The sequence below is a fragment of the Macaca nemestrina genome, chromosome 3 (assembly GCF_043159975.1).
Source record: "Macaca nemestrina isolate mMacNem1 chromosome 3, mMacNem.hap1, whole genome shotgun sequence".
NCBI lineage: Eukaryota > Metazoa > Chordata > Mammalia > Primates > Cercopithecidae > Macaca > Macaca nemestrina.
In genome coordinates this window covers 173,005,794-173,077,882 of record NC_092127.1, presented here as the reverse complement: position 1 = coordinate 173,077,882, position 72,089 = coordinate 173,005,794, and the positions used below count along the sequence as shown (strand labels likewise).

At 41.5% G+C, this 72,089-nt stretch overlaps 1 long non-coding RNA gene across 1 annotated transcript; it reads right to left on the bottom strand.

Moving 5' to 3' along the window:
- Positions 1-13,763: 13,763 nt before the first annotated feature.
- On the bottom strand, positions 13,764-51,205 carry LOC139362224 (uncharacterized). Its single transcript, XR_011620646.1, has 3 exons — positions 50,922-51,205; positions 40,850-40,980; positions 13,764-13,832 (listed from the first exon to the last, which is right to left on the bottom strand). It is a non-coding gene; the product is annotated as an uncharacterized lncRNA (long non-coding RNA).
- Between the last annotated feature and the right edge of the window lie 20,884 nt (positions 51,206-72,089).

The following is a 72,089-nucleotide window of genomic DNA, read 5'->3' as shown; positions in this document are numbered from 1 at the left end:
ATTAAAAGCTGATGTTCCTCTCTTATAAAATGATGCAGAGGTTTCCTCTGTGCAGAATAACATCTACCGCCCTTTTCAGGATACATAAACCAGGGAGTCACTGCATATGATATTCCAGGGACATCACTACATATAATAAAAGTGTATCATAAGCATCCATCTTTGGCTTAATTTGGTTGTTCAGATTGAGAACCTCCTTTGACGGTTGCCCATTTATTTTCTTCCAGATGCCTTATTTAATTTATTGTCTCCAAAACCTCTGTGAGTAAAGCTCCTTTGACTGCCATTTCTTACAGGGGGAAGGCAGAAAAAAAGTATATGATATAAGTATCACATGATACAAAGTCATATCACTACATATGATATTCCAAGGACATCTGATATGGTGTGGCTGTGTCCTAACCCAAATCTCATCTTGAATTGATGCTCCCATAATTTCCATGTATCGTGGGATAAACCTGGTGGGGGGGCAACTGAATCATGGGGGTGAGTCTTTCCCATTCTGTTCTAGTGATAGTGAATAAGTCTCAGGAGAGCTGATGGTTTTATAAAGGGGAGTTCCCCTGCATATGCTCTCTTGCCTGCCACCATGTAAGATGTGCCTTTGCTCCTCCTTTGCCTTCTGCCATGATTGTGAGGCACCCCCAGCCATGTGGAATTGTGAGTCCATTAAACCTCTTTCCTTCAAAAATTACTCAGTCTTAGGAATGTCTTTATTAGCAGCGTGGGAACAGACTAATACAACATCAGAGGACTCATAATATTGGCATGTAATCCTACTCAAAGAAGCTGTAGGGCCCAGCCAACAGGTACCAGCAGGAACTAGGAGAGTAGGCACAGGACCAAATTCTTTTTTTTTTTTTTTTTTTTTTTTTTTTTGAGACGGAGCTTCACTCTTGTTGCCCCGTCTGGAGTGCAACGGTGTGATCTTGGATCACTGCAACCTCCACCTCCTGGGTTCAAGCGTTTCTCCTGCCTCAGCCTCCTGAGTAGCTGGGATTACAGGCATGCGTCACCATGCCCAGTTAATTTTGTATTTTTAGTAGAGACGGGATTTCTCCATGTTGGTCAGGCTGGTCTTGAACTCCCAACCTCAGGTGATCTGCCTGCCTCAGCCTCCCAAAGTGCAGAGATTACAGGCGAGAGCTACCACGTCTGTCCAACGACCGAATTCTGAAGGTTATGAATGGCAGGGTGGGGAAGGGGAGCATACAGTTACATAAGGGAGAATTTATCAAGTTGGTAATACTCTCCTAGCATGCAAGATATAACACTCATGGAAGAATCCTGGGTGATAGTGTGAACACACTTAGCATGTCATCTAGAAGCACAGAGAAATCAATGGCTCACAGTACACCAGGTTACATAGAGATGCCAAAACTGCTTTGGTTTACATTGTAAGGAGGGACTAAATGGCTCAAAGAAGTGAGCATGCTAGAGTGAATATACTTATTTAAAAATGGAAAACCCAACAGATCAATATATTTCAAAGGAAACTTTAGAGAATATACCGCTTACCAAATCAGTAAGGAATGATCTGGTTAGAGAGGAAGCAGCATCACTCTAAGACTCAGCAGGGGTTCTCTCTGTAGTCCAGGGTGAAGGCAGAAGAAACCATTTCAAAACTGGGTTCACTGAGAGCAGCAGAGATGATAGAACCTTGTGACATTGAAGTGACATGATGGCATTCAAACTTCAAAAGCCAAATGGACACTGCAAGGCAAGAGTGGCAGTTCAAGGGGCTTTACCCACAGATGTTTTGGAGATGACAAATAAGCCATCTGGAGCAAAATAAATGGGCAACCATCAAAGAAAGTCTTCAATCTGAACAACCAAATTAAACCAAGAATGGATGATCAAGAGGTTAAAGGCTGATGTTGTGATACAAAGTCATGATCACAAGCCCAGTTTCTGGACTTGAACCAGTGTTTGGACCTAGAATATATTTAATTGGAGGGAGAGGGACTGTCTGTAGAAGAAAGAACTCTGCAGCATCAGAACAAGTGTACACAGTAATAATTCCCCAAGTCCTTCCCTCAGGTGATCCATAGCCATTTACTTAGATAGCCATACACTGGGGAAAAGGGAATATCCAAATATTTCAAGGACATCATGGACACAGTGTGTAAAATGACATTGATACCAAGAGACTCAGAGTTTCATTATTGGCCCTTTCTTAGCATGGAGATATATGGAAGTCGAGACTGGATGTCTGGCCCAGGTAAATCTACAGCGTTCTCAAACTACTTGCCATGCCCCAAGTATACAAACATACACATAGAATATACATCCTTAGTAGTTTGTGCAACCCCGATATTAAATTCTGGATCTGTAAGGGGTAAGAGCTATCATATTGGGGAATTCCAAGTGGAAGTTTAGGAAATTGCACACACTTCCCATCCCCTGAAAACTCAGCCAAGATACTAAATAAAAAACAGCCCAGGATGGAATTACCAGTTTCAGCTCTGGCATGTAAAGAGCTTGGAAGTTACTGCTCCCATTCTTACAAGAAGAAAAGCTGAACAAACTGAAAACCAATGGCTTTTCTTAGAGCCATTAGAGAACCAGGTTGCAGGGTAAATTACCATGCTGACATCTGAAGAGACATGCAAGTTCAAAGAGTCACAGCAGAGATCTGCTTACTTTGAGCAGGAGCAACCAGAACCGTAAATTGGTAGACACACTTAAGTGGTTACTTTGACAAATTTCTAGAGGCCGAGTATGAACTGTCTAGATGATGAGAAACTCCTGGGTATTTTAATGTTAGAGAGACCCCCAGACTTTAATGGGTTTTCCTCCAGAAACCCACTCAGTTTGCACAATGAAAAGCCAAGAAAGATGCCCCCGTGGCTCGGGCAGAGAAAGAGGAAGAGTAACCATTGTGAAGCATGCCCAGAACATTGTCCACATAGAATAGAAGTCCTACTTTCCAGGGAAAAGACTTTATGGGAGCCTTATCCCAACTTGGAAACAGGCGTTTCACCTACACCCAGCCCACTAGCCTTTTCGTCTACCTAAGGAAATTTTAAAAAGCTAACAAACATTTGTGAAGGTCACAGCTCAGGGACATAGGCCTATTAAAAGACTAAGATTTAATTACAGGATTACAAAACAGCCCAGGCACAATGCCTCACACCTATAATTCCAGCACTTTGGAAAGCCAAGATGAGCACATCACTTGAGCCAAGGAGTTCAAGAGCAGCCTGGGCAACACGGTGAAACCCCATCGCTACAAAAAATACAAAAATTAGCCGGCATGGTGGCAGGCGCCTGTAGTTCCAGCTACTCAGCAGAGAAGCAGGGGTGGGTGTGAGCACTGAGGCAGGAGAATTGCTTAAGCCCAGGAGGCAGAGGATGCAGTCAGCCGAGATTGCACCGCAGCACTCCAGCCTGGGTGACAGTGAGACCCTGTCTCAAAAAAAAAAAAAAAAAAAAAAAATTACAAAACACTTTCCCTTCCCACTCCTTTCTACCACACCAACATAACTCTAGTATAATAGCAGTGGATTGCAGCTGGAAAAGCTCCAAGACACAGACTCTAACTGAGGAAGGGTTCTCAGAGAATCCCAAAATCAACAGGGGAGACTAGAGAACACTAACGGAATTTGAAACCTCTAGCCCCTCTAGCTATAGCAAACATTAAACACAGTCCAACTTCTAGCCAGATTAACATAAAACTTAACATTAAATGTCTATTTACTTCAGTTTGTATTACCCAATGCATCACACCAGATTTCAATAAAAAATTGCAAGGCATACTAAAAGACAAGAGGAAACATAGTCTGAAGAGACAAAGCAAGCATTGGAATCAGACTGAGATACGACATAGATTTTGGAGTTATCAGACAGGAAATTTAAAATAACTATGATTAATGTGTCAAGGACTCCGATGAAAAAAGTAGACAACATGCAAGAGCAAATGGGCAATATAAGATAGATGAAAGAATAATAAAGAAATGCTAGGAATAAAAAATATTATAATATAAATGAAGATTGCCTTTGATGGGCTCATTAATAGATTGGACATGGCCAAGGAAAGAACCCATGAGCTTGAAAATAGTTCAACAGAAACTTCCCAAACTGATATGCAAAGAGAAGAAATAATTGAAACCAGAACAGAACATACAAGAACTTTGGGACATTTCAAAAGTGTAACTATGTGTAATTGGTACCAGAAGAAGAAGAAAGACAAAACAGAGCAGAAGAAATATTTGAAATAATAATGGTAAAAAAATTTTCAAAATTAATGACAGACATACAACCACAATCCAGGAAGCTGAAGATAGATCAAACAGGATAAATACCAAAACGCATATGACTAGGCATATCATACTCAAACTGCAACAAAGCAAAGATAAAGGGAAAATATTTAAAGAAGTGAGAGAAAAAAATTTTTACCTACGTAGGAACAAGGATAATAATCACAGTGGACTTCTCATCAGAAACCTGCCAGGCGTAGTGACTCACGCCTATAATTCCAGCACTTTGGGAGGCTGAGGGTTGGGGACCACTTGAGCCCTCCATGGTAGTTCAAGAGCAGCTTGGGCAACATAGCGAGACCCCATCTCTACATGAAAAAAAAAAAAAAAGAAAGAAAAGAAAAGAAAGAAACCAACCAAGCAAGAAAAGAATGTAGTCTCTTTTCTTGGTGCATTTAAAATGCACCAAGCTATAATTTTAGGTACAGAAAAATTATCCTTCAAAAGTGAAAGAGAAATTTTTTAGTCAACAAAAAATGAGAGAATTCATTGCAAGCAGAACTGCATGCAAAGAATATTAAAAGAAGTTCTTCAAGGAAAAAGAAATGACATAAGTCAGAAACTTAGACCTACATAAAGGGAGAGCATTGGAGAAGGAATAAATGAAGGTAAAATAAAATCTTTTATTTTTTCATTCTTAATTGATCTGACAGATAACAGTTTGTTTAAAGTAAGAGTAACAATGTCTTGGGAGATTAGAGCATAGAGACAAGTGAAATGAATGGCACCAATGTAATGAGGGATGGGAGGAAGTGGAGTTGTTCTGTTGTTGTAAGTTACCTCCACTACACGTGGAGCAGTATAATGTTATTTGAGGATGGAGGAAGAGTAGGTTAAAATGTATATTGAAAACTCTAGGAGGTCAGGTTGGGGAAGATGGTGGAGCAGGAAGCACGAGTAATCTGTCTGTCCATGCAGGCAACAATTGCACTGGCAGGATCTGTCTTACTAACTACTTCCTGGAGTCTATTGAAGGCTTGAAACTTCTAGAGGAAGGTTTGGAATGTAAGTTGTGGTTAATTTCTGTCAATTTCAGCACTTAGCACAGTAGCAACTATCTATCCCTCACTGCACATCTGCAAGGCAGGCAGCAGTGCATAGGTTCCTGAAATAGCTTACAGTTTGGGGGGTTGAGCAAAAAGGAATTAGTCCTTCAAATATCAGTACTCTGTGCTCGATCGCTGAATGTCAATGTTTTTTTGTTTTTCGTTTTTTGGGGTTTTTTTGACAGAGTCTCGCTCTGTCATCCAGGCTGGAGTGCATTGGTGCGATCTCAGCTCACTGCAGCCTCCGCCTCCTAGGTTCAAGTGATTCTCCTGCCTTAGCCTCCGGAGTAGCTGGGATTACAGGCGCCTGCCACCACACCTGACTAATTTTTGTATTTTTAGTAGAGATGGAGTTTCACCATGTTGGCCCAGGCTGGTCTTGAACTGCTGGCCTCAAGTGATCCATCTAGAAAGTGCCAGGATTACAGGCGTCAGCCACCAGGCCTGGCCCTGAATGTCACTTCTGAACACAAAAGTTCAGAGAGCTACAAAGAGGTGAGTGGCCATTATTGTTGCACCTACCCCCATTTGTTGCAAACTCCTCCAGCTCAAGTGACTCTGGGGAATTTAAAAAGACAGCACCTTTCCCTCCCTACTTCATTTTTTTCTTTTTCTCTCTTCTGGACCCAGAGATAAAAAAAAATGACATTAAAAACAACACATATAAGAAAAAATAGAAAGTGACTAAACATGCCCAGGGTAAGGCCCAGAAAAGACCTGAGAAGACCTTAAGTTTACACCTCAGGTTGACTCTTGGCCCAGAGACAAACTACAATAATTAAAAATAAATAAACAAAAACAATAAGAAAAACCAGCAAACCCTGGGAACAAGGAGAATCTGATTTCCAGAGTTATCACATTATTGAATTCAAATGTTTGGTTTTCAACGACCAAAAAAAAAAAAAAATCATGAAGCATATAAGGAAACAGGAAAATATGGCCTAGTCAAAGGAAAAACGGTAAACAGAAACTGTCCCTGAAACAGACTTGATGGCGGATCTACTAAATTGTCTTAAACATGCCAAAAAAAAAAAAAAAAAACCTAAAAGAAAAGATGAAGAAAGTCAAAAGTAGTGTATGAACAAAATGGAAATACCAATAAAAAGGTAGAAGAGCTAAAAAGAAACCTAAAAGAGAGTCTGGAGCTGAAAAACCCAGTAACTAAAATGAAAATGTCACTGGAAGTATTCAAAGGGAGATTTGAACAAGTAGAAGAATGAATTAGCAAATTTGAAGATTAAATAATGGAAATTATTGAATCTGAGAAATAGAAAGAAAAACAACTTAAGAAAAGTAAACAGATCTTAAGAGACTTATGGGACACCATTGTGGCAGGCCAGGTTTCCATTAGCAACCAGAACAGTTTCCACTAACTGTTTACTATAATTATGATGAAGTCATAAGTTAAACATTAAAGAACTGGAGAAACTGGGGCCTGAGTATTAGGGCTGAAGTAAGAAAACAAACCCATTAAGATCCAGCCTGGGTTTTCTCAGACCCTAAAGTCTGGTTCAATAATAAAAGCATTCTTACATATACACCTTGTACCAGGCCCCACTTAAGATTAAGAAACTTTCAGCTGGGTGCAGTGGCTCACGCCCGTGGTCCTAGCACTTTGGGAGGCCAAGGCAGGCTGATCACTTGAGATCAGGAATTCAAGACCAGCCCTGCCAACATGGTGAAACCCATCTCTACTAAAAATACAAAAATTAGCCGGGTGTGGTGGCACGTGCCTGTAATCCCAGCTACTCGGGAGGCTGAGGCAGGAGAATCGCTTGAACCCAGGAGGCAGAGGTTACAGTGAGCTGAGTGCACCATTGCACTCTAGCCTGAGAGACAAGAGCGTAACTCCATCTCAAACAAACAAACAAAAAAAACAGATTAAGAAACTTTCCAAGACTTCAGAGAAAGCTTCCCAGACCCTAGACCCTAGTTAAAGATTAGATACAGAGTGAATGAAACACTTGTGCTTGTAGATACGATTCCACATGTAGCATGGAGCTTAAAATATGTATCAGCAGTAGAAAAAAACTTGTAACTTTGAGTCGGTCTGGTGAGTTACTCTGACCTTCTCCCTGTAACTAGTTGCAGAAATAAACTCCCTTCTTTCTCAGCCTGTCTGCATCTTGTTATTGGATCATAGAAATGAGCAGCCAGAACTTGTTCTGTCCAGGAACAAATCTGGCGACTCCACAGGGATGGATCTGTGCTCAGTGGCCGGTGGCTTGTAAGTCAACAGTCTTCGGGAGACTCCCAACAGCTGCCAGGTAAGGTTTGTCCTGGGGAGTCTCCCAAGGACCTTCCGGGATGCAAAGACCCCCTGTCTCTCTATTACTGGGGAACAACAGAGGCTGGGAGTGGAGCTGCTCAAAGGGTTAAGTAAAACCTGATCGAAAGCCGGGAGTCTATTGTTTTCTCTATTTGAGCTCATGTAGCCATTTTTTTCAGTACTGTTGAGGAAACAATAGGACTCCTTTGTATACCGGTCATGGTTAATACTGAGTGTCAACTTGATTGGATTGAAGGATACAGAGTGTTGATTCTGTGTGTGTCTATGAGGGTATTGCCAAAGGAGATTAGCATTTGAGTCAGTGGGCTGGGAAAAGCAGACCCACCCTTAATCTGGGTGGGCACAATCTAATCAGCTGCCAGCGAGGCTAGAATACAAGCAGGCAGGAAAATGTGAAAAGAGAAAACTGGCCTAGCCTCCCAGTCTACATCTTTCTCCTGTGCTGGATGCTTCCTTCCTGTGAACATCGGACTTCAAGTTCTTCAGTTTTGGAACTCAGACTGGCTCTCCTTGCTCCTCAGCCTGCAGATAGCCTATTGTGGGATCTTGTGATCGTGTGAGTTAATACTTAATAAACTCCCCTTTATATATATATATATACACACACACACGCACACACACACACACACATATATATATATTCCATGAGTTCTGTCCCTCTAGAGAACCCTAATTAATACACCTACTTTACAAAGTTAGAGGACCTATTTGCATTTGTTCGTGGAAATTCATTCGTTCTGTTGGTCTGATATGAAGTTTAGAGTACTCAGTATGGGCAACACTGCGTCTATCCTTACAAATAGTCCTCCCGGAAGGGTTGTGTCCCATTGGAAGCACATTGGTTATCCACCAGTGACAAGAAGAGTTAATCTTCTGTTTTAACACATCTTGGCCAATGTATGTTTTGGGGTCTGAGAAATGGTAGCCAGTTTTTGGATCTTTAAAATTTTCATACCATTTATCAATTAGAATTGTTCTGCCAGAGGTCAGGCAAATGAGGTGAAATACCTTATTTCCAGGCATTAGTGATGCTATAGAAAAGGGAAAAAAGCTAATGGTGCAATGCACTGCTAAGTCTGTCCTGACTCACAAGGGGAGGAAGAGAAAAACCTCTGAAACCCAACTTAGTGAATAGTTAATGAATACCCAAACCCCACAGTGGTTACTGCCGCAGCTCAGGAAAGAGAGGGAATGCTGCCCCTAGAGTACAGGAAGGCAGCAGGGCTACTGTCTCCCTCTAAGACTAGGCAAGGTACTAATTTTGGCCAGGAAGTCACTGAGTCTGGAGCAGGGCAGTTCCCACTATAATAATATTCAGTAGGAGTCAATCAGCAAGGAGCTCCAGCCAACATTATTGGACCTGTAATACCACTGTATTTGCTACCCAGTGCCCACCTGGGCAGATGTGCAGGCTCTCCTAAACATTATGCTCGCTGCAGATGAGTGGCAGCTGGTTTTAAATAAAGCGAAGGAAGAGGCGCAATGACTTCATGATGAAAATTCAGACAACACAGATCCTGATGGGGCAATTCCCCACAGGGACCCTAACGGGGATATTGTAGAGGACATACATCCCACTGTAGCTAACCCATATACTACGTTCATTTCTCTTCCTGGAGATTATAATGGTTTACAGTGCTGGATTTAAAAGATGCTTTCTTTTGCATACCCATAGACACAGAAAGTCAACTGTAGTTTGCCTTTGAATGGGCAGATCTTGAAGTCGCAACGTGGTTTCAGTATCATTGGACTGTGCTCCCACCGGGATTTAAAAACTCTCCAAATATATTTGGGGAAGCCTTGGCTTGAAATTTAAAGAATTTAAAATTGGAAAATGGTGTGTTGTTACAATAGGTGGGTGATTTACTAATACCTAGCCTCCCTGAATGGGAATGTCAGAATAATACCATTAAAACTCTGAACCACCTAGCAACCTGTGGGTATAAGGTTTCAAGCAAAAAGGCTCAAATATGCCAACAAACTGTGGCATACTTAGGTTTTCTCTTACAGAAGGGAACCAGAGCTCTAACAGTGGAAAGGTAAAATGCAGTTGCTTCCATTGCAGCACCCACTACCAGAAGGTAGCTGAAAGAATTTCTAGGCATGGCCGGGTTTTGTTAGATCTGGATTCCTAACTATGAACTACCAATGAAGCCACTATACAGTCTGTTAAGGGAGCTAACAATGATGCCTTTGACTGGGAGCGAAACACCAGCACCCATTTGGACAACTGAAATGTAAGTTAACCTCTACCCTATTCCTGGGGATCCCAAATCCTCATAAGCCCTTTCAATTGTACATGCATGAGAGACTGGGTCTAGCACTTAGGATCCTTACACAGAAATTAGGAGAAATATTGCAATCAGTAGGCTCAGTTTCCTAAACAACTGAATAATGTAGCCAAAGACTGGCCCTGTTCAAGGGGGGTCACTGCCACCTGCCTACTATTAAAGGAGGCTGAAAAGTTGACTTTGGGGATAGCCTGTCACTGTCTATGTGCCTCACCAAGTACCAGTGTTACTAGAACAAAAGGGAGGCTACTGACTGATAGTGGGCAGATTGAGCAAATACCAGGCCACACTCCTAGCTGAACCCACAGTAAAATTGCAGATTACCAGAGCCTTGAACCCAGCTACTTTACTTCCCTCTACCGAAGAGCCAAAAGAACTTATGCAAAATGTTTACAAATTATTGACTAAGGTGTTTTCCAGTCACCCTAATTTAAAGGACACAGCCCTGCCATATGCACACTGGACATTGTTCATAGATGGGAGCAGCCTGGTAACCAACAGAAAAAGAAATGCTATATATGTCATGGTAACATTTTCAGAGGTCACAGAAGCCAGGACTTTACCACTAGGAACCTCTGCACAGAAGGCAGAACTGATTGCCCTTATGACAGCCCTACACTTGTTCCAAGTAAACAAGGCACTTGGAATAAATTGGCAACTCAGCATGGAGACCACAGTCTTCTGGACAGACTGAAAGGAAAATCCAACACTAAAAACAGTTATTGCCAAACCGTGCCAGGAAACTCAACCAAAATGAATTCAGGTACTCGGCATTGCATTGCTCTGGGTAAGAATGACCTCCCCAGATGTGGGATTAGGTTAAGTCCTATGAAATGATATAGGAGAGACCCTTTACTGCTAATCCATCTTGGGTTACTAGGGTGCCCCTTAATAAAAAGTCAACCATTAAACATTGTGTTACTCACTTGGGACACATTCTTAACGTTTTGCATAAGCTTGCTTTCAACAACAGCATTATGAACTCAGCAGAGCCACACCACTCATTCCAGTCCTGTGATCAAGTACTGCTAAAGAACAGATGGGAACGGGCCCAACCCGGCAGCTACAGGAGAAAAGGAAAGGGCCCTAATGGTGCTGCTAACCGCCAGTTCAGCACTGAAACTGGCGGGCATCAAGCCATGGGTCCACTACACACGGTAAAGAAGTTCCTGCCAAAAGAAACGTTCGCAACAGAGGACCCCAAGATAGCCAAATGGGAGGCAGAACCCCTTGAAGGCCTAAGATTTCTGTTCAAAAAATGATAGGATTTTTCTTTATAGTATTTTTTCTTACTTCATCTTTTGTTGTTTCTTTCTGTACTCCTAACCTATTCCTACAATGGTGTATTAGTTCGGACTAACACTGCTATAAAGATACTACCTGAGACTAGGTAATTTATAAAGGAAAGATGTTTAACTGACTCACAGTTCTGTATGGCTGGGGAGGCCTCGGGAAACTTACAATCACAGCGGAAGGTGAAGGGGAAGCAAGCATGTTCTTCACAAGGTGGCAGGAGAAAGAGAGAGAGCAATTCCCACACTTTAAAACCATCGGCTCTTGTGAGAACTCACTCACCATCATGAGAACAGCATGGAGAAAATCACCCCCACGATCTAATCACCTCCCATCAGGTCCCTCTCTTGACACATGGTGATTTCAATTGGAGATGAGATTTGGGTGAGGACACTGAGCCAAACCATATCAAACGGGCATAAGACTATGCAAATAGGTTACAGCAAGACTCATGCTGGGTCTGTGGTCTATTACCCCTCTCTAGAACCAAGGCACTGCTTTGGTGGGTCTCCCCCATACAATGAAAAGATTAGGTTTCTTTATAGATCTTAAACAATGAACAGGTTGCAGGTGACTGGGGTAACTAGAAAAAATATTTCAGAATGGCCTATAAAGAAAACTTCAAATGATCACAGGTTCCTCCTTGAGCTGCAGTTAAAACCGATTCCTGATAACTCAGGAAACACTGTTTTAGCTTTTAAGGATATGCACCAACAGATCAAGGCAATCTCTAGTCCTGCACTGTCTCTCAATGAACTGATAGCATCTTGGTTTGATGGGGGACCTTCCTGTGGCAGAAGATTCTTGTTGTCTTAGGTGTCCTCCTCCTGGGCATAAGTATAACATTATGTTGTGGACTATATTTTTTGTTTGTTTGTTTGTTTGTTTTTGAGATGGAGTCTCGCTCTGTTGCCCAGGCTGGAGTACAGTGGCATGATCTCGGCTCACTGCAAGCTCCGCCTCCTGGGTTCACACCATTTTCCTGACTCAGCCTCCTGAGTAACTGGGACTACAGGCACCTGCCACCACACCTGGCTAATTTTTTGTATTTTTAGTAGAGATGGGGTTTCACCATGTTAGCCAGGATGGTCTCGCTCTCCTGACCTGGTGATTCGCCCGCCTTGGCCTCCAAAAGTACTGGGATTACAGGCGTGAGCCACTGTGCCTGGCCATTGTGGACTATATTGTTATTGTATGCTGTTCCAAAGCATTCCTTGAGCTCATAAGATCATGTTTCAACAAGCACTGCCTTTGAGTCCCCGAAGCTGAGAACATTACTGATGCCAAATAAACATCTTCTATTCCAGTGCCCCTGACAATGACCCTGTCCAGCAGGAAGTAGCCAGAGAGAATACATTGCTCACTTTCTCTTAGTTTGTCACATCATAGTTTGCACTCTTGTACTAATCTTTTAACAAATCAGTGCTTGGGAAATTAACTAACATGATAGAAATCATGTAAAAATTGACAGTGGGGATTGTGGTGAGCTAGGTTTCCATTAGCAACCTTTACTATAATTTTGATGAGTGCACAAGTTAAACATGAACTTATCTTAATATTAACTTCCTCCATACTATGTGTGGAATTGCAACTACAAACAGAAGTGCTTCATTCAATCTATATCTAATCTTTAACTACGGTCGCAGGTCTGGAAAGCTTTCTCTAGAGTCTTGGAAAGTTTCTTAATCTTAAGTGGGTCCTAGTGCGAGGTGTATGTGTAAGAATGCTATTATTATTCTTTAGGGTCTCAGAAAACCCAGGCAGGGTCTTAATGGGTTTGTTTTCTCATTCCAGCCTCATACTGAGGCGCCAGTTTCTCTAGTTCTTTAATGTTTAACTTCAGCATTCATCAAAACTCTAGTAAAGGGTTAGTGGCAACTTACTGTTCTTGTTGCTAATGGAAACCTGGTCTGCCTGCTACACCATTGAGTGGACCAATATACACATTATGGGAGTTCCAGAAGGAGAAGAGAGAAAGAAAAGGGAAGAGAGAATATTTCAAGGAATAAAATCTGTAAACTTCCCAAACTGTACTTCATGAAAGTCTCTTCATCAAAAGACATTATCAACAGATTAAAAAGGCAACCTACAGAATGGGAGTAAATATTCACAAATCATAGCTCTGATAGGGGATTAATATCCAGAATATATGGGGAACCCCTACAATTCAGCAACAAAATAACAAAAAACCCGATTTGGAAATGGACAAAGGACTTGAACAGACATTTCTGCAGAGAAGATATCCAAATGGCCCATAAATACATAAAAAGATGCTCAACATCACTAATCAGTAGGGAAATGCAAATCAAAACCACAATGAGAAACCACTTCACACCCATTGGATGCCTATTATTCTTTTAAGAAAGAAATCAGCAACTGTTGTAAGGGGTGTGGAGAAATTGGAAACCTGTGCATTGCTGGGGGGCAATGTAAATTGGTCTGACCACTGTGGAAATATGTAGAGTATAGAGATTCCTCAAATATTAAAAATAGAATTACCTTATGTCTTAGTCCATTTTCTGCTGCTAGAACAGAATATCACAGATTGGGTAATTTAGAAAGAACAGAAGTTTATTTGACTTACAGTTTTAGAGGCTGGAAAGCTGAAGAACATGGCATCATCATCTGGCAAGGGTCATCCCACGTTGGAAGACTAAAGGCAGAAGCAAGGGCATGAGACAGAAAGAAAAAGGGGCTGAACTCCCACAGTAACTCACTTTGGCACTAACAGCATTAGTTTATTCATGAGGGTAATGCCCTCGTGACCTAAACACCCCTTAAAGGCCCCACCTCCAAATACTGTTACAATGGCAACTAAATTTCAACATGAGTTTTGGAGGGGGCATTCAAACCATAGCACCATGTGATCCAGAAATTCTATATTTGGGTATATATGCAAGATAATTGAAAGCAAGGACTCAAAAAACAGATATTTGTACAAGAATGTTTATAGCAGCATTATTTACAGCAGCCAAAAGGTAGAAACAATCAAAGTGTCCACTGGCAGTGGAATGAATAAACAAAATGTCATATAGGTATAAATGGAGTATTATTTAGCCTTAGAAAGGAATGAAATTCTGACACATGCTACAACAGGGGTGTCCAATCTTTTGGCTTTCCTGGGCCACATTGGAAGAAGAAGAATTGCCCTGGGCCACACATAAAATGCACTAACGCTAACAATAGCTGGTGAGCTGGAAAAAAAAAAAAGGTTCATGTACAAATCTCATAATGTTTTCAGAAAGTTTACGAATTTGTATTGGGCCGCATTCAAAGCTGTCCTGGGCCTCATGTGGGCCACGGAGTACAGGTTGATCAAGCTTGTGCTACAACATATATGAATCCTGAAAACATTATGCTAAGTGAAATAAACTACACACAAAAGAACAAATATTATATGAGTTCACTTCTTTAAACTACCTAAAGTAGTCAGATTCATAGGCGGAAAGTAGAATGGTCGTTGCCAGGGGCTGAGGAGAAAGGGCGAATGGGGCATCGTTTTAATGGGCACAGATTTTCAGTCAGGGAAGAGTGAAAAAGTTCTGGAGATGGATGGTGGTGACAGTTACACAACAATGTGAATGTACTTGATGCCACTGAATTGTACATTTAAAAATGGTTAAAATGGTAATTTTATTATTTGTGTATATTTTACCATGATAAAGCATCTTGGGAAAAAATATTAAAATGGTTGCCTCCTTAAAGACCTAAAAGACAAATAGTCTGTGGTTGCCATTATATCTCCATTTAGATTAACCATCTGGCCTCTGCAAAATTCAGACAGATCATGGAAAATGGCAGTGGATTATCACAGACCTGACCTATTATTTTAACAGTATCTCCAGTTACAGTTTCTGTTCTAGATCTATCTGTGTTAGAACAAATAAGCACGGAGTCAGGTACATGATATGTGGCCAATGATTTGGCAAATCCATTCTTTCTCTATTCCTATAAAACATAGAATCAGAAATGATTCATGTTTCTTTGGAATGCACAACAATGTTCATTTACAGCTTTGTCCCAGAGCTATGTTAACTCTGCTGTCCTCTGTCATAACATAATCTGAAGAGACATGGACCAGCTGGAGGTGCTGCAGAATAAATAGCACACTGGTCCAGGAAATTGATGACATCATGTTAGTTGGACCAAATAAACAAGAGTGGCTAGGAGGTTGAAGGTCTTGATAATTCACAGGCACTCTTGATGGAAATAAACCTTAAAGATTCAGAAGCACACTGCATAGGTAAATTTTGAAAAGTCTGACTGTCTGGGGTATGCTAGGACATCCCCTACAAAGTAAAGGAGAAATTACTGTATCTTGTAGTTCCCATCACAAGAATGGAAGCACATTGTGTGCTCAGTAGGCCTCTTCAGATTCTGTAGGCAATGTATTCCCAGAAGTGCACTTCCAGCTCACATACTGGATGACACAATGGTTGCTATTTTTTGATGGAGCCCATGGCAGGAAAGGATTCCACATCAAGTTCAAGCTTCAGGGCAAGCAGCTGGCCTCTTGGACTACATAATCCAGCAGACCCTATGCTATGAGGAATATCAGTATTGTGAAAAGATGACATGTGGATTTTATGACAAGCCCTAAAGGAAGAATCACAACATAGATCCTGCATAAAAGCCATACCATGGCAACAGAGAATTATACACCTTCCAAAAAATAAATGTTGGAATACAACTAGGCCCTAATAGAGACAAGTGCCTCACTATGGAGACACCAAAACTATCTCTCATGAGCTAGGCTCTATCACACCCACCAAGCGATAAATTAGGATGGGTCTAGATGGAAGAGGAACATCTAGTATTCAACATCAATAAAACCAGAGGGCACAAGCAAGCCGAGTGAGCAGGTAGCATGCAGGTAGCTCATGTCATCCACCACTGTTACACAGCCCGTCTTCCCCAGCTCTAAGAATATGCGGGAGCAGGTTTGTACCAGTTCATAAGAGTTTCTTGTTAAATTTTCAGGAATCTTGCAAGCCTGTTGATGCCACGTTGGTAGGTTAAAATTCACCATAAGTACTTACAGAATGGAAAGTAGTTAATACTACAAATTGGATCTTTTTTTCTCCTTTTCAGAAGGCTACTTGCTAAATATTTACCACCACATCACTGCTCAGCTCACATCCATGACTACATGGGGATCTAAAATGACGAGTTGATGTAAGAGCTTGATTCACAAATGGCTCAACTTGGTATATTGGTACAAGCTAGAAATAGATGATGGCTGTACAACAGCCCCACTCAGGATAGTCCTGAAAGGTAGTGGCAAGGGGAAATCCTCCCAATAAGTAGTATTCCAGGAAGTCCACTTGGTCAGCCATTTTGTGTGGAAAGAGAAGTGGCCCTGCAGTTAAATAGACACTCAGGGACTCATGGGCAGTGTGATACAGCTCAGCCAGGGTCTTGGAAAGTCTTGGAAGGTGAACACTTGGAAGATTGGTGGGCAACAAGGGCTATGAACATATGGAAGTAAATGAACTTATGGAAGTGAGCACAAAGTGTAAAGATCTTTATTCAGATGTCAGTGCCCATCAGAGCATCCATGACATAAGAGGCACTGGAAAAAATAAATAAATAAAATCAAACCAAAAAAACTACATGTCATTTTACTGGTAGCAGCCAGCCTCCATCATCAATATGAGATTCCATATGCTATTGTGTCAGACAAAGTGACTCATTTAGTATTAAAGGAGGCACAGAAACAGGAACATGATCACGAGATTCAATGTTCATATCACGTAGCAAGAAGCTGGTCCTGAGAGAAGCACCAGATCAGAGACAGTGCCTTATGAGATGGCTCACCATCCCTCAGAATGCAGTGCACTTTCTAAAGGAATGACCTTTACATGGTGCTATTTCCCCTGTAGGTAGAATACATAGGTCTAGGAATCAAGGAGTAAAAGTGAGAGTACACTTATTTTCCTTCACTCGCAATGGTTCATTTCAGGAATTTGTGCTTTCCATTCTTGAAACTCCAAGTTTGTTTTTTTGTTTGTTTGTTTTTTGTTTTTTTGTTTTGTTTGTTTGTTTGTTTGAGACGCAGTCCCTCTCTGTTGCCAGGTTGGAGAGCAATGGTGCAATCTTGGCTTACTGCAACCTCCACCTCCTGGGTTCAAGTGATTCTCCTGCCTCAGCCTCCTGAGTAGTTGGGACTACAGGCACATGGCACTATGCCCAGCTAATTTCTGTATTTTTAGTAGAAATGGGATTTCACCATGTTGGCCAGGATGGTCTCTGTCTCTTGACCTTGTGATCCACCCGCCTCAGCCTCCCAATGTCCTGGGATTACAGGCATGCGCCACTGCGCCTGGCCAAAACTCTGAGTTTTTTAACAATTAAGAGTCCGAGTTCTTAAGGAATACGTCCACAGAGATTGTGACCTGAGTTCTTGAAGTTTCTCACACCAAAAGGCCAGGACAAGAAGAAGAATTACCATTCTGGCAGAAGCAAATGGCCCCCATCACCAGAAGGAGGTAAAGCTGCTGATACACAATAAGGATGAGAAGGAAAAACATGTTTCCCCCCAGGTGATCCATTTGAGTACCTTGGTATTCTGTTGAGCAATGTTGATAGTAAGCAGACAAGTGTAGCAGCGACAGCCTGACAAAGACATAGTTGACCAGGGACTCAGATCCTTAGGAGTTGATGGTCTGGGTCATACTTACATATAAACCACCAGGACCAGCAGAGGTGCTAGTCAGGCTTAAGGATCAAATAGACGGCTAGTAGTACAGGAAGACAATGAGTATTAACTGTAGCACTGAAATCTACTATAGCGGTGCTATCTGTGGATGATCTCACTCACCTTCATCCTCTTAGCTTTCCCCAGGGAAAAGGTGCTCCAGAATTCTGGAGAAGCTGTTCCTAAAACTTATACAAAGAAGTGGCTCTAGGCCAGGTACGGTGGCTCACACCTGTAATCCTAGCACTTTAGGAGGCCAAGGCGGGTGGATCACCTGAGGTCAGGAGTTCCAGACCAGCCTGACCAACACGGTGAAACCCCGTCTCTACTAAAAATACAAAATTAGTTGGCCGTGGTGGTGCGTGCCTATAATCCCAGCTACTCAGGAGGCTGAGACATTGCTCGAACCTGAGGGGTGGAGGTTGCAGTGAGTTGAGATGGAGCCATTGCACCCCAGCCCAGTCTGAGCATCAAGAGTGAAACTCCATCTGAAAAAATAAAACGAAGAAGAAGCAGCAAGAAGAAGTGGCTCTAGGTAATGCAAAGATTGGACTGTAATAGATCCTGGAATGTGCCAACCAGACCTCCTTCAAGAATGAAGGACTGATTTCCTTAGCATTTGCAAGGAGTGCTGTCAGCAGACAGCCCTCAGTTGTCAGCCTCTCCAAGAATTTCCTGATCTGGAGAGAGCTACCTCATTCTAGGACACATCCCCTCCCCAGGATAGCCTGTGTCTAATGACTGATCATTATGGGAATATATGCCCGGGCCCCTCCCTTCATAATCTGGGCCAAATTGAGAGGGCTATCCCAGCTTTAAAGTTCCCTTTGGAATCAGCTTAGGCTTTTTAAAAATAACTGCATTGGCCAGTCACAGTGGCTCACGCCTGTAATCCCAGCATTTTAGGAGGCCGAGGTAGACAGATCACCTGAGGTCTGGAGTTTGAGACCAGCCTGACCAACATGGAGAAACCCTCTCTCTACTTAAAATACAAAATTAGCTGGGCGTGGTGGTGCATGCCTGTAATCCCAGCTACTCAGGAAGCTGAGGCAGAAGAATCGCTTGCACCTGGGAGGCAGAGGTTGCGGTGAGCCAAGATCGCGCCATTACACTCCAACCTGGGTGACAGAGTGAGACTCTGCATCACACCCAAACTTTATCCTCTGCCCAATACCGCTTTATTGACTTTTTCTTCCCTGGTGTGAATCCCAGGAGTCTTTCACAATAAACTTTCTGCGTGCTAATCTCAGTTTCCAAGACTGCTTCCCAAGAAGCCCAATTTAAAATACTAGGGTTGGTTTCTTCGTTTTCAACTTGAATAACCTCCTAACAAATTCTGGATGAGTTGTCAGAGAGTTTGAAAGGTTTATGTTTTCAGCTGGGCGTGGTGGTTCACACCTGTAATCCCAGCAATTTGGGAGGCAGAGGCCGGGGGATCACTTGAGATCAGGAGTTTGAGACCAGCCTGGCCAACATGGCAAAACCGTCTCTACTGAAAATACAAAATGTAGCCGGGCATGGTAGTGCATGCCTGTAATCCCAGCTACTCCGCAGGCTGAGGCAGGAGAATCGCTTGAACCTCAGAGGCAGAGGTTGCAGTGAGCCGAAATCGTGCCACCGTACTCCAACCTGGGTGACAGAGTGACACTTTGTTTCAAAAATAAAAAAGTAAAAAAAAAGAAAGGCTTATGTTTTCAGTCATTCATTCAAGAAATACTTACTTTGCACCTATTATATATTAAGCACAGTTCCAGGTGCTAAGGCTATAATGATGAAAAAGATAAAGAAGATTCCTGGGCTCATGGCATTTAAATTCTAGTAGAGGGTAACAAACAATAAGCAAGTAAATAAACAAACAGGATAATTTAATATATCAATGAATGCTATAAAAATAATATAGGGCAGTATGATAGAAAGTAATTGGAGGTGCTGGTGGTGTGAAGGACTGCATTGAAAGTGGTTTTAGGGAGGGATTCTCTTAGAAGATGGCATTGAGCTAAGACAAAATGAAATCAGGTTTTTTAAAAAACTGGGGAAGAAACTCCAGGCAGACAAAAAAGCAAGTATAAAGAGGAAAAGGAGTGTGAGTGTGTAAAATATAGGTGGCATACAGTGGCTTATTCCTGTAATTCCAGCACTTTGGGAGGCCAAGATGGGAGGATCACTTGAGGCCAGGAGTTCAAGACCAGCCTGGACAACATGGCAAAACCCCATCTCTACCCATGAAATATATGAAAAAGGTTGTAATGAATGGAGGTAGTGAACAAGATGAAGTAAACTGAGAGGAGGTCAGTGAGGGAGGCAGGAGCCAGATAGTATTGGATTTAATGGGTCATTGTAAGGATTTCAGATTTGTTCTAATTTCAGTTGGAATCCATTGGAGGATTTAAAATAAGGGAGCAATATTATCTGTTTTATTTTTCCATAAGTCACTTCAGCTGCCATTGGAGAGTCAACTATGAGGAAAGAATGAAAAAGTGGAAGCTATTAAAGTATCCAGATGAGAAATGATGGTGATAGCTACGGTCTGAATGTTTTTGTGCCCCCAAAATTCCTTTGATGAAACCTAATCCCCAACATGTCGGTGTTAGGAGGTGGGGCCTTTGGGAGGTCATTAGATCATGCAGATGGAGCCTGCATGAATGCCCTTATAGAAAAGCCTGAGAGATTCATCACCTTTTCTACCATGGGAAGAAGGCATCATGTGTAAACCAGAAAGCAAGCTCTCACCAGATATTGAATCTGCCAATGCCTTAATCTTAGACTTTTCAGCCTCCAGAACTGTGAGAAATAAATTTCTGTTGTTTACAAGCTATTCAGTCTATGATATTTTGTTATAGCAGCCTGAGTAGACTAAATCAGTGACTAAACCTAAGATGGTGGCAATTAAACAGGTAAGATGTAGTTGCACTTGGGATATACTTTAGAGGAAGAGACAATAGGACATGGCAATGTATTGTCTCGGCAGAAGGTTTGAGAATAGAAGGAAAGGAGAAAAATATAGGATGTCTGATCAACTGGGTGGATCACGTAACTATTTACTGAGATGGGGAGGACTGTGGTGAGTGGGGTTGAAGTGAATGAATCATGACTCTACTTTGGCCATACTAAATTTGAGATGCTTATTAGACATCCAAAAGTAGATATCAAGGACTCAGCTGTGTTTAATCTTAGGGTTGGAGATGTAAATTTGGAAGTCATCAGCATAAAGATGTATTTAAAAAATGCAAGTAGGTGAGATGACTTTATCCACATAGAGAAGTAGAGTGAGAACCAACCTTGGTGTTCTTGTATTCTTTCATTTGCCAGTACAGACAGCTGAAAAGTATTAACCACCAAAACCAGCAAAAATGACAGAAGAACCAACCATCCAAACCACGTCCTTTAAGTCAAGAAAAATCAACATCTCAAGAAAAAAAAATCTTAAATGTTTCTAAGAAGCCAGGTGTGTTAGGCAAGATTGTGGCCCATGATCTTCATCCCCTAGGGTTTTACCTGTAATACTATGTTATAATTGCAGATGAAATTGATGTCACAGGGCCGGGCACAGTGGCTCATTCCTATAATCTCAGCACTTTGGGAGGCTGAAGTGGGAGAATCACTTGAGTCCAGGAGCTAGAGACCAGCCTGGGCAACATGATGAAACCCTGTCTCTACAAAAAATAAAAATTAAAAAAAAAATTGGGCATGGTGGTGCATGCCTGTAGTCCCAGCTACTCAGGAGGCTGAGGTGGGAGGATCACTTGAGCCTAGGAGACAGAGGTTGCAGTGAGCTAAGATTGCATCACCATGCTCCAGCCTGGGCAACAGAGTGAGACTTCATCTCGAAAAAAAAAAAAAAAAAAAGGAATTGATGTCACATGTCACAAACTCTGAGATAGAGAGGTTTTCCCAGATTATGCTGGTGGGCACATGTAATCACATGGACCTAGAAAAATGGAAGAAGGCAGAATAGTCAGTCAGGGAGATGTGATTGATGAGGAGGTAGGAAAGATTCAAAGCAAGAGATGGACCCAACCCAGCATTGCTGGCTTTGAAGATCAAGGAAGGAGCCATGAGCAAAGAAATGAGCACGACCTCTAGAGACTGGGAATGACCTTTAGCTGATAGCCAACAATGAAACAATCCTACAACCACAAGAAACCAAATTTTGTCAACAATCTGAATGAGCAAAAAAACAAGATTCTTCCCTGGAATTTCCAGAAAGCAACATAGCTCCGCAGACACCTTGGTTTGAGCCTGGTGAGTCCCCTGTCAGACGTCTGCCTCACAGAACTGTAAGATATTTAATTGTTTATTGTTTTAAGCTGCTAATGTATAGCAATATGTTATAGCAACAATACAAAACTAATACAGAAATAAGATGGGACAGAACATGGATTTGGAATAATGGAGGCCATGGGTGATCTTTATATGAGTTGTTTCAGAAGAGCGATGGCAATGAAAACTCAAATGAAGTGGGTTGAGTAAATTAGAAACAAAAATAGTTGTGTCACTTAACAATGAGGATACTTTCTAAGAAATGTATTGTTGGGTGATTTCCTTGTATGACTGTCATTGAATGTACTTACACAAACCTAAATGGTAGGGCTTATTGCTTCTAGGTGACGAACCTATACAGCATATTGCGTACTGAATGATGTAGGCAATTGTAACACAATGGTAAGGATTTGTGTGTATAAACAAATCTAAACACAGAAAAGGTACATTCAAATTATGATAGTATAATCTTACAAGACCTCCCTTGTATATGCCATCCATTGTTTAGCAAAATGTTATGAGGTGCACATCTGTACACATAGACAATTACTTCAAGGGAGGCAGAGACATGACACAGAGCAACAGTTTAAACCATGGGTTCTGATACACAGTCCAGGCCCTAGAGAAAGTGTTTCACGTTGGTGAAAAATAAGATTGGGTTCCCATAGCAAGAAGGGATGTGTATTAATATGGAGCACTCTTAGGCTACCTGGGGATTGCCAGACAGGTCTACTGCTAATATATGAGGGATCTGGGGAAAGGACATAAATGAATGCTCAAGGCCTGTGCATACTTCCCTGTATGGATACACAAGCATAATTGTAATGGTTGTGGTCTAGGATCCTACAGGCAGAGACTCCAAGTGGCCACATTTCCTTGGCCCTAAAGACACCTTGCCATGTGAGTGAGTAGAGCTTCAGGCCTGAGGAGAGCTACAGTGGAGCCCTATAGCCCAGATCTCATGGCAGGAGCCCTGGTCACCTGGGTCTAAGGGAGGTCCTGCGCCAGGTTCTGGTAATATGTGTCAGTTTCTTCCCCTCTGATGATAGTTGTGTATAGTGTGCAGTAGGAAACTCAGGGAAGCGTCTTGTTACCAGTGCCATACAGGTGCTACGTTAACTGGGAGACAAGTAAGAAGAATGGAAATCTATAAAGAAAACAGAAAGGAATAGAAAATGAGGAAGGCAAACCCATTAGACTGTGAGAGACAGAAGAGGGACCGTATGATACCCACGTTTGAATTCTCAATAAAATGCCTTGTTAAGTGTATGGGACAGCTTCACTTTCCATTCCCAGCTTTATGTACTTTGCAGACACACCTTCCTCTTGCGAGAAGTACCAGGAAGGAAGATATCACTATTTCTGTAAACTCAGTGAGAGCCTGACATTCATTGGTCCATGTTTCTCAGTTGGATGTGATTAATGAGTCTCTCTGTGGCCTGGTCTTCTGGCTCTTGTTCTATTGGATCTGCACAGCCACAAATGGAGTCCATTGTCTTTTTCCTACTTGTCAGGGTAAGCTTGCCAAAGTAGAGCACTTATTCCCACCTCCTGTTCCCACAAGAGGGAAGAAATGTTAGCCCCACTATCAGTCTCAGGTCCAAGATGCAGTTTTTTGTTTTGTTTGTTTGTTTGTTTTTAAGACAGGGCCTCACTTTGTCACCCATGCTAGAGTGTAGTGGCATGATTTCAGCTCACTGCAACCTCCACCTCCCCGGTTCAAGCAGTTTTCCTGCCTGCCTCCTGAGTAACTGGGATTACAGGTGTGTGCCACCATGCCTGGCTAATTTTTTGTGTTTTTAGTAGAGATGGCATTTTGCCATGTTGGCCAGGGTGGTCTTGAACTCTTGACCTCAAGTGATCTGCCCCCTCTGCCTCCCACAGTGCTAGGATTACAGGTGTGAAGCACTGCACCCAGCCCAAGCTATAGTTCTCTAAAAGCCAGTTTCTAAAAAACCAATTCACCAAAGTTGATGCACTGAATGGCCCAGTCTCCAAGTCGTTAGAAGTCTGATTTGAGTCTTTTCTACAACTTCTATGTCTCTCCTTAACATGTTTATGCTTTCTTCCTAACTTCCTGGACGTATCTGTGATTGCTATAATAATTTAATACCACTGCCTACTAATTTAATCATCTATGTCATTTCCAGGTCCTCCAGGTCCATTTACAGGTTGATTATTTAAATCCTCATTATGAGTTATATTATTCTGCATCTTTCATGCCTGGCAATTTTATTTTCCAGTTTTGTGGAGATAAGATATATAAATAAAAATTGTATGTATTTAAAGTGCACAACAGAACGTTTTGATATATGTATATATGGTACAAGGATTACCACAAGCTAATTAATATATAAATCACTTCAGATAGTTTTGTGTGTGGTTAGAAGACTTGAGATCTACTCTCTTAGCAAATTTCAAGTATATAATACATTATTATTAACTATAGTCACCATATTGTACATTAGGTCTCCAGAATTTATTCATCTTATAACTTAAGATTGCACCCCTTGACCAACATCTCCCACATTTCCCCCACCCACAGCTCCTGGCAACCACCATTCTACAGTCTGCTTCTATGAGTTTGACTTTTTTAGATTCCGTATATAAGTAAGATGATGCAGTATTTGTTTTTCTGTGCCTGGCTTATCTCAGTTAACATAATGTCCCTCAGTATCATCCATTTTGTTGCAAGTGACAGGAGTTCTTTCTTTTTTAAGGTTGAATGATGTTCCACTGTATATGCGTGCACCACATTTTTTTAATCCATTCAACTGTTGATGGACACTTAGGTTGATTCTGTATCTTGGCTATTATAAATAGTGCTGCAGCTAACAATGGAGTATTTTATTTCCTTGGATGTATACCCAGAAAGGAGATTGCTACATCCTATGGTAGTTCTATTTTTAATTGTTTGAGAAAACACCACATTGTTTTCCATAATGGCTCTACTAACTCACGTTTCTACCATCAGTCTACAAAGGTTCCCTTTTGCCCATATCCTCACCAACACTTGTTATTTTGTCTTTTTGGTAATAACCATACTAACAGGTGTGAGGTAACAGCTTGTGTTTTTATATTTGGGTTTTCCTGATTATTGAATATTATGTTGAATACCTTTTCATAAATACCTGTTGGCCATTTATGTGTCTTCTTTGGAAAAATATCTCTTAAGATCTTTTATTCATTTTAAAATTGAATTATTGGGTTTGTTTTTGGTTTTTGCTACTGAGTTGTATGAGTTCCTCATATTTTTTGGGTATTAATCCTTTATCATATATATCAGCAGTCTCCAACCTTTTTGGCACCAGAGACCAGTTTTGTGGAAGACCATTTTTTCATGAACTGGGCTATGAAAACTTTTTCTCGAATTTTTTCAGGATGAAACTGTTACACCTCAGATAATTAGGCATTAGATTCTCATAAGGAGAATGTAACTTAGATCCCTTGCATGTACACAGTTCACAATAGGGTTTGCACCCCATGAGAATCTAATGCCACTACTGATCTGACAGGAGGGGGAGCTCAGGCAGTAAAGCTCATTCACCTGCCACTCACCTCCTGCTGTGTGGCCTGGTTCTTAACAGGCCACAGACCTGTACTAGGGGGTTGGAGATCCCTAGTATATATGGTTTGCAGATATTTTCTCTCATTTTGGAGGTTGTCTTTTCATTTTTTGATTATTTCATTTGCAGAAACTTATACAGAAACTTTTTAGTTTGATGTAGTTTCACTTACTTATTTCCGTTTTTGCTTTTGTTGCCTGTGCTTTTGGTATCCTGATATTCAACAAAAATTGCCAAGATAAGCATCATGGAACTTTTTCCTGTGTTTTCTTCCAGGAGTTTTACAGCTTCAGGTGTCAGGTTTAAGTCTTTAATATATTTTTACTGCATTTTTGTGTTAGATAAGGGGCCAATTTCATTTTTCTGCATGTGGATATCCAGTTTCTCAACACTGTTTATTGAAGAGACTATCCTTTCTTCATTGCATATTCTCAGCACCTTTGTCAAACAGTTGACTGTATATGTGTGGGTTTATTTTTGGGCTCTCTGTTCTATTGATATATGATTTTATGCCAGGATCATATTGTTTTGATTAAGATAGCTTTGAAATCAAGGAGTGTGATGCCTCCAGCTCTGTTCTTGCTCAAGATTACTCGAGCTACTCAGGATCTTTTGCCATTCCATATTAATTTTAGGATCATTTTTTCTTTTTCTGTGAAAAGTACCTTTGGAATTTTGATAGGAATTGCACTGAATCTGTAGATTGATGATATGATTTGACTCTGTGTCCCCACCCAAATCTCATTTCGAATTGTATTCCCCATGTGTTAGGGAGGGACCTGGTGGTTGGTGATTAGATCATGGGGGCAGTTTCCCCCATGCTGTTCTTATAATAGTGAGTTCTCATAAGATGTGATGGTTTAAAAGTGTGGCACTTCTGCCCTTGCTCAGTCTCTCTCCTGCTACCATGTAAGACGTGCCTTGCTTCCCTTTTGCCTTCCACCATGATTTTAAGTTTCCTGAGGCCTCCTCAGTCATGCAAAGCTGTGGGTCAATTAAATCTCTTTTCTTTATAAATTATCCAATCTGAGGTAGTTCTTTACAGAACTGAGAAAATGACTAATATAATTGCTTTGGGTAATATGGGTATTTTAATAATATTAATTCTTCCAATTCATTGATATGGGATATATTTTCATTTATTTGTCTTCAATTTCTTTCACTAATGTTTTAAAGTTTTCATAAATAGTTCAATAGTATATATAGTTCACTTCCTTGGTTAAATTTATACTTAATTATTTTGTCCTTTTTGTTACTATTATAAATGGGATTGTTTTTAATATCTCTTTTTCTAACAGGACATTTTAAGGACATTATCTGTATCTCTTTTTTGATTCTTTATTGTCAGTATATGAATATGCTACTGATTTTTGTATGTTGATTTTGTATCCTGCAACTTTACTGAGTTATTTATCAGTTTTTGACTAAAAGTCTATTTTGTCTGATACAAGTATAATATTATCCCTGCTCTCTTTTGGTTGCCATTTGCATGGAATTTTCTTTTTACCTTCCTTTACAGTTTCAGCGTATGTATGTGGATGAGCCTCTTGTGAGCAGCATGTAGTTGAGTGTTGTATTTTTATCCATTCAGCCATTCTATGTTTTTTGGTTGAGAAATAAAATTTATTTACACTTCGAGTACTTATTCATAGGTAAAGACTTACTATTACCATTCATTAATTATTTTCTTGCTGTTTTGTAGTTTCTTTGTACCTTTCTTCCTCTCTTGCTATCTTTCTTTGTGATTTGATAATTTTCTGTAGTGGTATGCTTTGATTCCTTTCTGTTTATCTTTTTGTGTATCTACTATAGATTTCTGCTTTGTGGTTACCATGAAACTGACATCACAAGTCTTATAACAGTATATTTTAAGCTGATAGAAACAACTATAATAACATATAAAAACTCTACAGTTTTGATTCCCCTTCCACTTTATTTTTAATGTCACAACTTACATGTTTTTATATTGTTTACCTATTAAAAATTTATTAAAGCTATACTCATTTTTAATATTGTGGTCTTTTAACTTTCATACTAGAGTTACAAGTGATTTATACACTGCCATAATAATATTAGAATATTCCAATTTGACTATATACTTACCTTTACTAGTGAGTTTTATACTTTCAGATGTTTTTGAGTTGCTAATCAGCATCCTTTCAACTCAACTTGAAGAACTCCCCTTAGCATTTCTTGTAAGACAGGTCTGGTGATGATAAACTCCCTCAGCTTTTATTGTCTAAGAAAGTTTTTACCTCCCTTTCATTCCTGAGGGATATCTTTGCTGGGCAAAGCATTCTTCTTTGACAGTTTTTTTTTCTTTCAGCACCTTGAATACATTATTTCACTGTCTCTTGGCCTGCAAGATTTCTGATGAGAAATTATCTGTCAGTTTTATGGGGTCAGGTTCTTTGTATGTACTGAGTCTCTTTTCTCTTGCTGCTTTTAAAATTCTCTTTGTCTTCACTTTTTGTCAGTTTGATTTCACTGTGTTTCTTTGAGCTTCATTTACCGGGATGATCATATCTCTCTCCAGATTTGGGAAGTGTTCTGCTATTATTTCTTTAAATAATCTTTCTGCTCCTTTCTTTCTTCTTCTAGAACTCTCATAATACATATGTTAGCTTTCTTGATTGTGTTCTATAAATTCTTTCTTCATTCCTTTTCATTCTTTTTCAATTCTTTTCCTCTAACTGGAAAATTTCAAGCAATCTGTTCGCGAGTTCACAGATTATTTCTTTTGCTTAGGACTGTCATTGACATTATTTATTGTATTTGTCACTTTATTCATTACATTCTTCTGCTCCAGAATTTCTGTTTGGTACTCTTTTGATTTTCATCTCTTTGTTGAACTTCCTGTTTTGTTCATGTATTGTTTTCCAATTTTGTTGAGTTGTGTCTGTTTTCTTTGTAGCTAGCTGAATTTCCTTCAAACAGTTGTTTTGAATTCTTTATCAGGTAATTCATAGATCTCTATTTCTTTGAGTTAGTTACTGGAAAATTATTATATTCATTTCGTAGTATTGTAGCAGGACGAGCCACAGACAAAACTCAGACACTGGGTTAAAGAAGGAAGCTGCTTATTCAGCCAGAAACTTCTCAGACTTGTGTCTCAAAAGCTGAGCTCCTTGAGTGAGCAATCCCTATCCCCTTTAAGGGCTTACAACTCTAAGGGGGTCCATATGAGAGGGTTGTGATCAATTGAGCAAGCAGGGGGTACATGACTGGGGGCTGCATGCACCGGTAAACAGAACAGAAAACGACAGGGATTTTCACAGTGCTTTTCCACACAATGTCTGGAATCTATAGATAACATAACCGGTTAGGTCAGTGGTCGATCTTTAACTACCAGGCCCAGGGGATGGCACCAGGATATCTGCCTGTGGATTCCATTTCTGTCTTTTAGTTTTTGCTTCTTCTTTCTTTGGAGGCAGAAATTGGTCATAAGTCAATATGAGGGGTGGTCTCCTCCCTTATTCCCCTCTTTGAGAACCTCACTCATTAGTGGGAGTTCTTACTTTCATCCTTACTACCCATGTCTTCTTGCAAGACTGATCGATAGTGATTCATATAGTACACTTGTGCTAAGGTAGTAACTTTTCATTACTTGAAGGCGCAAAGGCAGCACACATGGAAGCAACGAGCAGGTTAATATTACTATTATAATTCCTATTATAGGAGTCTTAAATTCTCCTAGTGCTGGAAACCATTTTCGAAACGTGGACCTAGGATTAAACCCATGCCACACCTACACGGGCACATGTGGCAGCTTTGTTGTATCTTTATATCTTCAACTACTTGCCCTTGGTCATCTATGTGCAGACAGCAATTGGTCAGGTTAAATTTTTTACAGACCCCTCCTTCAGCTGCTAGCAAGTAGTGTAGGGCTAGTCTATTTTTATAGATAGCATTTCTAATCTGGGTTTCTGTTTGGGCTAAAACAGTTAAAGCTCTGCCAGTTTTATTAGTGATTATTTCTAAGAGAACTTGTAACTGTATGATTCAGTTGAGCATATAAATGGGGGCTCGGTATCCCCATGAGTCATCTTGTGCCGAAATGGCAGGCCCATAGTACTGTATGATTTTTTTAGGGGGCCACTCGTCATCTTTCCAGTCACCTATAGCTATGCTTCTCTTTTCTCAGGAAGCATAGACAGGGAAGCCTAGGAGCTCACCTGTTTTTATGGGCAGTAGGAAAAAAGATGGTTTAATGGTGCCAATAACACAACTACCTGCCCATTGGTCAGGTAACTTGGCATAGGCTTTCTGCCCACATATGTGGCATAATCCAGTGGGGGCTGTCCAGTCCCAATGGGACTCCAGGTGGGTCCACATGGTTTGCAACTTTGGAAATTTACTAAATGGATTTCTTTTCGTGTGGTTTGAACTTCACCAGGTGGCTGTTTTGTAGTACTGTTACACAGTTTTTGCCCAAGGCAGCTGAGTCTTCCCACAGGAACAGTGAAGTCTTTCCTCACCCTTGCTATATGATATTGCCTAATAATTGAGGTTTTTCAGAATCCGGAAGTTCCCAGTCTTTAATCTTATTGCCAGTCTTTAAACCAGCTGGTGCTGGTTTACCGGAAATTCTAGGGGTGGTACATGTGCTAAGCCAAGTTTATAATTTTTAAGAAATTGACCTTTTGTTTTAAATGTGGGGACATCAGCAGTGGACTTTATAGTCATTGATGCCTTTTTACTGAGTAATTTCCTTTAGCACCTATTTTTATTAGTTTTTAGACCAAAGAAATCCAAACACCATTTTATACTTTACAGTGCTTTCTGTATGATTTTTATACCAGATAAGCTAAATTTCACCTTTATATTAGTGTGTTATTAATGTTAAACTTAGTTTTAATAAAATCTTATAGACATATTTATTCAATTTTTAATGTCGGACCATAAGGTAAGATTTTTATAGACTCTTTTTAACCTTTTATAATTTTTGTTAAAGAGCAGGTTAGTGCTTTAAGAAAAACCCATTGTGTTTTTATTTTAATGTTCAGTTCACAGAAAAACTGGATGATACCCATTTAACTTTAGCTAATATGTTTACACACAGAATTTTCTTTACAATTAATGTTTTAAAACTTGCTTAAACTCCATCCTGGCTAACACGGTGAAACCCCATCTCTACTAAAAATACAAAAAAAAAAAAAAAAAATTAGCCAGGCATGGTGGCGGGTGCCTGTAGTCCCAGCTACTCAGGAGGCTGAGGCAGGAGAATGGCGTGAACCCAGGACACAGAGCTTGCAGTGAGCCAAGATCCCACCACTGCATTCTAGCCTGGGTGACAGAGCAAGACTCCTTAAAAGAAACAAAACAAAACAAAACTTGCTTAAACCTTCAAAACAAAAAAAATTTTTTTTTACATTTTAATGTAGGTAAAAATCGACATTGTTATGCCACCTTATAATCCTTTTACCAGAGGTATGTTTTACTTTCCTTATACACCTTGCACATAAGCTGTTTCTTCAATAGTTTTACATTCAGGAGACCTAATTACTTTTAAATCATACAACATTTCTTGCATAAATTCTTTTTTTATAAGTTTTTTTCACGACTTTCGCAGACAATTCCTCGACATGCCTCAACTTCCTTATTACAAACATTTCTTTCTTTAAACAACCAGTTAATTTATTTCAGAACAAGAATTTACCATATAACATTCTTTTTACATAAATTCTGCCCCCACCTTTTTTTTCCTTTTTTTGAAGACGATAATCATTCTTTTCCAAAGCAAACTTCCTTTACGTCTGTGGACTAGACTGTCTAAGGCCACAAGATTAGAAGTTACTATAATACATGTTACACTGTTAACTTTAGCAAAACTTTACCTTTGTTAAAAACCTTGTAAGTTTGGGATTTCAATTATCCTTTGCTATTAATAAGACCTTGTTTAGTTCAAATTAACTTAGAATTGGTATAGATGGCTTCTCCCCCCCTTTCAGTTACCCAGGAGGAACCATCTATTGTCCTGTCCTGAAGGGAGTTTCTCTTAGGTCTGGTCAGACCTTTGTATGGTAATTAGGATTTAGATCCCCTGTTAAGAAACCTGCTGGGTTAAGGGAATTTTCAGTAGTTAATGTTAAATCATCTTTTTTTTTTTTTTTTTAACAGAATAACCCTATATTTTAAGATTTTTAGGTTAGTAAGCTACCTTTTTGCCTTTTTTGTTCGTTTGTCTTTGTTTTTTACTTAGGATGCTTTTGAACTTGTGAGGTGTGTTCACAATGAGGTTTCCTCTAAAAGTTATTTTTCTACTTTCTTCTGTTAGCAAAGCAGTTGCTGCTATAGATTGAATGCATTTGGGCCATCCATGGGTTACTGGGTTAAGGATTTTTGATAGGAAGGCTATTGGTTATCAGTGGCCTCAGTGCTTTTGGGATACGCCATTGTTTACACTGACAACAAAGTGGTATTAGGGTGTTACAGGGTTACAGAGAATACCTTTAGTTATCAATTATGGGTTTTAAATTTACCTTGGCTTTCAAAGGAATAGAGTACACTGTTTTTTTTCCTTAACTACTTGTATATCTCTCTCTTGCTTTCTTTCTTTCTCTCTTTGACTTTCAGTCTCTCTCTCTTTTTTGAATTTCCTTTTGACTCTGTCTCTTCTCTCTCTGCCTCTCTCTTTCTCTCTCTCTCTCTCTCTTTTTTTTTTTTTTTTTTGTGAAGCAGAGTCTTGCTCTGTTGCCCAGGCTGGAGTGCAGTGGCATGATCTCGGCTCACTGCAACCACCACCTTCCAGGTTCAAGCAATTCTCCCACCTCAGCCTCCCAAGGAGCTGGGATTATAGGCACTTGCCACCACGCACAGCTAATTTTTGTATTTTTAATAGAGACAGGGTTTCGTCATGTAGGCCAGGCTGGTCTCAAACTCCTGACCTCAGGTGATCTGCCCGCCTCAGCCTCCCAAAGTGCTAGGATTACAGATGTGAGTCACCACACCTGGCTTCTCTCTCTCTTTCTCTCTCCTTGATTCCCTTTCTGTCTCTCTGTCTCTTCCTCTCTGTCTCTTCTTTTCTCTCTTTGCCTCTTTTCCTGTCTCTTTCCTCTCTCTGTCTCTGCTGGTCCTTCCTTGTCTCTGCCAGCCACGTATGCTGCTGTTCTCTCAAGCAGGGGGGGGAGGGGGGGATCTAAAACCAGCTGTAACCAAGTATCTATGTACGGAAACTGGTCTGCGTGCCCTGGCTTACAGGTTACCTTGTGCCATACCTTTGAAACAAGATACCTGTCCAGGCTTCCTTCTGATGGCCAACCCACCTCTAATGCTGGCCAGCCTATTTCACACAAAGTTCTAAGTTTTCCTGGTGTCATAGTAACACTGTAATCTCCCTTAAATCCTTTCTTGAAATTTTCGACATAGTTCCTAGTGGTGTGGGCTTACTTTGTGACTGACCCATGCTTCCTCGAGACAAAACACCACACTAACACCACACACACACCACAAAACAAAGAACGGGTAAAAAGGGCACACACACACTTTTACAGTTTACACCAAGCCAGAATCAAAACCAAAATCAGAGTATCAAGAAATCCAAACCAGGTCAACACCAAAACCAAAGTATCAAGCAATCCAAGTCAAGTCAAAAACAAAAACCAAAGTGCTGGTATAGGCACACCGTGGGTGATCAGGCCACACTTCCATTCAAATGGAGTGAGCAAGTTCCAAAGGCCAGACTTACCAAGTTTCAGATGTCCGGACTCCAAGTGTCAACTCCTTCCCGGTGTTCAGCGACTGTGTTGATCCTCACAGGGGCCTGCCATATACTGCTCTGGCGAGGCATCCTACCGGGGCAATTGCCTACCTGGGAGCACTCTTTGGATCCACATCACTCAGGCTGGTTGGAGTCCCCTGCAGGTATGCTCCATAGGGCAGGCCTAAGTTGCCTAAGCGGCTGCCTCTACCGTCCACCAATCACCTCGCTTCCCAGTCGGGGAACCAAGAAATGTAGCAGGATGAGCCATAGACAAAACTCAGACGCTGGGTTAAATTAGGAAGGAGCTTTGTTCAGCCGGGAATTTCAGCAGACTTGTGTCTCAAAAGCTGAGCTCCCCAAGTGAGAAATTCCTGTCCCTTTTAAGGGCTTAAACTCTAAGGGGTTCCACGTGAGAGGGCTGTGATCAATTGAGCAAGCAGGGGGTATGTGACTGGGGGCTGCATGCATTCGTAATTGGAACGGAACAGAACAGGACAGGGATTTTCACAATGCTTTTCCACACAATGTCTGGAATCTACAGATAACATAACCGGTTAGGTCAGGGGTTGATCTTTAACTACCAGGCCTAGGGCGTGGCACCAGCAGTGCTGGGCTGTCTGCCTGTGGATTTCATTTCTGCCTTTTAGTTTTTACTTCTTCTTTTTTTGGATGTAGAAATTGGGGATAAGACAATATGAGGGGTGGTCTCCTCCGTTAGTATCATGTTTTCTTGATTTTTCTTTTCTTTTTTTTTTTTTTTTTTTTTTTTTTTTTGAGACAGAGTCTTGCTCTGTCGCCCAGGCTGGAGTGCAGTGGTGCAATCTCGGCTCACTGCAAGCTCCACCTCCCGGGTTCACGCCATTCTCCTGCCTCAGCCTCTTGAGTAGCTGGGACTGCAGGCACCCACCACCATGCCTGACTAATTTATTGTATTTTCAGTAGAGACAGGGTTTCACCGTGTTAGCCAGGATAGTCTCGATCTCCTGACCTTGTGATCTGCCCACCTCGGCCTCCCAAAGTGCTGGGATTACAGGTGTGAACCACTGCGCCCAGCCCTTGATTTTTCAATTACATTAGGATCTTGCATTGTTGTTTTTGTTTGTTTGTTTTGCTTTGTTTTTGCTTTTCATTTGAAGACGCAATCATCCTCTCCAGTCTCTGCTAACTTTGGGAGAGAAATACCTGCACTATTAGGCCTGAATAGGGATTCTGAGGTTTTCTCAGTCCTTTCCTATTAATGGGTCTGGTTCACACTTCTTGTTACCACTTGTGGAGGCGGAGATTCCTAAGATTGTATGCCTTCTCTTGATCTTTTTTTTTAAGGCTGTTCTCTGAAATGGTCAAGTTTATGTGCCTTGTCCCATCTCACAGAGTTAGGATGGCTTTCTGCACATGGTCATGGGCCATCTGCCAAGGTTTGTACTTGTATTTGTGGTGAGATGCATAAGGACCATGGGGTGGAGAAGAGTGGGACATGCAAAGCGTTTAGGGTGCCTGTGAGCAAACTGAGGGATTCTGTAACCAAAGCATTTCCAGTAACCCATAGGAGGGCTTCCTGATGGAATCTGCCAAGCAAGGGAGCTAGTAAGATCCATGGCCCTTTATTGAGTTCTGAGCCCTGGTTAATGCGAATCCCCAGCTCTCTTCCTTGCTCCCAACTTTCTGAACTTTTTGGCTGGGCCAGTCACCTCAGTATTCTGTGTGAGGTAAGAAAGAGGTGGACCTCTCGAGTAGCACTCTTCATGACTGGATAAGCCAGGTACTTGCTTGCTATGCATTCACTTTCCCCTATAGGAGAAATTGCAGGCTGAAGGAGTCTCTCTTGGCACTAAACTGTGCTGCCTTGGGGGAAAGGTGACACAGTTTAAGTGAAATTGTTCTTCTTACCCTCTTCAATGCATCTATTATCAGACTTTTTGCTCCACAGTGTACTAGAACTTCTCTGCTGGACTCTCAGACTCCCACAAAGGTACTGTCATCTAGGGGTAGTTGTCAAAATCAATGCTTCTGTGTGAAGATGATGGCAGAAAGCCCCTATCCTGGCATGTTGAATGAATTCAATCCTTTCAAAGCTTGCCTTTATGCTTTGTTAGTTGGATCCAGAACAATCTTTAGCCTAGGACTAGTTCTGGCTGTTGCTTTACCTGATCCATTCTGGTGGTCTTCCCCACACTTCATGTAATTTTCCCATAGATATTGCTATGGACTGAATGCTTGTGTCCCCCTCAAAGTTCATACAGTGAAAACCTAAACCTTAATGTAATGATAAGGCCTTTGGGAAGTAATTAGGGTTAGATTAGTTCGTGAGAATGGGGCCCTCATCATGAAATTAATGCCCTTATAAAAAGAGGAGGAATTGTTACTTCTGCCTCTCTATATGCAAGTAACAAGGAAGGTCATGTGAGGACATAACCAGGAAGAGGGTCCTCATCAAGATCCTGACCATGCCAGCACCCTGATCTCAAACTGCCAGCCTCCAGAATTGTGGGAAATAAGTGTTTGTTGTTTAAGCTTCCCAGTGTATATTACAGCAGGCCAAGCTGACTAAGGCACACATAAACTGATTGATACTAAGCTAAACTCTCAAGGGGAGCCCTCTGCAGATCTTCAGGGTCCTCCTGATGTGGCTCATTACTCTTTGGCCCTGCCCCACAAATCCTAGCTCCTTTGACCTCTTCAGACTCTGTACTCTGGGTGCTCCTTCCATGAGCTACAGCTGAGAAATTCTCTTCTGGCAGTAAGCTGGCAACATTAGAGTTCCCCTTATTTTATTTTCCTTCTCTATGTTGCCCATTGTCCAATGCCTGAAAATTGTTATTTTGTATATTTTGTCTAGTAATATGGTTGTTTAGGGAGGAGGCTGAATCTGGGCTCTGTTGCTTCCTCATAGCCAGGAGCAGATGTCTTATAACATGTTAGTAAAGTTTGTCTACATTATAGACTCTCAGGATGTGCTTCAATATCTGGTAGGGAAAGTCTTCCCTCATTTTTCTTATTATTTCAACATTTTCTTGGCCACCTGAGTCCATTTCTCTTTTCCATGATTGTCTAGCCAGCTTACTAAATTTCCTTAAAAAGTCCTGTTAGGATTTGGATTGAAATTGAATTAAATTATATACTAACATGAAACATGACTGATAGTCTTATATTTTCATATACCTTGTCCTTGGATGAGAAAAGTTACATAAAAAAAAAACCAAAGGTCAAGATGGGCGGATAGCCTGAGGTCAGGTGTTCGAGACCAGCCTGGCCAACATGGTGAAACCCCATTTCTACTAATAATACCAGACGTGGTGGCGGGCACCTATAATCCCAGCTACTCGGGAGGCCGAGTCAGGAGAATCACTTGAACCTGGGAGGCAGGTGGAGGTTGCAGTAAGCAGAGATGATGCCACTGCACTCTAGCCTAAGCAAAAGAGTGAGACTTGGTCTCAAAAAATAAAATAAAATAAATAAAATAAAATGAAACTGAAGAGCCAACTCAGGACATGCTGGCTAATTGAAGACTGAGAAGGAGCTGAATGAGAGGGCAACTCCACTGGATGAAAACATTAAAATTCAAAAGAGCAAGGAGGGAGAGTGGTCTCTGGGATAGTTTGTTAAATGAGAATACGAGAAGGAGAGGAGCATATACTGTTTCCTACCATTTAATTAAGAAAGAAGAGATACACATACAAATACATACTACGTATGTATATACATGTGCATAAATCTGTATCTACTTATATTTAAAAATGGAACTCCTGGCACGGTGGCTCACGCCTGCAATTCTAGCACTTTGGGAGGCCAAGGCGGGTGGATCATGAGGTCAGGAATTTGAGACCAGCCTGGCCAACATAGTTAAACCTCATTTCTACTAAAAAACAAAAATTAGCCGGGCATGGTGGCATGTGCCTGTAGTCCCAGCTACTCAGGAGGCTGAGGCAGGAGAATCACTTGAACCCTGGAGGCGGAGGTTGTGGTGGGCTGAGATGGTGCCACTGCACTCTAGCCTGGGCAACAGAGGGAGATTCCATCTCAAAATAAATAAATAAATAAAAATGGAAAGTAACTATAGAAGCAGCTTTGAATGATTTTATTGGGAAGTAACAGAGACAGAAGCTGGACTTTTCTGGATATATCTTGCTTATAGATTACCCTTTAAAACTATATATATATTACAAAATCATATAACAAAATTATTATTATTATTACTTTGTAGAGACAGAGTCTCGCCATGTTGCCTAGGCTAGTCTCAAACTCTTGAGCTCAAGTGATCCTCCTGCCTCAGCCTCCCAAAGTGCTGGGATTACAGAGCCACTGTGCCTGGCCAGTAAAGTTAAATTTTAAAAAAGCAATCCCTTAAAATGGAAAGTAAAATAAAGCAAATGAACCCAACGCAACTGGAATTAGGTTGGTGGCACAGTCACACAGAGAGAACCTATTTAGAGCAACATGAAAGCACAGTAATTTGATAGCTCATCCCTAGTGGGATACTCCCTCAGGGCAAAAAGAATTGCAAAAAATATCTTAAGCTGCTCAGAAATCTCATGTTTCAGAACTAGTATGAAAATCATTATTTTGAGACTGTAGTGTATACAGAGAGGTTTAAAGTCAACAAGTCATTCTGCAAGTTTTCAGTGTGGGAGAAAAGATATCGATGGGTTAGACAAAAACCCTGTAGTGGACCTGCAACTATTAGTATAAAGTCACGACATATGTAATCTTATAAACAAATGCCATTTTCTACTCTGTCTACTGAAAAAGCTCAGAAACAATAACTAAGCCCATAATGCCAAATGCATCAATGGTGTTCCCAAATACCATTTTCCCTGGAAGACAGCAGGGTCCCTTGCATTACAGCCTTGACAGGTCTAGGGCAGGAAACACACAGCCTACCCTAAGTACCTGAGCTTTCTTTTCTTTGGTTTGACCCCAAAGGTCCCAGGGATGTGTCCAAAGAGTCCAAGATCCAATCTGAAGAAGTTCTCTCCCATAGGCCAATGAAACAAAAAATAATAGCTATCATAGACAAAAAACAAATACGTATGTTGATATCCACTAGTTTATAATGAAACACACCAACAAAATAAAACACAGTAGTCCCTGTTACAGGATTCTGGGAAACCAATTCATCTGAAATGAGTTCCTTATCTTATTTCCCTGCATAACCTGCACCTCTAGGTACCAGATGGTTGAAGAGGACATTGCGCCATTGTAGAAGAAACTTCTAAAGCTGCTTCAATTAACAATGAGAAGGAATGATGGAGTCAAAATATCACCACTGTGCAAGTCCTAACAAATCAGTGGATATAGGTGTGCTAAATAACAAAGAGAGACGATCAGACTTCCCGTGTCACCTTCTATGACAAATATTGGCCCGAAAATTGAACCTGAGTCTGATCAAAGCACTAGATCTGACCACCAACATTCAGGAACTACAGGAGAGAGAGGAATACATTAAATGACACCATAGAGGTACGCTTATCAAAATTCGGGTTAGGAAAATGCTGCTGGACAGCCTGTTTTCTTCGGTAAATTGCAAGAAAACATATAACAAAGGAGATGTCAACAGATTTAAAAAGATTTAAACACCTATCACTACCAACTGCAATTTATGGCCTATTTAGATCCTAAGTCTAAAAAATAAATTAAACAATCCTGAGACAATTGGAGAAATTTAAGCAGTGACTAGATATTTAATCATATCAAGAAATTATTGCTAATTTTTAAGATATAATAAATGGTAAAGAAAGAAAGACTAAAACTTTTACAAATTAAAAAACTAATAATATTCCCCTAAATAAATAGAGCAAAATTCCATGTATTATCTTAATAGTTCTCTTTTTGGGGGGTAGAATGAGTTGGATAAACCTATTTTAAAAGCCACATGGAAATGTAAGTGCCTGAATAACAAAGAAAGTATGCAGAAGATAAATAATGAGAGACTTGCCTTCAACTGAAAGCCACTGTAATAAAAATCACTGCAATACAATCAACATGGTATTGGCATAAGAGTAGACAAATCAGTGGAACAGAAGAGTGGATCCAAAAATAGATCTCAGTATATATCATAATTTAATATGTGACAAAGCTAGTATTTCAATTCTGTGGGAAAGAATGGCTTACTTAATAAGTATTGCCGGCATAACTGCCTATTCATCTGGAACAAAATGAACTTGTATCTCAATTTCACAACAAATCCAAAAGTAAATTCCAAATGGATTAAAAACATAAATGTAAACAACAAGTTTCAAAAAAAACAGTTAGGTGACTGCATGCAAATCTAGGGGACAGAGAACATCTTTTAAACTAAAACCAGAAACCTGAAGTATAAAAGATAGACATATTTTATTACATAAAAATTTCAAACCTTTATATGGTGAAAGGTACCCAAACAAAGTCAAGAGTCAAAATGCATTAGAAAAATATGTACAATGTAGATAACAGATATTGGGTTAATATTTCTTATATATAATGAATTCTTACAAATTGATAAAAAAAAGATAAACCATTTCAATTTTTATAAAGGGCAATAAGTATGAAAAAGGAAATAAACCAAATAGCAAATCCAAATGGCTGGCAAACATATGAAAAGGTACCCAACTCAGTGATAGCCAGGAAATTGCAAATTAAAATAATAATGAGATATTACTCTATATGCAACAGATTGGCAGAAGTTAAAAAGAATGATATTATCTATTGCAATCTCATGCATTACATGTGAAAATGCGAATTGTCACATTTTGAGAAAAACAAAAGCCAAGCAGAATCCATTAAAATAAAGAATCCTCATACCCTTTAACCCAATGATTGCACTCCTGAGATTCTACTTGTAAAAATAAAATAATCAATATGGAGAGCTATACATAAAGTTGTTTACTGCAGAATTATAGTAACAAAAACCTAAAAACAAAGTGAATATACATCCATAAGGGAATGGCTGAATAAAAAGTGTGTGTGTATTTGTATCATAAAATACTATGCAGTTGCCGGGCATGGTGGCTCATGCTTGGAAATCCAGCTCTTTGGAAGGCTGAGACAGGTGGATCATTTGAGCCCAGGAGTTCAAAACCAGCCTGGGCAACATAGCAAGACCTTGTCTCTACCAAAAATACAAAAATTAGCTAGGCATGGTGGTGCACACCTATGGTTCTAGCTACTTGGGAGGCTGAGGTGGGAGGATCACTTGAGCCCAGGAGGTTGCGGCTGCAGAGAGCCATGAACATATCACTGCACTCCAGCCTGGGTAACTGAGTAAGACCCTGTCTCAAAAAAAAAAAAAAAAAGAAAGAAAAAAAAGAAAAAAAAAGTACTATGCAGTTACTAAGAAGAAGGAATTAGAGTTACTGCATGTGAGTTAGAAGGATCACTACAAGGTGTCGAGTGAGAAAGATGGGGATGCTTTCTCGAAATGCATTGTTAAGCAGTTTTGTTGTTGCATGAATATCATAGAGTGTACTTACATAAACATAGGTGGTAGAGGCTCCTACTGCACACTTAGACTATATGGTATGGTCTGGTGCTCCTAGGCTTCAAACTTGTATAACATGTTGTTGTACTGAAAACTGTAGACAATTGTAACACAGTTGCGTGCCTAAACATACAAAACATACAGCAAAAATATGATATTATAATTATTTGTTTCTTTGGGGCCACTGTGGTATATGTGGTTTGTCATTGACCAAAATGTGGTTATGCAGCACATGACTGTGTATGGATGAGTGTGTGTGTGTGTGTAAACATATATATTTGTGCACAAACTTCTATTTGTTTATAATTACATGAGTTTGGGAAAAAAGTTTGGAACCAAAGCTCTACATTGGGTTGTTAACAGGAATTTTGTCGAGTTGGGTGTGAGGGTGTGAGATTTGGGTAGAATCTGAAAGGAGAAGAGTAGAAGAAAAAGTGGATCTAATTTCTTTAGCTACCACAATGATATTCTGTTAATATTTATACATATTAATATGTATATGAATACATTATATGCATATATACCTAAAATATAATACACACGTATAATGTGTGTGTATATATACGCTACAATATATATGAGAGGAGAAAAGCTAGAGTTGAATCCATACCTACATATTTGTAGAGATGCATATGATATGGTGATAAATGTTAAAGAGCTGGTAATGGGTAAGTATGATTCTATTTTGTCAAAGCAAACACATACAAACAAACTTCTATAGTTGTGGTCTCCATAAATGCTTGTAATATTGAATGACCTATGAAAAAAGGTGTGAAGGAATAAATGCCAGGATGTTAACATGTGTTAACTCAAAGGGGATTGAGTTGAGGATGAAATGGTGATTGACTTTTTCTTTGCACATCATTGTACCATTTTACTTCTTCAATAAGCCTATATTGGTTTGTAATTTGAGGAAAAAAAAGGAAAAAAATACACACATTCCATTTAAGGATGTGATACCTTTCAATATGTATTCAGGTCTTCCTTTTTTCCTTAAAAGTTTCTTTATCTTTCTTTTTGTTGTCGTTTCTTTCTTTCTTTTCTTTTTTTTTTTTTTTTTTGATATGGAGTCTTGCTCTGTCACCCAGGCTGGAGTGCAATGGTTCGATCTCGGCTCACTGCAACCTCTGCCTCCCGGGTTCAAGTGATTCTCCTGCCTCAGTCTCACTAGTTGCTGGGACTACAGGCATGCGCCACCATGCCTGGCTAATTTTTTGTATTTTTAGTAGAGACGGGGTTTCACTGTGTTGGCCAGGATGGTCTTGATCTCCTGACCTCGTGATCCGCCCACCTTGGCCTCCCAAAGTGCTGGGATTACAAGTGTGAGCCACCGTGCCTGGCCTGTTGTTGTTTCTTCATCAGGTACCAGTGTTTGAGGTTTATCACATGTTTTTTGACATCTGTTGAGATGATCGTCTGATTTTTCTCTTTTAATCAATTAATGTGACTTTTCTCTTTGTTATCTATATTCTCCCATGTGACAATCTCACCTCGTCTCATGGCTTTGAACAAGATACATACACCAACAATTCCCAAACACGTATCTCCAGCCCAGACCTCTCTTCCCAACTCCAGACTCTGGGTAACTGGCTACTGCCATCTCTGCTTGAATGTCTAATTGACATCTTGGACTCAACAGGTCCAAAACGGAACTCTTGACCACGTTCCTCCATCCCAAATCCCACCAAACCTTACATGACCTTGGGGGAAAAGCTTATGCAGGAATCTGCAGCTGCCCTATCTTAGTTAAGGGCACTTAATCCAACTAGTTGCTCAGGCCAGAAAACATGGATCATCTGTGACTTTCTTCCTCTCACACCCTATACTCTATGCATCAGGGAAATCCTGCTCCTTCTACCTTCAAAATACATTCAGAATGGACAGCTTTAATCATCTCGACTGCTTCCATCATGGTCACCATCTGTCCTCTCTTGGCTAGACTACTGATCTCCCTGGCTCTATTCTCACCCTTCCTAAAGTCATTCTCAACAAGGCACCAAGAATCAAGCCCTTTCATAGATATATTAGATCATATCCCTCCTTTGCTCAAAGCCCTGCACTTCCCTGCTTCTCCCTACACACCTCTCCTGCCACTGCCCCATTTTATTTAGAGTGAAAACCAGCGTCCTAGTCCAGGTGTAATGGCTCATGCCTGTAATCACAACACTTTGAGAGGTCGAGGCAGGCGGATCACCTGAGGTTGGAGTTCAAGACCAGCCTGACCAATATGGAGAAACCCCATCTCTACTAAAAACACACAATTAGCTGTATTTGGTGGCACATGCCTTAATCCCAGCTGCTTGGGAGGCTGACACAGGAGAATCGCTTGCACCCAGGAGGCAGAGGTTGCAGTGGGCCGAGATCGAATCATTGCACTCCACCTCATCTCCTTCCACTCTTCTTCTAACTTCCTCTCCCACTACCATTCTGGCTTCCCTGAAGTCCCTTGAACATGCCGGGCATACTCCCTCCCATCCTGGTGCTTTCACACTCACTGTTCTTTCTGCTTAGAATACCCTTTCTCTTATAATCTGTGTGGCTAACTCTCTCCTTCTCAACAAGGCCTATCCTGACTACCTTGTTCAATATCCTCCCTCCTTCCCTGATACAACAAATCTCCTTGCCCTGACCCACTTTACCGTTTTCCATGGCATCACATCCCTTTCTGGCATACAGAGGTGTTTATTATATTAACTTTATCTTCTGTTTTCTGTCTTATCTCATTAGGACATCAGCTCCAAGAGGGCAAGAATCTTGTTTTGTTCACTCATGTTACCTGAATGCCTAGAATGGTGCCTGGCACATAAAAGATGCTTAGTAAATATTTGTTGAATAAAAGAATGAATTTGTGCATTGCATTGGCTCTGAGCATGATGCTTCCCCAAACCAGTTCCCCCACTCCCCTACAATTCCTCTCTTATGTTTGTTTTAAGCTGTGACGTTCTTTAGAATTGTTTTTTCTCTTACATATGATCTCTGTTGCTTTCTCGCTTTAGGAATAATTCCAAGTTTCTTGTTCATTAGTGGGGCTTTTGATTATTTCCTCACAGTGCTATAGATTTTTTAAAAAATTTGTTAAAAGGTACAACATTACAGCTAAGTAAGAGGAACAAGTTCTAGTGTTCTATAATACTGTGCGATGACTATAGTTAACAGTAATATGGTATATAGTTTCAAAGAGCTAGAAAGAGGATATTGAACGTTCTCAACATGAAGAAATGACACATGTTTGAGGTGATGGATATGTTAACTACCCTGATGTGATCACCATACATTACATATATATTGAAACATTACCATGTACTCCATGAATATATACAACTATTATTTGTCAATTAATAGAATAGAATGAAATAAATAACAATAAATGACTATACCTCTCCACCAAAAAAAATAATAATAATAATTCCATGATTTCATAGGATTGGGTGAGGAAGGAAAGGCAGATGCATGTCTCACTCGACTATTATCATGCAACCTTGACCTCAGAGAACTGAGTTTGTTGGTGTGAGTCAGTCTCTCTGAGTCTGGGTAAATCTGATGAACTTACGAATCCTGGCTTGGCCACCAGCTGCACTTCTCTAATACCTCCAGCCCCAGCCCCTTGAGAATAACACTGCCTACATTAACCATGATATTATAAAGTATTTTTCAATTCAGAGAGGAAATGAATTGCATAAATGCTAGATAATAAAAATGAGGTTCTAATGCCTGACACGACATTTCCTTCCTACTAATCGACTCAATCTTAAAATCAAAGATATCCACCCACATCCTTAGGGAACTCATTGAAAATCTTATGCAGCTGAAAAAATTTCTAATCTTTTTACCATGGCTCTAGTAGTCAATTAAAGACTTTTCAAAATGTAAAATATGCATTTTTATGTCTGTTTTCAAAGTCACTAAAGACCAGATTTTGACCATTGATGTATATGCTGAATATGCCTGCCCTACAGAAAGAAATTTGGTTAATTTGGGAGTGTGCTAAACTATTTTTATCTAACTTTCCTACCAGCATAGCATTTCTTTTTCTTTCTTTCTTCTTTTTTTTTTTTTTTTCTTGAGACAGTCTCACTCTGTTGCCCAGGCTGGAGTGCCATGGTGTGATCTCAGCTCACTGCAACCTCTGCCTACAGGCTCAAGTGATTCTTGTGCCTCAACCTCCCGAGTAACTGGGATTACATGTGCGCTCCATCGTGACCAGCTAATTTTTGTATTTTCAGTAGAGACGGGGTTTTGCCATCTTGGCCAGGCTGGTCTCAAACTCCTGGCCTCAAGTGATCTGCCCACCTTGGCCTCCTAAAATGCTGGGATTATAAGAGGGAGCCACTGCTCCCAGCCCCAGCATAGCATTTCTAAGCCACAGAAAAACACGCTTTCTTTTTCCTTCCTTAAAAAAAAAAATTATATGCTTAAAGAATCAATGCTTTTGGTTCTTTACTATAAAGTAATTTTGTGCCTATGTTGAATTGGAGGGAAAAGTGTTCACTGTGAGCCCATTTTCCACAGTCAAACATGAATTTATACAGAGCTGTGACTACTATTATTATTTCTAAGAATGTGACTTGTACTTTGACTACTATCAAGCACTGTTGAGAAGAAACCTTGAGTTATCATATGAGTCAGCACCCACCTGTCAAGAGAGGACAGGATAAACCAGATTTTCCAGATCTAAGGTTTCACCAATAGCCCCTAGCCCTAGTCTGCTGCTAACAGTCCTATCCCTTTCTCTCACCTTCCACAAGTTACTCCAAATAAGAACTCTAGTTTGTAAACTATTGGTATAAACCATTAAGGAGAAATTGTTTCTATTATCTTTGGAAAACCTATGGGGCAGGAGATTCTTATCTTATTTTGGAGTTTCTCTCATTGTTTGTTTTTTTTTTTTGAGACAGAGTCTCGGTCTGTAGCCTAGGCTGGAGTGCAGTGGCGTGATCTCTGTTCACTGCAAGCTCTGCCTCCCGGGTTCACGCCATTCTCCTGCCTCAATCTCCCGAGTAGCTGGGACTACAGGCGCCTGCCACCACGCCTGGTTATTTTTTATTTTTTATTTTTTTTTGGTATTTTTAGTAGAGACGGGATTTCACCATGTTAGCCAGGGTGGTCTTGATCTCCTGACCTCATGATCCCCCTGCCTCAGCCTCCCAAAGTGCTGGGATTACAGGCAAGAGCCACTGCGCCCAGCCTTATCTCATTGTTCTAACACCCTGATAGCAAATAAGTTTTTCCTTATGTTCCTCTAAACTCTTCAACTTTGCTGTAAACACATTTTCTCTTAATCAAAATTATTGAACATGGAAAATCATTGCTCATTATCCTCTGTATTATTCTTGGGGATAATACATAAGTTCTGTCTTTGGTCTGTTCTATTTTAACTTTTACTTGTGAAAAAATGGAAACTTACTTTTCATTTCTCATCATTTTTGGATCCTATTCAGATGTTCCATGTGACAACTGAAATGTGGTGGCCAAAATGGGACCCCATTTACTAGGTCTTTGTAGAGATGGTGGCATTTGAAAGATTGAAACAATAAGAGAAATTAAACTGGAAGTGACGGATTTAACTGTCTAACATTTTTGAACTTTCGTACCATGGAAATCAATAAAGTTGGCTGGGAAAGTATTTGCATCATGTATAACAGTTAAAAATTCATATCTGGCTGGGTGCAGTGGCTCACGCCTGTAATCCTAGCACACTGGGAGGCTGAGGCAGGCGGATCACCTGAGCTCAGGAGTTTGAGAGCAGCCTGACTAGCATGGTGAAACCCCGTCTCTACTAAAAATGCAAAAATTAGCCAGGCATAGTAGTGGGTGCCTGTAATCCCAGCTACTAGGGAGGCTGAGGCAGTAGAATCGTTTGAACCTGGGAGGCGGAGGTTGCAGTGAGCTGAGATCATGCCACTGCACTCCAGCCTGGGTGACAGAGCAAGACTCTGTCTCAAAAGAAAAAAAAAAAGAAAAAGAAAAAATTCGTATCTATACTATCTAAAAAATTCACTCATATATATGAAAAGTTGCCTGTATATAATATTCAATTATTAATGAGTACTTTTGCAATAAGATGTTATTTATTTTTTTAGAGGGGTCTTGTGCTGTGGGCCAGGCTAGTGGCATGATCATAGCTCACTGGAAACTAGAACCTCCGGGCTCAAGTGATCCTTCACTTCAGCCACCTGAGTAGCTGGGACTACAGGCATGAGCCACCGTGCCAGCTCATAAGATGTTATTTTCAATTAAAACAATTTTTTGGCCAGGTGCTGTGGCTCACGCCTATAATCCCAGCACTTTGGGAGGCCGAGGCAGGCGGATCACGAGGTCAGGAGTTTGAGATCAGCCTGACCAACATGGTGAAACCCTATCTCTACTAAAAATACAAAAATTACCTGGGTGTGGTGGCGGGTGCCTGTAATCCCATCTTCTCAGGAGGCAGGAGAATTGCTTGAACCTGGGAGGCGGAGGTTGCAGTGAGCTGAGATCACACCACTCCACTCCAGCCTGGGTAACAGAGCAAGAGTCCGTCTCGGAAAAATAAATAAATAAAATAAAACACTTTTTTAAAGTAACATCATGACTCTAGAACATACATGAATGGACAATACTCTTATTGGCCAATGTCCACTTTACCTCAAAATCTAGTGGACATGTCATGTCTTGAAAGCACTGGACAAATCCTTAGGAAAATAAGCTCCTCTTCAAACTCCATCATTCTATATTCCATAATTCTACAAGGAATTCCAATCTGTATGATTCTACAATCCCATACTGTACTGTTCCTGTTATAGCAGTCATTACATTACACTGAAATTTTTTATGACTGTCTTCCCTACTAGAAATAATCATCTGTATCAGGAGGTGGCAGATTAGGGACCATGCAGTCACTTTGTTCTGTTTTTCATGGTCTAATATGATGCCGACTACATGCAGTAGATGCTCCAACACTGCTTATAGAATGAATGAGTTTATGTTAAAACAAATGTAAATAGTAATTACAGAATATGGATAAGATCTCCTTCCTTAAACTTTCAAAGATATGCCACGTGATGCAATATTATTTTGCTCAAGAAGACTTTAGTACCATCGACAGACATGTGTTCCTTTTTCTATGAATTAAAAAGTTATAAGTATTATTTTAAAGATTTAACAATATAAATTATCCTGAAATTAACTTATGAATTCAACATAAGGCCAGTCAGAATACAGGGCTTTTAAAAACTTGATGAAATTGTTCTAAGGTACATATAGAAAAGCAAACATGGATGAAGAGCCAGGAAATAAAAAATCTTCAGATAAAAAGCAACTATGAGAGGAAATATATCAAATGTTTAAATGTATCATTATATTACAGTAATTAACATGCTATAGGCCAGTATGGAGACAGAAAGATTCTATTAAATAAACTGAATGGAAAATTCAGAAATCAACAAAAGTACATATGAACATTATTTTAAGATAAAGCTGGCTTCTCAAATGGTGGTAAAAGATGGCCTTCTTCACCCTTTTTCATACTTCATCAATAAAGTACGTTGCGAAAATAGAAAGCCATTTGAAAGGTCACCTGGATCTCTACATCACTTCTTTCAACCAAAGGCAATTCAATGGCTCAACCTCTCAAATAAATGACATAACAGCAACAACAATCCTAGAATTGGATTTTTTGAAAATTTGAATGGGGAAGGGCATACTAAATAATGACATGAAATTAAGACACTACTAATGATAATGCTGATTATTTAAATATATTTTTTTAAACTCTGAAACTGTGGCTGGGCATGGTGGCTCACACGTGTAATCCCAGCATTTTGGTAGGCAGAGGTGGATGGATTACCTGAGGTCAGGAGTTCGAAACCAGCCTGGCCAACATGGTGAAACCCTGTCTCTACTAAAAACACAAAAAAATAGCTGGATATGGTGGCACATGCCTGTAATCCCAGCTACTTAGGAGGCTGAAGCAGGAGAATTGCTTGAACCTGGGAGGCAGAGGTTGCAGTGAGCTGAGATCGTGCCATTGCACTCAAGCCTGGGCAACAAGAGTAAAACTTCATCTCAAAAACAAAAAACAAAAAAACCTGAAACTTCCATGCAGCAAAAAAAAAAAAAAAAAAAAAAAAAAAAAAAAAAAAAAACCTAAAACGAAACAAAACAACAAAACAAAAAAACAAAAAACAAAAAAAATTCACAAAAAAACAAGCAAAAAAAACCTTTAGAAAGAAAATTGTTTGCAATATGTGACACAAAAAGGACTAATCTCTTTAATATGAAAACAATTCATACCAATCTGCATGGAAAAGATCAGTGACCTAATAGAAATATGGACAAAGGATATGAACACAAAATTCACAGCAGAGCAGTGAGTGGCTAATGAATCTATGAAAAGATAATTTAAAAATCAAAATAAAACAATAGAATTACCTATCAGATTAGCACTTAAAATTTAATGACGTACAGCCTTTGTCATGGAGAGAGGAAATAGATACTCACTAAAATGTTGATGGACGGTGAAAAAAATACATAAAATATTTAGAAAAGCAATTTGGCAATATTAATCAAAAATTTAAATTAGAACAAACAAGCAAAACTATGATTGGGGATTTTGTTGTTGTAACATTGTTTGAAACAACAAATTCTAGAAACAACCTGGATGTCTATCAATAGAGAATGGATTAAATTATGACATGGCTGTATGCTCTGGTCTGAATATTGCTGTACCCCCAAAATTCATATATTGAAACTGAAACTCCCAAGGCAATGGTATTGGGAGGTGGGGCCTTTTGGGAAATGAGTAAGTCACGAGGAAAGAATTCTTAGAAGTGGGATTAGTGTCCTAATAAAAGAGGCTAAAGGGAGCTAATTAGATCCTTTCATGATGTGAGGACACAGTTAGAAAGCGTCATCTATGAACCAGGAAGTGGCCCTTTACCAGATACCACAACTGCCAGCACCTTGATCTTGGCGTTCCCAGCCTCCAGAACTGTAGGATACGCAATTCTATTGTTTGCCAGTTTATGGTATTATAGCAGCCTGAATGAACTAAGACACAGTACAATGGATTTCTATGCAGCAGCTCAAACAGAACAAGCTAGAACAGAAGGATATGGAAAAGTATCTATTATGTCCTTAAATGAAAAAAAAAAAAAACAACCCATCAGGTTCAGAACAGTGGTATAAATTATCCCATTTGTTTTTTAAAGGGCATGTATCACATGCATACTTTGCATGTATTTATACTAAAAACTACCTGGATGGATACATAATTTGTTAACAGAATAAATACACAATTTATTCTGGAAATGGGATTGAGAGGAGCACAATATAAGAGACTTACTTTTTACTTTATGCTACTTTCCCTTTTTTTTATTTTTTAGTTTTTTTGAGATGGAGTCTCACTCTGTCACCCAGGCTGGGATGCGGTAGTGCAATCTCGGCTCACGACAACTTCTGCGTCCCGGGTTCAAATGATTCTCCTGCCTCAACCTCCTGAGTAGCTGGGATTACAGGCACATGCTACCACGCTCGGCCAATTTTTGTATTTTCAGTAGAGATGGCCATGTTGGCCAGGCTGGACTCGAACTCCTGACCTCAAGAAATCTGCCCACCTTGGTCTCCCAAAGTACTAGGATTACAGGTGTGAGCTACCACATCCCATCTGCTGTTTTCTGCTTTTTAGTTTTTATGAGTATGCAGTATTTTTGTAATTAAATTTAAAAATCTTGTAAAATGATGTTTGTATTTATGTAAGAGTCACTGGAAGCAAAACCCTTTGATGATTTGGCAGCACATGATGAACCACACGGGCTGGGACTGGGATGCAGTTGCTGAGGCATTGGCCTTGGTTACAAAATTTAAAGGGTTATCAAAGACATCAGTAATAAAGATAAATAATATGTAATATTTTTAAGACCTTAATTTGTTACAGTACTTTTATTTTCACAGCAAAATTGAGAGGAAGGTGCAGAGATACCCCATATTCTCTTTGCCCTCATACATGCATAGCCTCCCCCATTATCAGCATCCCTCACCAGTGGTATCCATCAGAGGTCCCGAGTCCCCTGGCCATGGACCCATACCTGGCTGTGGCCTGTTAGGAGCTGGGCTGCGCAACAGGACGTGAGCGGCAAGCGAGCATTACTGCCGGAGCCCCGTCTCCTGTCAGATGGGCAGCAGCAGTAGACTCTCATAGGAGCACCAACTCGATGGTGAACTGCGCATGCGAGGGATCTAGGTTGCGCTCTCCTTATGAGACTCTAACTTAAGCCTGAGGATCTGAGGTGGAACAGTTTCATCCCAAAACCACTAAGGTTGAGGATCGCTGGTGTACGTGTTACAACTGATGAACCTACATTGACACATCATTATCACCCATAGTTCCGTTTGTTTGTTTGTTTGTTGCTTTGAGACGGAGTCTCCCTCTGTTGCCAGGCTGGAGTGCAGTGGCACGATCTCGGCTCACTGCAACCTCCGCCTCCCGGGTTCAAGCGATTCTCCCGCCTCAGCCTCCGGAGTAGCCGGGACTATAGGTGTGCACCACCATGCCCAGCTAATTTTGGTATTTTTAGTAGAGATGGGGTTTCACCACGTTGGCCAGGATGGTCTCGATCGCTCGACCTCATGATCTGCCCGCCTTGGCCCCTTAAAGTGCTGCGATTACAGGCCATGAGCCACTGCGCCAGGTCCACCCATAGTTTACATTAGAGTTCACTTGTGGTGTTCTACATTTTATGGGTTTGAAAAACTCTGTAATGACATGTATCCACCAGTATAGGATCATACAAGAGTAGCAAATGACATATTGCTAAAAGTTAAATGGCTGCTGTTTAAGGAACAGGAAGCTTTGAACAGAGAGACTTTTAGAGCCTGAGTGATAACCCTTCATGGCGCGTGCATTGGTTCCACCTGTCTCTCCCTGGTTTGAAAGCTCTATTGGCTATTCCTGAGAGACCCCCTTTAATTGCATTGCCTATTGAAGAGAGGTACTTTTTTCTGTATGCACGTATGTTTTTGTTTTTAATGTTTCATCATAACACAATCTTCTGAAAGACATTTTAAGCAACAAATTAGAGATCCAAAGTTTAGTTAAAATACTGTTACCAATGCGAATAATTTGCTGAGGTGAGAAAATGGGGCTGTATGATGTATTTCAGTGCAGCTGTATTTTTATGCAGCTGGTATGAAAGTAAGATTTGACATTGAGAAGACACACTCCAATCCCAGAAATATCAAGACTTAACGAATGTTTGCATTTACAATCACAAAATTAACATACTTGCTATGTGTTTGTTTCCTTTGCAAGACTATAAACTCCTCAGTTCCACTATTGTTTCTCACTCATCTCTGTGGTTCTAGAATCCAGTATGGCACTGGATATATTTACATGCTCAGTAAATAAAGTGGCATGAATGAGTAAAGGTAAGCTATAAGTTAGACAGGTAACTGACAATACATGTTCGTGCAATTCAGTTGGAATGACAGGTTTGAAGGGATAGTTCCCAATTTATTCTTCCTTGTTCTGTGAATTGTGATGGAGGTGTTTTGCTGCTCAGCTGGAAGAATGTTTCTCTCAAATGCAAGCAGGAACACTTATACATAAATGAATAAAATCTTCTCATTTAAATTGTCTATGAATCTTGGGACCCTGCTTCTACTTCTGTGATAGGGAGTAGTTCATAAACAAGGGAATGAACAAGTAGCAAACAAATATTAACAGGACATCTTAGAAACAGCTGATGTTCATTAGGTCCAGAAACTGATTTTTTTTTCTTTTTGAGACGGAGTCTCGTTCTGTCACCCAGGCTGGAGTGCAGTGGCCGGATCTCAGCTCACTGCAAGCTCCACCTCCCGGGTTCACGCCCTTCTCCTGCCTCAGCCTCCCGAGTAGGTGGGACTACAGGCGCCTGCCACCTCGCCCGGCTAGTTTTTTGTATTTTTAATAGAGACGGAGTTTCACCATGTTAGCCAGGATGGTCTCCATCTGCTGACCTCGTGATCCGCCCGTCTCGGCCTCCCAAAGTGCTGGGATTACAGGCTTGAGCCACCGCGCCCGGCCTCAGAAACGGATATTTTAAGAAAATGTGTGTTGAAGGTTGTGATTCTTTATTGCACACTTGTAGTGTATAGGCTAGTAAAATTGTTCTTGGTTCATACAATGGGATTAAATAAACCAATGTTTCATTGTGCTGATCAAAGGATTTTAGCAGTTCTGGAGTTAGGACTAGATCCACTGTCAGCCCCCAGGCTTTTCAAAAGAGCAGCCTGTGAGTGGGGTGCGGTGTTATCCACTGCTGTATAACAAACTACCCCCAAACTTACTGACTTTAATCAGCAACCATTTTATTATATCTCAGGACTTTGTGTGTAAAGATTTAAGGCAGAGGTCAGTGGAAAAGCTCCGTACAGCATCTACTAAAGTCATTTGCTGTGTTCAGATGGAGGCTGGGCTGTCTAGGAGGGTTCAAGATTGCTTTACTCATACGTGGTATCTTGGCAAGTTGAATGAAAAGTTCGGATCAGCTGGAACTTCCCCCCCCCACAACCACCCTGAGAGCCTACATGTGGCTTTTCCATCACGGTGGCCTCAGGGTAGTTAGTTTCCTAACATAGCAGCACAGGGCTGAATGGCCATTTATGACCCAATCTCAGAATTGCACAGTGGCACCTCTAGAAGGAAGGAATGTCAAGGAATTTGCGGCTTTGTTTAAAAACTGCCATGAGTGTGGGAGTGGGGAGAATTCAAAGGAAAGCCAAATTTATAGAGGAAGGACTGTGTGCCCTTCAGGCTTGATGATGAGGCTGCAAATAGGAGAATGAGAAATAAGGTCAGAAGCTAAGCAGCAAGCGTCAAAAACTACGTGACAGGAGAAAATGCTGGCATCAGGCACTCAGAAGTAAGATCTATGAGCAGCACGTGACACTGGAGGCTTCCCTTCGCCAGTGGTGGGGGTCCAAGCTAACATGGAGGACACGGGGGGTGCTATTTACTATTGGAGGGGCTCAGATGGCTAGACAGTTGCTTCTTTATGCTTGGACATCAGAGTAGGTTTGACAGTGTGGTCACCAGAAATCACCGTTTCCCCTTCTCAGTGACTCAGTCTGTTTCCTGTTCCAGGGATCACTTTTCTAAACCCTGACCAGTGATGATTGGGTTATTGGCCTTCCCGTAAGTAGAGGCTTCTGTTCCGTCCCCAGACCCACCCATAGCCTTAAATTTCAGGGGGCCATGAGGCACAGGGGGTGACCTGGGGTTCTTTGGTTTTTTTGAACTCCCAATGGAGCCTCCATTTTCACCAGCAGGTCTCAAATCTGTCACCTGCATTCTGTCTTCCTCCGTTATCCCTCCATACCCTTCAGCTCTCTTCCCTCTTTCAGTCATTCTGCTGTACCTGTTACCGGTGGAGGGTGCCCAGGTTCTTGGCATCTTAAACAAAAAATTGGACAAAACGCACAAAGCAAGGAAGGAATGAAGGCTTTTATAGAAAAAGATAGTGTACACTCCACAGTGTGGGAGTGGGCCCGAGCATAGGAACTCAAAAGGCTCTGTTACAGAATTTTTGGGAGTTTAAATACCCCCTAGAGGATTCCACTGGTTACTTCAGGTTCGCCTTATGTAAACGGAGAAGATGAAGTAAAGTTACAAAGCCATTTATGGCGTACGCCCCGTGGAGAGGATATTTCCTGTTATAGCTGAAGTGTGAATCGGCCTTATGTTCCCTGCCTCCAGACTCTATTTTCCTGCCTTATCTCCCCCTCAGAGATGTGATCCCCATAAATCTTTATGGGAAGTAGAGAGACAGATGGTTTTTTGTTTTTCTTTTTTTCTGTAACTGCTTCATGCTGGCTTGGGGCGGAGTCCCTACCTCTTGGGGATCACGGAACTCTCGCCCTGTTCTGTCTAGTGGAGGCAAGGTAGCTTCTTGATGGCCAGGGCTGGTGTCTTCACCTGGAACTGGCTGGAACCTTTGTTGCCTGATCATCTAAAGCTTGATGGTCTAAGTGAGAAGAAATGAATTTGGTTAAAAGACTTAATGGGAACTTCAGAGGGTGGATACCTATGCTGTCAGAAACGTTCGTTATAGAGATTTGCAAGAGAAAGTCAAAACCTAGTCTGTTCTAGAATCTATGTGTTTCCTTAAAGTCTTAGCGTGAGCAACTCCACTTTGGTTTGGTTTGGTTTGATTTGTTGGGGATTAGCGCATGAGCTCAGTTCAAAACAATGGCCTCTCATAATTTTGTTTTAAAAAATTCCTCCGTTTTGGTCAGGTTCTCACTTAGGTGAGAGTGTAACCAAAACTTAGGGCCTTAGCGCCACTCTCCATTACCTTGTTTTTGGGTTTCCAGTCTCAGCACATCATTTATAGGTTGTGATGTCCTCATGGTTGCACGTCTCATTCAGCACCTCTTATTCCAGTTGAAGAGAGACCATATGACATTCTAGAGATGGCTGCATGCAAGCATTTGAAACCTTTGAGAGAATACAGCGTGCCAGGGAGACTATTATTAAGACTATTGGGAGGATAATACCAAGAGTTTGGAGTATGTTCCTTACCCAAGGTCTCCATAAATCAAACTTCCTAAAATCAAATAGATCAAAGAATGAGCTAGATAAAGAGTTTACTCACTTGACTAAGCAATTTCTTTTTTTTTTTTTTTTTTTTTTTTTTTGAGACGGAGTCTTGCTCTGTCACCCAGGCTGGAGTGCAGTGGCCGGATCTCAGCTCACTGCAAGCTCCGCCTCCCGGGTTTACGCCGTTCTCCTGCCTCAGCCTCCCGAGTAGCTGGGACTACAGGCGCCCACCACCTCGCCCGGCTAGTTTTTTTGTATTTTTTAGTAGAGACGGGGTTTCACCGTGTTAGCCGGGATCGTCTCTCGATCTCCTGGCCTCGTGATCCGCCCGTCTCGGCCTCCCAAAGTGCTGGGATTACAGGCTTGAGCCACCGCACCCGGCCTGACTAAGCAATTTCTTTGTCAATCCCCTACCACTGAATTTATATAATCTTCATTTGATGTATTTCCCCATAGTTCACAAGTGCCAGCAGCTGCGCAGGTACATTTCTGTTTAGCCAATTCTATTGTTTAGCATAACTTTCACAAGAGAATTTAAAGTCTGTTGTGTAACTGTAGCCTTTATCCTAGAATTTGCTATAGAGCCTATCATGAGGCATAGATTTCTAATCATTGCTTCTTTTACTTTAAACCATGGAAAAAGGACCTAACAAATGGTGCCCTTTCAGAAGAGTGAAGACCTTCTGGCAAAGTTCTCTTTAACCCATGATGTGGGTTAAAAGGAACGAACCAACATTTTGTTTTTGACTGATTATGAGGCAACACATGTACCATTAAATTTTCTCACCTACATTGGGCCTTCATCTTTTATTTGTCAAAGTAGAAGGTTATCCATGTATAAGGCTGGCTACAAACTCCTTTACAAATAAAAGTCTACTCCATTAGTGCCCACAACAGACCCCTTTTCCGCTTCTATTGTTCACAGAGGCATAAGCAAGGAAAAATATTCAAAGATAAGAGTTTCATGATAGTAGAGGTCTAATCTGTGAACTTGGGGAAAGCTGCTCACATCAAGGATGCCATTCTCTTCTTGGGAGAAATTTCCCTGGTTCATTTTACCTTAAAGATTCCAGTGGGTGCGTAGCTAGCTCCAAGAGTGTGGAGGGACTCTTCTCAGTTGTGAGATTATGAAACCAAAGTTCAAGGTCCCAAAGTTTTGTTGTAGTGTGGATGGCCTGCCTTCTACTTCACTCAGGGTTCCTGTAAGCCTTTCTTTGAATTGTGTTTTTTATCAAAAACTTCCCTACAAACAACTCTCAGGAGAGCCAGTTGTTAAATTGTCAGGAAGTTTGCAAGCTGGTTGACTTCGTGAGGATAGCTTGAACTTGGTCATAGTAGAATATTTATGGCATAAATTAGCACCCCTGTCCCAGAGCCGGATGTTAAGCACTTACCAACACACCACTGTTCATGTCTTTATGATTTTATTTTCGCTCCTCTTGCCTCCCCCACCCTCTGTCTAAATTTAATTCAGAATCACTATTTCCACTTGCCGTAGAAACATAGAACATTTGCATTTGAAAATATAAGATGGTTAAGAGCAAGTGGTCTCATCTTTCTAAGCTTTCATCCCCTGTCTGTAAAGTGGTGATAGCAACATCTTCCTCATAGGTTGTGGCGGGGTGAGGTGATGTCGTACACATCTGGGCTCAGCAAATACTCAATACTCACTAGCCACATCACTGGTCTCCTTCTCTGCATGCACCCAGCCTTGGGTTACTTATTTATCAACCAACACGTTTTGGAGCTCGCATTCTTTGAAGAGCTGACACTAATGACTCATTAGTGAAGTGTGTTTTCAGTAGGAAAACTTGTTTTAATGGTGGAAAATGCTCACAACGATCAGTGCACACTCTTCTACATCTATGATGAACTATGAAAACCAGGTCTCTTTCTGCAAAGCTAAAGAAGTCAGAGAGTATTCTGAATGTAAATTCTTGGACTGTGATCCATGCTGGGCTTATTTCACTTGGCCAAAGTTATTCTTCTGAGAGCACCCACCTGGCATTTGTCTCTATTCAATTTTGCCTTAGTTATGTAGGACCAGCTTTCCTATGTGTTGAGGTCATTGTGCATCGAGGTCAGTCATGAATAGGCTGGGCAACAGCCCTTATCTCCCCTTCTCCAGAGTCTGAAACAATGCATTCCTTCCTATGCATCATCTGACATGGATAAAGGCTGCTAATGTGTTTTGCCCAATGGAATTCATATCTGATTCTCTCTGCAAGAGTGATTTTAGTTGGAAAAAAGAAATATTTTCCTATGCTAGTGCTACTATATTTGATGAGATTAATTGCCCTCTACTTTAAAATACGCATATTTTAATGGCTAACAAGGATCTCAATAAATACATAAAGTAAAAATAAAAGTCAGAAAAAAATAGAGGTTATTTGTTTGACTTTGGGAAGTGCCAAAGTTCTTTTATTGCTGCTCCATGGTTCCTATGGATCATTTTATTTTAAAGTTAGGTTTACTGAGGTATAATTCACACACTACAAAATTCATTTATTTTAGTGTAGAATTTACGAGTGTTTCCAAACACATGTGTTGTGTAACCACCACCACAGTGAGGAGATGAAACATTTCCATTGCTTCTCCAAATTCCCTAAGGCTTTTTGTAGCCAGCCCCCTTCTCCCAACAACAGGCCCTGGCAACCACTGATCTGTTTTTCTGTGCCTATAGCTTTGCCTTTTTCTGGGAAGTCATACTAATAGGAATCATACAATATGTAGTCAGACAATATTTTGAGTCTGGCTTTTTTTTTACTTAACTAACGCTTTTGAGATGTTGATATGGTTTGGATTTGTGTCTCTGCACAAATATCATGTCAAATTGTAATCCCCAGTGCTGGGGAAGGGTCCCTCGGGGAGGTGATTGGATTATGGGGGCGGATTTCCCCCTTGCTGTTCTCATGATACTGAGTGAATTCTCCCGAGATCTGGTTGTTTAAAAGTTTGTAGCACCTCCCCCTTTTCTCTCTCTCTCTCTCTCCTGCTCCACCATGTGAAGATGTACGTACTTGGTTCCGTTTCGCCTTCCACCATGATCGTAAGTTTCCTGAGTCCTCCCCAGCGATGCTTCCTATATAGCCTTCCTGTATAACTGTGAGCCAATGAAACTTTTTTTTGTTTTGTTTTTGTTTTTGAGACGGAGTCTCATTCTGTCGCCCAGGCTAGAGTGCAGTGGCATGATCTTGGCTCACTGCAATCTCTGCCTCCCGGGTTCAAGCAATCCTCCTGACTCAGCCTCCCGAGTAGCTGAGACTACAGGCGCCCACCACCACGCCCAGCTAATTTTTGTATTTTTAGTAGAGGTGGGGTTTCACCATATTGGTCAGGCTGGTCTCGAACTCCTGACCTCAGGTGATCCACCCACCTCGGCCTCCCAAAGTGCTGGGATTACCGGCGTGAGCCACTGCACCCGGCCTTCAGGTAGTTCTTTATAGCAATGCAAGAATGGAATAATATAGATGTATTGATGGTGTACTGGTACTAGTAGTTGTTTTTTTTAAAATTGCTGAATAGTATTTCATTGTATGAATGTACCACGGTTTGTTTATCCATTCACCAGTTGAAGGGCATTTGGGTTGTTTCAAGTTTTTGGTGATTATGAATAAAGTCACTATAATAAATATCTGCATACAGATTTCTGTATGAACATAGCCTTTCATTTCCTGGGGGTAAATTCTATGGCCCATCTTCTTGGCCCGCACCCGAAGTCCTATGGCTCCTCCATTGTCCTCAGAAATCACCACCCTGGGGAACTGAGTACTGTTTTTACTTCCAGCAGAGACGTGTGAGTTCTGGTGCCAAGAAGCAGCTTCCCTTTTTAGGTTTCTGGACAACAGACATATATACCCTCTATGGAGATAGAGAAACAAATAATAAGCAGGTAAATAGATGGGTGATAGACTGAGGGAGAATTGAGACAAAACAAGGCCAGTAAGCATGAGACAGGGCTTCTACATCAGGTGCTGTAATTAAGGGCTTCTTCTTAATTAGCAGCCCAGCTGCCTATAAATTTGAATTGTGCTTCTCTGCTTATAAACTGGAATCATGACTCACTGAATTACGATTTGCTTAAATCCACTCTTACCATTTCTGCATATGAGCTGATGTATTGCAGCTGATATCTGGACTAAAGTGAGATGATTAGGAGGTCTCTGGTCATCAGAGATTTCTATTAATTCTGTTTGAATAACTGCAATAGCAACACTTACAAAGTGCCTGCTGTGTACCAGATACTGTTCTAAGGACTTTAAATATGCTGGCTCATTTAATACCCACAACAGCCTTAAGGCTAGTGATTTTTCCTACTTCACAGATTTTACAGAATTTCAGGGACAGGGAGGTTATGTATAGACAGCAAGGGGCAAAGTTGGAATAAAAAACTCAGGCCATTGTAAGCCAGACACTCGGCATTTCTTTTTTCTCTTCATCCTAGCCTGACAAGGTGACTTCTTATTATCCCTATTTTACAGATGAGGGAATTGAGACTCAGAGAAATTAAGTCAGTAGGTCAAGGTCCTCCAGCCGGTGGGTCGCGGAGTTGGGAATGGAATTCAAGTTAGTCCACGTGCTCTCCATCACCTCTCCCAGCCTCTAATAAAATCACTTGGTTTGCCTTGGAGTTGACCTAAGTTGAGAGGCTGTCGAAAACATGAAATGAAGATGAATTTGTCTGAGTCTCTGTTAACCTTGCTGCCAGGCTCGGCACATGCTGCCTGAGTGTTTCCGCCGGGAGCTTGCTCCATGCAGCCTGCTGGCCCCAGAGAGGACCTCTCCGGGGACCAGGAGGTGTATGGTAAAAACCTTCTGATTTTTACTATGACTTTTCTCAAACAATAAACTCCCTTTAGGGAAGTTGGGAGAGAACAAAAAATAAATACTGGTTAAGGGTATATTTACAATAGATGTCCTTTTGCATTCATTTGACTCAAATTTCCTTAATAGGCTGCTTATTCCGGGCACCATGCTTGCTCTAATTAGTTTTTTCATCATGCGACGGTTGTTGGTCTCTGGAGGGAGAGGGAGCCTGGAAACATGAGCAACAGCTATGGTTATAAAACTGCTAAATAAGCCCGTCATTCATTTCCTTGACTGTGCTCCGTGTGGCAAACGTGAAGGCCAGCCTTGCCCTTATCAATCTTACCTCCCATGCAAATGCCCTGACATGCAGGGTGCGTTGGTTTTATTTGTTTTATCATGATTGGGCATCTTCTGTGTGCTAGTTCTGTGTTCAGCACTTTTGGACGTTTGCTATCTCCCGTGCTCACGGCAGACTTTATGTACATGTCTGTCTCCTTCATAAATTATGGGCTCCAGAATATAGGGAAATGTGTCATTAAGGATGAATTGGATCTGGTTTTCTATCATCCAGGAGCCCCTAGTTTAGTAGGAGAAACCGACATATATATAAATAATCTGAATACATGGCACACTATGATAGTGCCGTAATGACTATAACGGTAATAGTTACCATTTAAGGAAAATGTATCACAGTTCTGGTACTATGCCAAGTCCTGAACATGTTTCTATGCTTCTTTAATTCCCAGTGAAATTGAGGCTGTATCAGTTATCTAGTATCATAATAATGCTGTGTAACAACCATAAAACTTCAGTGGCCCACAACATTTATTTTTGCTCACAAGTCTATGCGCTGGCTGGCAGCTTCTGCTTCTCGGGTAGCTGGCTGTGGGCTGAGGCACCTTGGCTGGATTCTCTTGCGCATCTAGGCAGCTGGGGGTTTGCTGGTGCTAGGAGGGTCTCAGATGAAACAATTTGCCTCTGTTATAGGAGATGTCTCCTCCTCCAGCAGGCTAGCTCTGGCTTATTCTTTTGGCAGAGGCAGGATCCCTGAGGGCACAAAGTACACAAGCCTCTGGAGGCCGAGACTCAAAATGGGCACACAGCCATTTCTGCTGAACGTTTGTATTTGGCCTAAGCACATTTAAAAGGGTAAGCCAGATTCAGGGAATGGGGCAGTACACTTTGCTTTTTGATGAGAGGAGCTGCAAAATTATGTTGTAAAGGGCCTGGATACCAGAAGGATGAAGAATTGCAGCCATTTTTTGCAATCCACCACGGGTACTATTATCGCTCCCATTTCACAGATGAGGAAACTGAAGCATAAAGAGATACCTAAGCTCACGTAGAAAGTAATGGCAACATATATTAATAGACAAAAGACTATAGAATTGTTGGCAAAGGGAGACACTGGTGCTTTTATAAAAGACTACCTCGTGTGGAAGAAGAGTGGGGACGAATTTGAACCTTAGCACTCTAGAGATGCTGTTGATGTCCTGCATCACACCAGGACCACCTCTGAGGTCACTAGTAGCTGTAGTGGGTGGTTCCCACATGCTGCACGCTGCTCATCTCATTTTATTATTCATTTATTTATGAGATGGAGTCTCCCTCTGTCACCCAGGCTAGAGTGCAGTGGCATGATCTCAGCTCACTGCAAACTCCCGCCTCCTGGGTTCAAGTGATTCTCCTGCCTCAGCCTACTGAGTAGCTGGGATTACAGGCGCCCGCAACCATGCCTGGATAATTTTTGTATTTTTAGTAGAGACCAGGTTTCAGCATGTTGGCCAGGCTGGTCTCGAACTTCTGACCTCAGATGATCCACCGATCTTGGCCTCGCAAAGTGCTGGGATTACAGGCGTGAGCCACCATGCCTAGCCTGACTGCTGCTCATTTCAAGGGACTCTTTGCTCCTCTGCCTGAGGCTTTTTCCAGTGTCATCGAGGTTTGCCCAGTCTCCTCGCAGGGCAGTCTGCAAGTGTCAGACTTAAAGTGTCCAATGGTAACCCCCAACTTAAGGGGAATAGGAGCTGGTAAATCAGTACCCCAGCTCCCCCATTCCACAGTGGAGTAATTCGGTGACACATTTTACAAAGTTCCTTGGAGGATCCCCATAGGGATTGACCCCAGATTACTCTGGGTGGTAACCTGCTAATTAATACACACTTTATTGTCTTCTTCCTTCAAATAAGCCACCTACACCCACGCCCTTGATTCAGGGTCTGCTTTTATAGGAAATCAAACTAAGAAACCTTGAAGGATGGCTAAGATATTGACAGATAGAAGTAGGCTGGTGAGTGTTCTAGGTAAAAGCTCTTTTGAACACTTTTTGACATTGTTTCTAAATTTTCTTTGTGCAAATGATACTATATTTGCATAATAACATTTTATTTTAATGTCAGATGATCCCTTTTAAGATTGACTCCCAGAAATAGAGTTAGTGGTTATAGAGTTTAAACATTTCACAGGCCTTTAGTCACTGAAACCTAACCTTTAACAGTAAGGATTTGCCCAGCAGATCTCTCTCTTCTTATTAACTGAAGAAGTTTTTAATTATTGAATTTTCTTTTTTCTTTTTTTTTTAGACAGAGTCTCACTCTGTCACCCAGGCTGGGGTACAGTGGCACCATCTTGGCTCACTGCAACCTCCACCTCCTGGGTTCAAGCGATTCTCCTGCCTCAGCCTCTCAAGTAGCTGGGATTACAGGAGCCTGCCACCACATCCTAACTTTTGTATTTTTAGTAGAGACGGGGTTTCACCATATTGGCCCAGCTGGTCTTGAACTCCTGACCTCAAGTGATCCGCCTGCCTCAGTCCCTTAAAGTGCTGGGATTACAGGCATGAGCCACTGTGCCTGGCCTAATTACTGCAATTTTGAGGGTATGGGGCGTTGCTACTAACTAAGCATAGCACAGATGTCCCAATTTAACATTAAACATTAAACATCCCTATTCTAAAACTCTGTTGGCTTTTCCAGTACCAGGAGCTTCTTACTGGCCAGTCTTCCATATAAAACCATAATCTATCCCCCATATTCTCCATATTCTTGTCCTTTTTTTCCTCTTGTCTCTTCTGAACTGTCACAATTTTAGCTGGCAGTTCCCAGCCCAACCACCCTCTCTTCATAATATTTTCCTAAGCCAAGCAATTCACTTCTCTCTCTATTGCCTTCCACCCAGACAGGCTTTCCACACCTGTAGGCTCATTTTCCATGACCAGAATGGCTCATTCGAATTTTCACTAAACAAAGGGCTGTTCTCTCCCTCAGGGACCCCCACAAAACAAGCCACTGCCAGCTAATGTGTTTGTGGAGAAGGGGGTGGGAAGGGGAGGGAGGGGAGAACATCAGAAGAGGGTTCAGAGACTTAGTGGCCCTTGCGGAGGGGACAAAATAAATGTGGTGCAACTTGAGAATAATCTGGACAATTTTCTGCTCCCTAGAATATCCACCTCACAGCCTCTAATTCTGTGCTTTGTTCTTTTGGACCCTGAAAGCTTTTTGGTCTTCAATAATTCTCTGTTAAAATGCAAATCCCTACTGGGAGTTGTTAAGCCTTATCAGCTAATAGTTGACTGTCGCAGGAGCATTAAGATCCTGCTCTAATGGGGCACAGAATGGCAGAGGGATGGGACCGTGCTGTGGAAGGACAAATAGATTCAGGAAGAAGGAGAGCGGGTATTTATGAAAGGGGTCATTTTGGGGTCTTTCTTCTATTTTGACCAGAATGAACTTTGCTCACCATTATCCACAGCTGTTTCGTTTGCTTTCTCAACAGCAGTCATTTTTAAATAGTTGGCTTTAAATGCCCTTTGACCTGAGTACAAGTTGAATTAAGGAGGAATGCTGGAGCATCTCTGCTTTGCCTAAATTAGAAAGACTAAAAGTAATCTAAGGAAATTGCGACAGAACCCTTCTCTGCTCTAAATTTAGCTCCCATTTAATCACATCAGTGTCGTGGTACACACGTGGCTTTTGGTGGCTCAGTGGGTCGCAGCAAAGCCTGGATGTGGCCAGGGTGGCGGGTGCATTTTGTCTGTGGTAGGAAAAAGCGGAATTCATACCAGCCGACTTAGCAATGTGTGCCCGTCAGGAGGGACCGAAAGAGAGCATGGATGCACGCTGCCAATTTATCCAAAGTCTCTGGAAAACTGCAGAGATGCAGCGTGACCTCCACGGGAAATGAAGGTATCCATCAGCTGAGTCCCAGCCTTCCAGCCAGAGCACCTTCTCCGTCACCCGTAGCTCTCACACATATGTCTTCTCGCCCCTGCTGGACTGTGAGTGCCCTCATCTTTGACGGGAGCCAAGGCTACTCCATCACTGGGGGCAAGTCCAAAATGCTTTCAGAAAAAATGCATCCATAAAGAATAAATGGCAATCCAGGATCATTCGAAAGTGGTGTTGTAAAAATGAGTGCAGTCTAAAAATGAGTGCAGTCTTTGCCACCCTCTCATCCCTTTTCCCCAGGTCTGTTTTTCCTTTTCAGGTGTGTAATTCAAAATATTTAACAACCAGGAAGGCACCAGTACTGACTAACCAGAAAAGAAACAGGCTTGCCCGTGAAATCAATCCATGGGGCTCTGGGGCTGCCCATTGTGCAGCATTAACCCTTTAATTCCTAGATCATCAGGCCCTCCGGGGGTTCCAAAGGAGGGGCTAAGTTTGCACAGGCACACCCAGTGGGCTCAGGATAGCATCCGCTCACCCAGCAGTGTAGAAGTATGCCAGCATTCCTGGTGCTTTCTCGCCTGAGGGCCAGCCCTACCCAATTCCAGGCACCTAGCTCTAATCTCCAATTGTGTGCTGAAGTTGGGCCTAGGGAAGCTCTCTTTGCATGGGGCCTGGATGCTTTGATGGGGGCAGGTCACTGAGCTCAATCCTGGCGCAGGCATGGAGGTTGTAGAGAATGGTCCAAGGCCTGGTGGCCCAAGAAGGTAACGTCTGTGCAGCTCTGAGCTGGGCTGTCAGGACCGGTTACAGCCTCTCCTCAGACACAGAGGTGTAGTCACTGGCTTTGACACCCAGGAAATTCCCTCATATAGATCTCTTTCTCTAGGAAAAGGCTTCTTCTGACATTGAGACACAAACTTCCTATTCTTTTTTTTTTTTTTTTTCTTAGCCTATTACTCCTATTAAAGAAAAAAATACTTTCCCCCATTTCTACTGCTTCCATGTCTCCCCCCAACCACACACACACAAAACAACCAAAACACCTTATCTTTAGGCAAACTCATTTCTGCTACTTCCTGGGGAAAGGAGAGGAACTGTTTTCATTGTATGCCTTGGTGGAGGTGGGGATGGTGGGCTCGTTTTTACTCCTTCTGCCCTCACTCACGCCTCCAACTTCTCTGTCTAGTACAGGGGTAGAGAACTCTGACTCATAAGGTCTTTGCATATAATCATGGACTTGGAGGGGATGGGCACAGGAGGAGAACAAGGAAGTGAGCTATTTTCAGTTTGTCAAAAATCCTAATAGAAAATATAGATTAACACTCTTGTGTGCAACTAGAGAAATTTAGGGGGAAAATTGGAGTTAATTGGCTCATGAAATCAATCTACAGAAATAAGTGGGGTGTGCTGAGTCTCAGGGACAGCTGAAGCCAGGGCCCTAAATGTCACCAGGGCATTCTGTTATTCTCCGTGTCTCACCTGTGCTCTTCTCCGAGTGTGGGCTCCATGCTGCAGGCCAGCAATTCTTAATCAAAGATGGAGAGGTATTTTATCTCCCAGGGGACATTTGGCAATATCTGGGGGACATTTTTGATTGTCACAACTTGGGGAAAGGTGCTCCTGACATTCAGTGGGTAGAGGCCAACACTGCTGCTAAGTATCCCACAATGTATAGAACAGCCTCCCAAAACAAAGAATTATCTCATTAAAAATGTCAATAGTAGTTGAGAAAGCCTGCTCTAAGACCAGTGTTTTAGTTTGTTCTTTGCTGCTACAACAGAATACCACAAACTGGATAATTTACAATGAACATAAATTTATTTGGCTCATATGGCTGGGCACGGTGGCTCATGCCTGTAATCTCAGCACTTTGGGAGACTGAGGCAGGCAGATCACCTGAGGCAGGAGTTCAGGACCAGCCTGACCAACATGGTGAAATCCCCTCTCTACCAAAAATACAAAAAGAAGCCTGGCGTGGTGGCGGGCACCCATAGTCCCAGGTACTCGGGAGGCTGAGACAGAGGAATCACTTGAACCCGGGAGGCAGAGGTTGCAGTGAGCTGAGATCATGCCACTGCACTCCAGCCTGGGTGACAGAGCAAGACTCAGTCTCAAAAACAGAAAGAAAGGAAAAGAAAAAGAAATTTATTTGGCTCATAGTTCTGTAGGCTAAGTCCAAGATGGAGGGGCTGCATCTGGTGAGGGCCTTCTTGTATTTTCTCACGCTAGAAGGCATCACACAGTAGAAGGGCAAGAGAGGGCCAGAGAGGGAGAAAAAAGGGGGCCAAATTTGTACTATTATGCAGAACCCATTCCTTCTACAACAGCATTAATTATTCATGAGGGCTCTACCTAATCACCTCTTAGAGGTCCTACCTCTTAATACCCCACACTGGGGACCAAGTTCCAACACATGAACTTTGGGGGATACATACAAACTTTAGCAGCCAGCTTTCTCCTGGAAACGTAGCTGCTGGCAGCTCTCAGGCCCAGATCTAATGGCTTTGGTGACCTAAAGGGGACTGAGACTCTCTCACCCTTATCCAAATGTCAAAAATGTCAGGGAATGTCTCTGATTGGTCCAACTTCATCCAGCGATGCATCCCTAGACTAATCGCTGCGTCCAAAAGTTGAATGTTAGAAGGCCTCATGTTTGGAGTTGGTAAGAAATATTCTCAGAATGAGAAGGGTAAAGGGCAGGCCAGAAAATAGATGACAGGCCACAAAAGCTTCTAGTGAGTAAGTTCAGTTTATTTGGAGGCAACATCTTTTAGAAGTAGAGATATGAGGCAGCAGGCAGAGAGAAGTGACCTTCAAAGAAGTAAAGTGTGGGAACCATATTAATCTAGAACCCATCACTAAAATACTGCACAAGCCAGGCCGGTGGCCCATACTCCATACTCTTTTTTTTCCCCACTCTTATTTTTATTTATTTATTTAGTTAGTTTTTTTGAGACGGAGTCTCACTCTGTTGCCCAGGCTGGAGTGCAGGGGCACGATCTGGGCTCACTGCAACCTCTGTCTCCCAGGTTCAAGCGATTCTCCTGCCTCAGCCTCCCAAGTATCTGGGATTACAGGCACCCACCACCATGCCTGGCTAATTTTTGTATTTTTAGTAGAGACGGGGTGTCGCCATGTTGGACTAGGCTGGTCTGGAACTCCTGACCTCAAGTGATCCGCCCACCTCGGCCTCCTAAAGTGCTGCGATTACAGGCATGAGCCACCGCGCCCAGCCTCTGCTCTTCTTATGAAGGCAATTCCTGGGGCACCTGTTGTCCACCACACCTTGGGTGGTAAGTGGCTATTTAGATAAACTAATTATTGCTAATGTTTACTTAGCTAATGAGTTATTCCTTCCAGGTGACATAGTGCCTAACCCCATTATACTGTGCACATTCTTTCAAAGGTCTCTAAAGGAGGAAATAGTGGTAGCACTTTCAGTCAAGTAGGAGTTGGTGGGAAATTTTTTTCTTGTTGTGGCGGCCTTCCATTCAAGTCATTAATGCAGGTAGCAAGTTATGCTGTATCTGAGTAAGTCAGGTTCAAGGTTAACATTTGCTTTTTTTTTTTTCAACTCTTATGTTGGATTCACGGGGTACATGTGCAGGTTTACTAACTGAGTATATTGTGTGCTGCTAAGGTTTGGGGTACAAATGGTCTCATCATCCAAGTACTGAGTACAATACCCAACAATTAGGTGTTCTTTTTGTTTGTTTTGCCTTTTCTAAAAAAATTATTTTCAGTTCCAGGGTACATGTGCAGGATGTGCAGGTTTGTTACACAGGTAAACGCAACAGTTAGGTTTTCAATTCTTACCCCTTTCCCTCCGTCCCTTCCTCTCCCATCTAGTATTCTCCAGTGTCTATGGCAAGGCCAACATTTTCTGAAGTATGTTCTTAGAAGCAGGGAGTCCCTGGATGCTAGTCATTGTTATTGAAAATAAAGATTTCATAATAAAATCCATTAGGGAAATGCTGGTTTGGATGACATTTAGCAGAGTTTTTTACTGTAGGACTCAGGGCCTATAATAGAATGGGTGTTGTGACGCTCAGAGAAGGAAGAATAATGTGTAGACTTCCCAAATTATTGGGCCAAGGATCCCCTTTGCTGAGGCACGTTTTACATAGGACTACTAGTCCAGTTTTGTCCTTTGTCCTTGCATAATTGCTAAAGGCATTCTCCTTTGTTCCCCAAAGTATGTCAGTTTGAAGAATAAATTTTATGGTCATCTTATTCTTTTTTTTTTTTTTTTTTTTTTGAGAGACAGAGTCTCGCTGTGTTGCCCAGGCTGGAATGCAATGGCACGATCTTGGCTCACTGCAACCTCTGCCTCCTGGGTTCATGCGATTCTCCTGCCTCAGCCTCTCAAGTAGCTGGGATTATAGGTACCCACCACTACACTGGCTAATTTTTTTGTATTTTTAGTAGAGACAGGGTTTCACCATGTTAGTCAGGCAGGTCTCGAACTCCTGACCTCAGGTGATCCGCCTGCCTCAGCCTCCCAAAGTGCTGGGATTACAGGCGTGAGCCACCATGCCTGGCTTATGGTCACCTTATTCTAATGGGAGCACACTTTGGAAAATGCTTTTCTGTTGTTATCTGGATTTCTAGAGAGCAACTTTTTTTTTTTTTTTTTTTTTTTTTTGAGATGCAGTCTTGCTCTGTCACCCAGGCTGCAGTGCAGTGTCATTACCTTGGCCCACTGCAACATCCATCTCCTGGGTTCAAGTGATTCTCCTGCCTCAGCCTCCTGAGTAGCTGGGATCACAGGCACATGCCACCACGCCTGGCTCATTTTTTTTTGTATTTTTGGTAGAGACGGGGTTTCGCCATGTTGGTGAAACAATGGTTTCCTGTTGTCCCCAGAACACTTCTAAATTAATCCCCCATTAATATTAGCATTAGAATCCCAAAACCGAAGCATAGATTGTTTAAAATTAAATAGACCCTAAGCTGATTGCATTATTAAAGTTTGGTGTGTGTGTGTTTTTTTTTTTAAAGACAGAAGTTCAACCTTAACAGGCAAAAAAAAAAAAAAAAAAAAAAAAAAAAAAGCTAGTCATTTGGGGAAGAAACAGAATGAGGGACCAGCTTCAGGAAGCAGAGTGCCCTGACGCTTCCAGAATTTTCTCTCCACAGCTTTTCTCCACTTTAGCTTCGGTCTCTCCCACCAAGGACAACGCTACCTTCATGCACACAGGTGATTACAGAAGTCAAAGTTCACGACCTTTACGTATTCACATAATAAGCATCAGACAAAACAAACGATTATTTTAAAATTATAATTACGAGCAAAATGCTAAGCAACAGAGAGTGGTTTCGTGGGAGGAGGAAACAGGACAATGAAATTTTTGTTCTAAGTATGGGACAAAACAAACGTTTTCCTTGAAAGTTCCTTAAATCACTTGTAAAGTACAATGTATGTGGTTTGATGTATTGAACTCTGAAAGCATTCAAATGACAGAGGTTTGCAGTAATGCGCAGAAGGTAATGAAGGATGCACATGCAAAACATACATTTCCAGATTTTTACTTACGTAAAAAAGAGATGAGGCCAGGCGTGGTGGCTCTCGCCTGTAATCCCAGCACTTTGGGAGGCCAAGGCGGATGGATCACCTGAGGCCAGGAGTTTGAGACCGGACTGGCCAACATGGTGAAACCCTGTATCTAATAAAAAATACAGAAATTAGCTGAATGTGGTGGCACGTGCCTGTAATCCCAACTATTCGGGGGTGCTGAGGCAAGAGAATCTCTTGAACCCAGGAGGTAGAGGTTGCAGTGAGCCAAGATCACGCCACTGCACTCCAGCCTGAGCGACAGAGCGAGATTCTGTCTCCAAAAATAAAAAAAAAGAAAAAAAAAGAAAAAAAAAAGGGGGATGAAAGAATAAAGAAGAAAATAAAGGAAGACTGCAGATGGTTTCTCCTAGCCACAGTTAGGGAGAAGGGTGGTATTAATTCTTCAGTCTCCTGTTCTGACTGAGGCTCACTGTGTCTCACTGAAGGGAAGGGTAGGAGGAGTTGCCTGGGCTATTTTGACTGTGTTTGTTGATTTCGTCTCAATTCTCTAAATTCCAGCTCTCTCACTATGGAATCTTGGAAAAACTGACTTAACCTTTCTGTACCTCAAATATAAAATGAGAGCAATGATAGAACATACCTCATAGTTTTATTGTGATGATGAAGTAGAATAATACAAGCAACATATGTAGAACAGTGCCAGGCATCTTTAAGCACCATGACTACTACAACTGTTTGCACAATAATAAAACCAATAGGGCCTCTGCTCTCTGGGGAGTTTTATTTTATTGGTTTTCTTCTTTTCTTTCTTTCTCTCTTTCTCTCTTTCTCTCTTTCTCTCTTTCTCTCTTTCTCTCTTTCTCTCTTTCTCTCTTTCTCCCTTCCCTTCCCTTCCCTTCCCTTCCCTTCCCTTCCCTTCCCTTTCTTTCTTTTTCCTTTCTTTCCTTTCTTTCCTTTCTTTCTTTCTTTTTTGAGATGGAGTCTCGTTCTGTTGCCCAGGCTGGAGTGCAGCAATCTCATCTCACTGCAATTTCATTCTCCTAGGTTCAAGCAATCCTCCTGCATCAGCCTCCCGAGTAGCTGGGACTACCGACATGCACCACCACGCCCGGCTAATTTTTTTTTTTTTTTTTGAGACAGAGTCTCGCTCTGTTGTCCAGGCTGGAGTGCAGTGGCCAGATCTCAGCTCACTGCAAGCTCCGCCTCCCGGGTTTACGCCATTCTCCTGCCTCAGCCTCCTGAGTAGCTGGGACTACAGGCACCCGCCACCTCGCCCAGCTAGTTTTTTGTATTTTTTAGTAGAGACGGGGTTTCATCGTGTCAGCCAGGATGGTCTCGATCTCCTGACCTCGTGATCCGCCCGTCTCGGCCTCCCAAAGTGCTGGGATTACAGGCTTGAGCCACCGCGCCCGGCCCCGCCCGGCTAATTTTTGTATTTTTAGTAGGGATGGGATTTCCCAATGTTGGCCAGACTGGTCTCGAAGTCCTGGCCTCAGGTGATCCACCCGCCTCAGCCTCCCAATGTGCTGGGATTACAGGGGTGAGCCACCGCGCCCAGCCTGGTTTTCATTTTGTGTATTTTCTCCTCACCCCCCGTTTTTGTTTTGTTTCTTTGGTTTTTAGTCAATCTTCTGACTGGTTTGCACCTTATGAAGAGAAATATCTTGTTTTTGTTTGTTTTGTTTTGAGACGGGGTGTTACTATGTGGACCAGGCTGGACTCGAACTCCTGGGCTCAAGGCAATCTTCCCACCTCAGTCTCCTGAGTAGCTGGGACCACAGGCTCACACCTCTATACCTGGCTAGAAAGCTGCTTTTGATTCCTTCTTCAGAAGTCACACTCCATTATCACTCATTCAACAAATATTTATTAAGTAACTCCTATGGGCCAGGCATGATTCAAGGTGCTTCAGATGTAGCAGAAAACAAATCAACACAAATCCCCACCCTCATGGTCTTACGTCCCCATGGGAGAAGGGAAATATGAAGGAAAAAATGACAAGCGTCTCCTGCTCCCCAGCTTATACTTCAAATTACGTTGTGTTTCTCCCCCTCTCCTGCTGCAGCTTATGCTTATTTATCACTTTTTTTTTTTTTTTTTTTTTTTTGAGACAAAGTCTTAGTCTCTCGCCCAGGCTGGAGTGCAGTGGCGCGATCTCCGCTCACTGCAAGCTCTGCCTCCG